This window comes from Lepisma saccharinum, chromosome 16, assembly GCF_977018435.1.
Source record: "Lepisma saccharinum chromosome 16, izLepSacc3.1, whole genome shotgun sequence".
In the NCBI taxonomy this organism is placed as follows: domain Eukaryota; kingdom Metazoa; phylum Arthropoda; class Insecta; order Zygentoma; family Lepismatidae; genus Lepisma; species Lepisma saccharinum.
In genome coordinates, this window is record NC_139244.1 from 67,122,670 (window position 1) to 67,194,758 (window position 72,089).

General features: G+C 35.5%; 3 pseudogenes; 2 read left to right on the plus strand and 1 right to left on the minus strand.

Moving 5' to 3' along the window:
- Positions 1-19,523: 19,523 nt before the first annotated feature.
- LOC146000616 (ATP synthase subunit a pseudogene) lies at positions 19,524-20,201 on the plus strand (annotated as a pseudogene).
- A 3-nt stretch (positions 20,202-20,204) lies between these two features.
- LOC146000123 (cytochrome c oxidase subunit 3 pseudogene) lies at positions 20,205-20,981 on the plus strand (annotated as a pseudogene).
- A 1,295-nt stretch (positions 20,982-22,276) lies between these two features.
- Positions 22,277-47,849, minus strand: LOC146000617 (NADH-ubiquinone oxidoreductase chain 5 pseudogene; annotated as a pseudogene).
- Between the last annotated feature and the right edge of the window lie 24,240 nt (positions 47,850-72,089).

Below are 72,089 nucleotides of genomic sequence, written 5' to 3' on the forward strand. Positions count from 1 at the left end.
CAGATGCCTGAGTCTTTGTCCCGCATGATACGCGCCAAGGGTGGCAATGTCAACCAATTTACTTCTTTTGTACGCTCCACCAGCAGCTTCAAAATTTCCAACAAGTTCTCTTTGATGGCCTCTGCTGATTTGAATTGAAGAATATCATTTGTTCCTATCAAAACAATCACTGCATCCGGCAACCTCGGACATGAACGAAGCCTGTCGATCAATTGCCCAGTGGTTTGCCCACAAACCGCCCAACCTATTTTTCGGCAGCCTCCTTCGCCAAACGTGATTTTGTGATTTCCAATCGTTTGCGCTAACCTAACTGACAAACTGTCTCCTATCAATAGCTTGTCTTCAAACATCGGATCCATTCCTCGATAACTGTCTTCTACTTCCCTACAAACTCGCGTATATGTCGAAGGCCTATGATCCTTGGGAGGATTACCCGCGAACAAACCCACATCACCTCCTACGATGTGAGTTCCTCCTCGTTTCCCAACGAAGATTCACTAGACATACTACCCCTGCCTGGAACGTGCCGTTTGGACTTCGGACTATTCTGAGAATCTTTCCATGCACCCCTGGGTGAACTCTTTGGGAAGCGAGAGTCAAGATTACCCTTATTTTCAGGACTCGGCGACTTAACCCTTACTTTGTTTATTCCCCCTTTTATCCCTTTACCTTTGGAGGGAAGAACCCATTCCTTTTTGACAACTGCATCCTTAAGTGATTCAAAATTTTCGATAACATGGACAGCCTCCGTAAAAGACGATATGTCTTTCATTACGAAATGTTCCCTTAACTTGTACGCCAAAAGCGCGCCAAGCTGAGCCACAATATGGGACTCCTCAGCCTTGGGTTGGATGGAACGCAATAACTTGAAGTTCCTGGAGAAATAAAACAACACGCTCTCCTCAGATGTTTTCTGATACGGTGAGCTCAGAACCTTAGCTAGACAGGAACTTCGCCACCTTGAACTTTCGTAATGACCGATAAACTCAGTTTTGAATAGGTCATAAGAAATCAGTTGTGACTTCTTTTCTGAAAACCAAAGTTTTGCACTTTCTGTTAGGAGTTTTGGAACATAATTTATATATTGAGCTTGGTCAACTCCATACAACTCCAAGAGTTCCTCTACCTTTTCAAGGAATTCAGTGGGAGTTATATCAGTGATCAAGCCGTTAAATTTGTGAAATTTTAATAAGTCCTGAGGCTTGATACTAAATTGTTTCCCTCGAGCTAAACCAAGACTAATGCTAGGATCAACTTGATCCACATTCCCTAACTTCAACTTTTCCTGATCATTTCCTGTTCCCTGAAACCTACTGATCTTAGCCCTTTTATGCCTGGTTTTAATATAACCTTTCCTGTTTGAGACGAAACTCTTTTTGCACGGTCTGTCAGTGTCAGATGCAGATTCTGCACAGGAATCACTGATGCCCGCCAGTGGCTTCACTGTACTACTCAACCTACCAGGTACGGTATCGGAATCATCTGTGGACGTAGCCTTATCTACAAATTTCCTTCCCACAAAATCAGGCACTTCCCGAACAATTACCTGAACTTTACTATGCTTCACGCCAGATTCCCATATGTCACGACCTTTACCAGAATTTTGCCGTTCCCATCTGGCCAGAACCTGATCAACCCTTTCCATCGACTCCTCAAGAGATCGCAACGTGACCAAAACTTCTACGGGCACATTATTTACCACCGAAGCCTTACTACCCTGATGTTCAGAAGAAACATTACCCACCGGTTGAGAGGGTGAAGGAGATTCCCTTTTTATTTCCAACAACTCACTTTCACTAACTGCTTTTCCTAACTGAGACCCGATCGTGACTCGGCCCAACTCTTCCTTCCTACAGACTAACCTTCCCCACACTTTCTCAACAATTTTCCCTTCCAAAGAACTGATATTAGTTTCATTATCAATTTTCATCTGTTCCATAGACTTTTGCATGACCTGAACTTCCGAATCTAATCTACCTGTCAGTACTTCCAACTTTTCTTCCAACCCCTCTGCCCTGCTCATACATTCGACCCTATACTGAGATACTGACAGAGTGAGATCTTGAAGACCCTCACTCGTCTTAACAATGTCTTTCTGCAAGTCCAGAATACATTTGTTGGTGTCATTTATATTAGATTGTAGTCCACCCACCAAACTGCTTGCATGAGCTGTAAGTTCTGACTTCAACAAATCAGCGTTTTCCCTGTTTCTCTCATCACACTGCTTGATGAAAGCAAACAAGGATTCAATTGTAACAGGCTCTTGTTCTGTTCCCATTTTTTTTTGTTCAAACTTATTATTCAGATTTATTCGTTCAAATTTATTGTTCAGATTTAATTGTTCCCAACCGCAACAACTCAACCATTGAGTCTACATGATCTTTTACGATGGTCCAGAACCCAATTAATGTCTCCGTAATCAGAGGCGAGGGCCACCTGCACCAATCACGTCATGAGAGCATCCAAACAATCCTCTCAACACCAAAATTACAGCAACTTCAAATTTATGTTTCAGATAGCTCCCACGAGTCCTACCTAGTAACGCCGGCAGCGCTGATTTGTTGTATACTGTGGAGAACAACTGACCTCGAAAGGGATTACTTTTATGTGAACAATATAAGTTTACTTAATAAGATCAATATTCCAATAAGAATATGCCTGTCAGCCACCATATAATTCAGTCTTGGATATCAAATTCAGAGCTAATACAAATGTATGTGATGCAGTTTACATGTTTTATCCAGTCTACTTCCATACTGTTCAAACCTGTCTAACGGAATACCAAATTTTGTAGTAACCCAACAACCTGATCTTTCCCTAGCTGATTGCCAAACCAATTACCAGCATGAAATAATATGAGTTACGTTGGCAAGACACACAAAGTTCTTCCCTCTGAAAGAAAACACACAATATTAAGATATGTCAACATGCAATTATCACATACCGATTTTGTAAGCATATATAAAATGAAATAGGAGTTTCCAAATACTTAAACATTTATTCATATGAGAAATTACACCTCTCCCTGATCCTTAACAGGAGCTGTTTATATTTTCACTTGCACTCAGCTCGTAACTGAATTTAGTACGAACAGCTGAATTAGAATTAAATATCTTCACCGTGCGTCTGATTTGGCAACATCGCCTCATTCAAGGTTATAATTCGTCAAGTTCAAATAATTAACCCAGATAATTTTACACAGACAATTTCAAGCAATTGCACATTTCTTACTAACCGTGCAAATTTCACTAATTCGTCTTTCTGCCGACTACATACCTGCATTACGACATGTGACCTTGAAATATTCAGACGCAATAAAATACCTTTTGCCTCTGATTACTACCCAGATTTAAAATTATAAGGATAAGCACTTATTCAAGGTTCTCTGGATGTATTGTATCAGATCATGTTCAAATTATTAGAGAAAACTCCATTTTACATGTAACGGCATCGCCCGCCATTAGCTGTCAACCACGAGATACGGAACGCTAAATTTTCGATTTATTTTCCACACTAGATACACACGCTAGCATGCTTTATTCGAAACATACTTTAGATAGATCTACCTTTGAAGTATATAAACATGAGCTCATGAAAAGTGATTAAACTGCTGCAGCTTACCTCCTGAAACGGTGGGTCACGTGATCCTTTTCACACCCTACCTTTGTAATGGAACTGCCTAACCGCATCACCTTACTTCCATTAATTGCTCGATCCAACGGCCGATCTCCTGTTGTACAAAGTGCAGTACATTCCTTCACTGTCGAACACTTATCTTCCGTATGCTAAACAATGAGGATTCCTTCCCACATGGTTCCGTTATTTCTCTCATGCTTCCTCTACACCGGCTTCCTCCTTTCTTCCTCTTCGTGTTCTTTATTTCTCCTTTTTACATCACGTTTTCCGCGTGACACGAGAAGTTCTACTGAACATAATATTAAGTACAAATATTCATATATGTATGTATTAATTATCTGAATGTCATAAAGACTTAATTGATTATAGTTATTTTATTCAAGCACAATAATGGAGAATACTACACTGTAAATTTTCTAGGTTTTCGCCATCACTGCAAATTGTCCTTGTGTGCAGCCGCCGTCACAACAAAATGTCCTTGTGCATAGCGAAAGCTAACTGTTTTTGGCGGTAAATTTTATGACAATCAGATTTACAACAACAAGAGATTAAAACTTGTTACAAAGGCACTTGCAATACCATGACTTTGAATTTAACTTCGAAATAACATTCCCGAACAATGTGATTTTAAAATTTTACAATTTATAATGAATTACAAATAGTGCCATCTAGCGTTATTTTCTGAACTTCGTAATGTGCCGGTTTTCGGACGTAAGTAAAATATTTAAATGTTCTCAGCATTCATTAAATTCTTATAATATCATGATACCATATGACAATAACCGTCATAGGTAGATTAGCGATACTTAGTAATCTGAAGTGAAGATTCTTGTCCATCTTCCAAGTGCCTGAAGACAGCCTGGACTTGGCTGGGTGAATAGCCATCTTGGGTCAGAGACTGGACAGCGCCTCCGGCTGTAATTCAGATCTGTTGGTCGACTACCCCACCTCTGGTCTTCTGACTAGAGCTTATATACTTCAGGTGTGGGCGAAACAACTTTACGCAGGGTTATTTCTGTTGCCTCGTGTGTAGAAGGTCAGGGAGGCATGGACAGAGGACTGACTGTCCTTGCATCATGTCATCGGTTGTTCGCATGTGGTATTCTCACATGTGGGGCTCTTCGCATGTGGAGTAACTGATCGTATCTGGTTCCTAGTAACCTTTTCAGTAACCGCAGCTTTCCTGTTGTTGCTGACCTTACTTCACCAAAGGGTAGCAAGTGCATGTGTACTGAAGACAGGCAAGATAAGATCGATCCACAGCGCCTTGAGTACTTCCTGTTGAACACCGCACCCAAATCCAAGTTTACAGAAAGTCATGAACGTATGGAAACTTGCAAGTTACATACTCCCCGCCTTATCTTAGATGGCCTCCATCTAAGCAGAAGACAATGAACAGCTTCCCCAAAAATCAATCAGGGCTTGAAAGATGAAATCGAGCTATAGCATCCATCGATGAAAATTAACTTCCAAGATGAAGTTCATAAGGCTTTACAGAAGTAGCAGGGCTATAGCGTTAAAGTTGAACATCGAAGATCAGTTTCCACAAAGATGATTCTTTTAGGCTTTAGAATTGTAGCTGATGTATAGTGTTGAAGAAGATCACATGATGATATTGGCACTATATCGTTGGAGTATCTAGAAGTATCATCAGGTCAGGTATAGGGATAAGAGACACTAACCTATTCAAGTAGAAACTAAAGGAAATGAATTTAAGGTGTATAAGCAATTGTTAGTGGGAAACCCTAAATAAGCTAAAGATATTTCTCCATATCAGAAAATAGTTTACATCATGGTTGAAGTTGCGTAGTTTACACATTTGTTTGTAGAGTTGCACTAAATTACTTTTTCCTTTTTGCGAAAAATATTCATGTTTTCATTAGTTCACTTTCGTAATCCATAATACGAATATATGAGTCCTTTGTATTTCGTTTTTAACTTGAATTTGTCTTTACATAAAATTTGCAAACAATACAGTGTTAGGATGCAGTTTCATAAATTTGCACTTCTATCAGTGAACATAGAAAATTGGGTCATCCAATCGACCGAGTATGTGGAAAATAACAATTACAAGTACAATGCAAGTAACGCGTCAACCAAACAATGTTTAAAAAAAATGTCGGGCAATATTTAACAATACAGGCACATTAGAAGGAAGAGGAAGAGAGAGATTTGTCTTTCAGCAGCTTAGAAGAAAAAAATTGCACAAAAATAGCAAAATGACATGATGCCAACTTGAGGGCAATGAAATTGTCCGTACAGGGTACCAACAACAAGGGGTACGTTCAATTACAACATAGACGATATCTTGTGTATAAAATTCTTGTAAATATTACAATAACGTTAATGTGTAAATAAGGTGTAAGTAAACATGTAAAGAATGGAGCATTTTATGGGTACGTAAGTTCCTACAGTGGGAAAACACATACATATTAATTAACGATGTGGAACGAGGAAGAAAAATTGCATGCTACCTAGCCAAGGCACACAAAGTGAAGGAGACAACAATAAATAGGCAGAATAAAGACCTTTCCAACCAGTATCGGGAAAGTACAACCATGTAGCATTGACGATACGCCACCGGGCTCTAACCGACGTGATTGTTGCAAAAAGTACATCACACAATTGTCACAAAAAAAAAAAAAAAATCCGACGGCTAGCAAAAGGGGAAATCAAGGTGCGCTGACCAGGCCTGAACCGGGGCAGACCAAAAAGACTAAATACCCCAAAATCAAGTTACCAGCAGTGGACTGCATGAGGATCACCTGACACAAAACAAAAAAATGATCCCAAGGGGAAAATGGTGACATCTTGACCTTAAAATTTTTCAATGACATGGCGCGTCCACTGTCAACAGCAAGGCCACTAGTCCGTAATACACATTTTTAATGTGCTTAACGTCCAGGAATACGGTAAATTCTGTAAACACAAACAATATAGGAAATGCAACAACCATGAGAGGACTAAACTCCCGTAAACAAGAAGATAGGGGGGGGGGGAATTACTTCTCTTTACACAAAGGCAGGAAAAAGAGCAACCTAACGAGTGGTAGAAACTGCATAACCGCGGACAAAGTGACTCCCCAGCCGAACAAGGATTGAGCAGCACACTTCCGGGCCTCAACCGGCATGGACTGTTCCAATTAAAACTGTTTTATAAGAAAAAACGTACGCTCAACAAACTCGAACAAATTCCGCCCCAGGGCCCAGATGAAGCACGGAGTAACCAAGAAATAACCAGGAAAAGGTAACAAGTAATCAAACTATACTCAAAAAGGAAATATGGGGCAAGGCAAGGATAAGAAGGGCAAGGATAAAAATAAAATTCTCAAGCCAAATCTGAAGTGAAGATTCTTGTCCATCTTCCAAGTGCCTGAAGACAGCCTGGACTAGGCTGGGTGAATAGTCATATTGGGTCGGAGACTGGACAGCGCCTCCGGCTGTAATTCAGATCTGTTGGTCGACTACCCCACCTCTATCCTTCTGACTAGAGCTTATATACTTCAGGTGTGGGAGAAACAATTTACACAGGGTTATTTCTGTTGCCTCGTGTGTAGAAGGTCAGGGAGGCATGGACAGAGGACTGACTGTCCTTGCATCATGTCATTGGTCATTCGCATGTGGTGTCCTCACATGTGGGCCTCTCCACACGTGGAGTAACTGATCATATCTGGTTCCTAGAAACCTTTTCAGTAACCACAGCTTTCCTGTTGTTGCTGACCTTACTTCACCAAAGGGTAGCAAGTGCATGTGTACTGAAGACAGGCAAGATAAGATCGATCCACAGCGCCTTGAGTGCTTCCTGTTGAAAACCGCAACCAAATCCAGTCATGAACATATGGAAACTTGCACGTTACTTTGCAATATGTCTCAACTTGTAAAATGTTAAATATGCGCTGTAAATCTTCATGTGCTAAAAATGCAGTCTAACAACAAAACACGATTAAAAGTCTCATGTCAGTATCACAGTATTTTGTTGGCAATTATAATACGACAAAATAAAACTAACAGTGCTAATACATGTGAGATATGACATATGATAAAGTGCATCCACACCACTTGACATCCAGATACGTCACTTCAGTATGTGACGCATGAACATACATGGAGCATGACCATGGCATCAACTCATTTCCGACGAAAAGTAGAGATATGACAATACCGCACTGAGCTGGTAATATGGCCATTTAGCACCCTTCAATGTGTCATCATCATCCTTCACTGTTTTCTGCCTCTGGCTGGGTCAGCGTAGAAGTGAAGCCTCTCCATTTCCTTCTGGTCTTCCACTATTATTCTCTTTCCATGGTGGGTGTAAGGGGTGACCTTCCACATAGTACACCCAAATGTCAACCTCACTTCCACATTAGTACACCCTGGACTGAAGACTAACGATGCTCTGGCGACTGGCCCCATGGCCAGTATAATTTTGTTTGTATTGACCTGTTGTCCTTATGTGTGCTGAGTGCCCGTTTACAGCCTCAGCTTTTAACAGAACTCAGAACAGTTTAAGATTTTTAATTATGCAACGTTAGAGTTGTTCTTTGTAATGATAAGGGGCTGGCCCCCGTATAATGTGATGGGAGCAAAATAGCCTAAGTGCTGACGTTCCCACAATTTTAAAATCAAATTCAAATTCAAAAATTCTTTCCATGGTGTTCCAATCTTGTCCTCTTCTCCTAACACTCTCTACCATCTCTTTGCTCCATACATAATTATTGCCACATAGTATGTGTTGTATATTACCTTCTTGCATTTTATAGGTACACCCTGTTCCATATTAATCTTTGAATGCTTTGATATAGTCCACCCACCCATTTGTCATCTTCTGGTTACTCCTCATCTAATCTTGCACTTCTTGATTAGGCTTCCTAGATATTTGAAACTCTCCACTACCCTTAACTCTTTCATGTCCATCTTTATTCTTTGTACACTTTGCAACATCTTATTTGACCGCCCCGAAAGAATTCTAAGTCTCGAAATCGTAAACTTAACAACATTGCACTTCGGCTCCAGGTGACAGTAGCCAAATTTGAGTAGGTCCTTCCACTAGACGAAAAACGCTGCGGTGAGAGGTTTTCAATTTAACACTTTCCATGAACTTAGAAACTATAAACCGCTATTATAATACACAATCAAACAGAAATAATAAATTGGAAAAAGAACCTTGAGGGATATTTACGATTCTGCATGCTCGACTTGAAATTTGGGGGGTTTGAAACACTGAATAGAGTTTTTCTCCACCTGGAGGAAATTTCCATCAAGTTTGTCCAGAAAGAAGCAAATTTGTGAGTTGTTTATGTGACATTTTATTTACAATACCTTGCATAATATCGAACAGTTCTCAAAAACATATATTTTACATGACTTGTCGAGAAAATGTGCTTGAAACACAGGAAGGTGGGAGTCTTCATAAACATCAACATGTTTTTAAGGGTGCAACGTCATTCAGTTAAAGTAGAGTAGTTGGTTAGGTGCTGCTATCCTTATTTTTCGTCCAGCGTGAAAGGTCGCGGGTTCAAATCCCACCCTCTCCTCTTTCTTTTTTTAATTTTTTTTGTTTGCTGAATAGAATATTTAAAAAATGAATCCGATGCACACTGTGCATATTTTCCCTTAGAAGTTGGAGATTTCCAGCATTTAAAGTTAAAACTTTTCTTTTTAGTTATTGTTCATATGTTGTGTTAACACACACATCATGATTAATTCAAAAATTGCATATATGTATTCAGGATGCAAAATGTAATGTTATTTAAGTTGTTAGATATTATGTGAGTTGGCACCTGGCAATATTGTTTACTCTCTTTTCCGGGCAATAGCCTGTGCAGTATTTTGCTTGTTCAATGCTGTGTTATATTACTGTCATCCCGCGCAGAAAAAGTATGAAGATTGTCATGTTTTTTACTGTGTTCTGTACATGTTCTTGAGAATATAGTCAAAAGGATATTAGCAGCGAGTCTTTTATTTCTCGATCCAACATTTATTGGCGACCGTGACAGGACCTGTCTTTTCTTTCTGTGTTGGACCGGAGAAGAAGTAAGTGCAAATATCGGAAAAATGTCAACGGACATTGATCGTCTCAAGAAAAGCCGTGCAGTGGCTAGGTCAGCTTTTACACGTGTTTCGGAGAAGATTGCAAATGAGTTAGCGATGCAAACTCCGGACAGGAATGTTATTGAAGCAATTATCCAGTTGCTTGAAAATAAGGCAAGTGATCTGCATGCGGCATCCTTTGCTTTTGCTGCGTTCAGGTCGCTTACTTCTCATTTCAATTCGTTTCAATTCGGTGCTAACTTCACGGACGTTGAAGATGATACAATTCCTGCAGAGGACAAGTTTCAGTATTTGATACAAGCGACAATTGAAGGTTCTCGTGCGCGCCAGCTTGTGAACAGTTTTCCACCAACAAAAGAAAATTACCCGAAAGTTGTGCAGTCCATGAAATCACGTTTTGGTCGCGATGATATGCTTGTGGAAGTGTACGTGCGTGAACTGCTAAAATTGGTGTTACAAAAGGTGTTGAACCGTCAAGAAAAAATTTGTTTGAGCACTTTGTATGACACACTGGAGTCCCAACTTCGAGCATTAGAATCGATGAATGTTACCAGCGACAAATATGCAGCAATGCTGTTTCCATTGGTGGAGTCCAGTCTCCCAGAGGATTTGATGCGTGTGTGGCAGAGAAGAACATTGTCTGCTGCTGAGGAAAATAATGAGACAACACCGACCGGAAGAATGCAGTCCTTGATGTCATTCCTGCGAGCTGAAGTAGAAGGAGAAGAACGAATCAACCTTGCAGCAGCTGGGTTTGAATTGGATGGTGCAGCAGTGAAAGTTCGGAAGAAAAGGTGTTCTCCACCGCGTCAGCCTATTGTCCCCAGTGCAACAGATTTGTTGTGTGTCAGTGGTGGTAGGGAGAAAAGTTGTGTGTTCTGTGGTGGTAAGCACAGTTCATATGATTGCTTTAAAGCCCAGAAAATGTCTCTCTCTGAAAGACAGAAGGTTCTAAAAGATAAAAAGCATTGTTTTGCATGTTTAAAATTTGGTCATTTTTCGAAGAAGTGCAAGGCCAATTTGAAATGTATTATTTGCAAGAAAAAGCATGTTGTATTGATGTGTCCTAATATTTCAGACAAAGATAATGATTCTGACCATTATTCGGAAGGCAAAGAATCAAATGCTGAGGTAAACAATACACTGATAAACCAACTTGAAAATCCGCATGTATTCATGCAGACATTGGTAGTAGATTTGAAAGGTAACTACAATAGGAGCAGGAACGTGAGAGTTCTTATTGACACAGGTTCACAAAAATCGTATATATGCAAATCTCTTGTAACAGATATGGGTTATAACTCCATTGGCAAACAAAGTTTGATACATTCACTATTTGGTGGTACCATGTCTAGTCCTTGCAATCATAATGCTTATAATGTTAAGGTATGTAGCATTGAGAGAGAATATTCGTGCACATTTGATGTTCTTCATCAAGATACAATATGTGGTGAGATTCCTTATGTAACACAAGGTGTTTGGTTAAATGAGCTGAACAAAAGTCAAATAAGGTTAACAGATACTGGTAAGATGAAAGGTCCAGTTGAAATTCTTATTGGTGCGGATGTTTGTGGTAAATTACTGACTGGCCATGTTGTGAAATTAAAGTGTGGTTTAGTGGCTGTGGAAACTCAGCTGGGATGGACACTTATGGGTAAAGTTCCAGGTGAAAACAGAAAATCAGATACAGCTTTGTAGGTATCGAATTTATATGTTGGTGAAGCCGTAGCTGATCTGTGGGAACTGGATACCATAGGAATCAAGAATCCCATTGCCAAGAAGTTTGCGGGCTGTCAAAAATACTAGTAGCACTAGTATTATCTATTATAATTTTATTTATTATACCAATACATCATAAAAGAAATTTTCGTGGGCTACAATTTTATCCATTAAATCAAGTATTATTTTGATTAATATTTGCAACCTTTATTCTATTAACCTGAATTGGGGCCCGACCCGTAGAGACTCCATATATTACTACTGGGCAAGTATTAACAGTTATATATTTTATATATTTCATTATATCCCCAGCAACCCTACTATTATGAGATAAAATTTTTAAAAAATGACTTCTTGACTGAAACTTTAAGTGTATGTCTTGAAAACATAAAATAGAATATAAATATTCTAGAAGTCTTCACATTCTAATTATTATGCAACTAAATATAAATTGATACAATCAATCCCCTAAAACCAACAAAAAAAAAAATAAATAATTTAAAGAAACTGGAAGAAAACTCTTTCAAGCTAAATATATAAGTTTATCATAACGAAATCGTGGTAATGTCCCTCGAATTCAAATATAAATAAATCCTAAAAAAATAACCCTTAAATAAAAAAAAATAAGAAAAGTGGTATCCACCCAACAATAAAATTCTAAATAAAACACTTATAAATAAAATACTAGCATATTCAGATATAAAAATTAAAGCAAATCCACCAGCGCTATATTCAACATTAAATCCAGAGACAAGCTCAGACTCCCCCTCAGCAAAATCAAAAGGAGTCCGATTAGTTTCAGCTAAACAAGAACTCAATCAGGCTAACGCCAACGGTAAAGCAATAAAAATAAACCATAGATAGTCTTGAAAAACATTAAATAAAAGTAAATTATAACCACCAATTAAAAAAATAAATGATAATAAAATTAATACTAATCTAACCTCATAAGAAATAGTTTGAGCAACGGCTCGAAGACCTCCAAGTAATGCATAATTAGAATTAGATGATCACCCGGCAGATATTACTCTATATACTCCTATTCTCATACAACATAAAAAGAAAAATACCCCCAAATAAAAATTAAATAATAAAGTGTGATATGGAAAAACAACCCAAACAACCAAAGACAAAAATAAACTAAAAACTGGAGATATATAATACGGATAATAGTTTCTTAAAGTAGGTAATGTTTGCTCCTTAGTAAATAATTTAACTGCATCAGCAAAAGGCTGAAAAATACCACAAATTCCAACCCGGTTAGGCCCCTTACGAATTTGAATATAGCCCAAAACCCTGCGCTCAAATAAAGTAAAAAAAGCAACTCTAATTAAAACACACACAACTAAAATAATAAAAGAAATAACCCCAATAAATAAATCTAATAGCATCTACTACAAGAAGAAATTATCTTCATTATTGAATTCTAAATTCAATGCACTTCTCTGCCATAATAGTAATTATTATTAATCAATATTATATATATAATATAAGTATTTGGTCCTTTCGTACTAAAACACTTTTAATATTAAGAGATAGAAACCAACCTGGCTCACGCCGGTTTGAACTCAGATCATGTAAGAAATTAAAGGTCGAACAGACCATCAAATTTGAAATGCTACCCCCAAATGATATCTTAATCCAACATCGAGGTCGCATCCCCTCCTGTCGATATGATCTCTCAAGAAAGATTACGCTGTTATCCCTAAGGTAACTTATTCTTTAAATCACTAAAAATGGATCCAAATAACAAAAATTATTGAATATTAAATAAAAAAGAGCTAATTATTATCTTCCCATCACCCCAACAAAATATTATTTAATAATATATACAATTATATTACTAATCAAAACATCATTAAAATAATATAAAGATCTATAGGGTCTTATCGTCCCCTTAAAAAAATAAAGCCTTTTCACTTTAAAGTAAAATTATATATTAATTAACTAAAGACAGTCTATTCCTCGTCCAACCATTCATTCTAGCCCCCAATTAAAAGACTAATGATTATGTTACCTTCGCACGGTCAAAATACCGCGGCCATTAAACAAATGTCATTGGGCAGGTGATACTTCATATAAAAAATCATGAAAAGATGTTTTTGATAAACAGGCGAGAATAAATTTTGCCTAATTCCTTTAATTAATTAAATAAATATACTAATAGAATCATAATTTCAAAATAAAACCAATTAAAACATATAATTAAGTAAGCAAGTAAAACCAAACTAAATTTTTAATAAAATTTCAAATAAATTATAACAAAATTACAAAAATTAGCAATCTCCAAACCAATAAATATAATAGTTTAATATAAAGTTATAACCAACATATTAACCAGAAGCACATCCCCCTAGTCATAACTAAACATTAATATTCTAATATATATTAATATAAAAAATATTAAAATGTAAAGCTATATTAAATATAATTCCCTAATAACTAGATATAAGGTAAGTCGAATAACATTTTATTACAAATAACAATTTTAACAGAAAAATATAACACTTTTACCTTAAAATTAGTCTACTAGCTCCTCACCCTTCGAGAAAATAGAATATTCAATTAAAATTTAATCCTCCCTAATACAAAAGGTACGATTATTAACATCTCCTATAATAAAAATCAATATTTCATATATTTAATAAATCCCAACACTGTACTAATAACCTATAACAAACTAATTTATATATTTAGTATATATAACCAACCCCAATAAAATTACTTTTCATATATAATCAACTTATAAACTAAATTCAAATAGTAATAAAATTTCTATCAAAATATGTCGAATTGCACGACTAACTACTCAATGTAAATGAATATTCTAACTAACAGAAATATTTTGATACCATTCAAACTAGGCACACCTTCCGGTACGCCTACTATGTTACGACTTATCTCACCTATATAAATGAGAGCGACGGGCGATGTGTGCATGCCCTAGAGCTAATAAACCAAAATGTTATTCTAAAACAAAATTACAATTAAATCCAATTTCAAATATAATTTCAATATACTATCCAAATCAACATAATGTAACCCATCTCCACCCACTAATAAGCTGCACCTTGACCTGAAATATATTTCAACAGAAAAAAAGAATATATATATTTAAATATTCAAATTACGGCGGTATACAAACTGATACTTTACAATAATAGGTCAGATAGAACGCGGAATATCGATTACGGAACAGGTTCCTCTAAATAGAATAAAGCACCGCCAAATTCTTTGAGTTTCAAGATCATAACTAATACTACTCAAACCAAATTTACAATGATAATAATAGGGTATCTAATCCTAGTTTAACATATCACCTTTATAGAATTAATAAAAACAAAGAACAAATTATATTAAAAATTTCACCTAATAAATAAAATATAAACAACCAAAAATCAATTATTACTACAATTAAGCCAACAACTCTCCACTTATGTCCCCACGTCTAACCGCGGCAGCTGGCACGAATTTAGCCGGACAAAATAAATATTAAAATTTAAAATCCTGTAATCTAATTTACATTAAAATTAAACAAAGCCACACACTGCGAACTAAATTTAAATACACCACCTCAACCCATAAAAAATTGGCGGAAATTTTTCCTCTCTTTAATAAATACATATGTAAAATTTAACTAGGGAATTTTAAGCTAGAATAAAACTTTAATTCTAAAATATAAAGAGAGGTTCTTTATTATTATATAATATGTATTATACTAAATTAAATTATAATTAGAAATTATCTCACGAAAATTTCCTCCTTTTTTATTTTTTTACTCACTTCCCGTACTATATAGAACACAATTTTTTTTTCCCCTCAAAATTGTGTTCTATATAGATATATTAACTTCTTTTTTCTCTAGACTCAATAAGTATTAAAATGACATGTTAATTAAGTCAATTACTTTAAGTTAGACTACAAAAACTTAAAAAAAATTGGATAAAATTAAAAAGGATTCTGAAGTATTTTATATTATTTAATAAATAGGTTCTACTTATTGATCATAACAATAAAAGTCTAATAAATAATATTATTAACCCACTATTATAACTTATATATAAATAAGATGTCTGAAAAAGGATTACCATGATAGGGTAAAGTATACATGAAATTCAACATGTTCTTATTAATTTATTTGTGACAAAAATGAATTTTTATAATTGAAAGAATTAAACTTTCTCCGACGGTATCAAACCCCACAGTGCATCATACACCAAAATATAATAAAAAGGTAAGCTAATTAAGCTAGAGGGCTCATACCCCACATATGAAGGTCTATAATTAATCCTTCCCTTTTTAATGCTCACAACCCCCAAGAAAATAATATTCCTATTGACCCTCACAATAGGAACCCTCCTTTCTATTTCTTCCACTTCATGATATGCAGCCTGAATAGGCTTAGAAATTAATTTAATATCTTTTATTCCATTAATTTCTACACCAAATAATCAACGAAATACAGAAGCATCACTTAAATACTTCCTAATTCAAGCATTAGCATCATCAATAATTTTGACCGCAGCATTAATTATAATTAACGCTGTAAACTTCAATATACAGATCCAGCTTTTAACTATAGCTTTATTAATAAAAATAGGAGCTGCTCCATTTCACATTTGAATACCAGAAGTTATAGAAGGAATAACATGAATTAACTGCCTAGTAATAACAACTATTCAAAAAATTGCTCCATCAACATTGCTTAGTTATGTAATTGACAATTTAAACATAATTTTAATTTTAACAATTAGAACATCAGCAATTATTGGAGCAATTGGAGGATTAAATCAAACCTCGTTACGAAAGATTATATCCTTTTCATCAATTAACCACATATCATGGATTATTCTAAGAATAACATCAGAAGATAATACCTGGTTAACATATTTACTGCTATACATCCTTATAACTACCTCTACCATTATGTTATTTTCAATAAATAAAACATACTACGTCCATCAACTGTTTATATTAAAACTTCCACCCATTAAAAAAATATCCCTATTCATATCAATATTATCTCTGGGTGGACTACCACCTCTACTAGGATTTTTACCAAAATGGATAGTTATTATCCAAACAACCAACTTTAAGCAATTAGTTATAATTATAATCCTAATTAGTATATCGTTGTTAACCCTATATTATTACTTACGAACCTCACTTACATCAATTTTAATAAATTATAAAACTAATATATGAAATATTATTAATAACAAGCCGTTAAATTTAAAAGAACAAGTATTATCAGTAATTACAATTTTTCTATCGGTATGTGGACTACCTATAATTCAACCAATTTACATATCTCTATAAAATCTTTATAAGGTCTTAAGTTAATTTTAAACTAATGACCTTCAAAGTCATAAATAAGGGGTACTCTTTTAGGCCTTAATACATATATGTATCACCCTGAAATTGCAGTTCAAAATTATTATTCTTAACTATAAAGCCAAAATTTAATGAGAGAGTTTTAAACTCATAAATAAATTTACAGTTTATCACCTATAGCTTCAGTCATCTCATTCTTGCAACGATGATTATTTTCTACTAACCATAAAGATATTGGTACAATATACTTAATTTTTGGAGTATGATCAGGAATAGTTGGAACATCATTAAGTATCTTAATCCGCATAGAATTAGGCCAACCAGGAAGTTTAATTGGAGATGATCAGATCTACAATGTGATTGTAACTGCACACGCATTTATTATAATTTTCTTCATAGTAATACCTATTATAATTGGGGGGTTTGGAAACTGACTAGTACCTTTAATAATTGGAGCCCCAGACATAGCCTTCCCACGATTAAATAATATAAGATTTTGATTACTACCCCCATCGTTAACTCTACTATTATCAGGAAGAATTGTAGAAAGTGGTGCAGGAACTGGTTGAACAGTGTATCCTCCCCTATCTGCAGGAATTGCACATGCTGGAGCCTCTGTAGATTTATCAATTTTTTCATTACATTTAGCAGGAGTATCCTCTATCCTAGGGGCAGTAAATTTTATTACAACAGTAATTAATATACGAACCATAGGAATATCCATAGAACGAGTACCATTATTTGTATGATCAGTAGTAATCACTGCAGTTCTACTATTATTATCATTACCAGTTCTAGCAGGAGCAATTACAATACTATTAACAGATCGAAATTTAAATACCTCATTTTTTGACCCATCTGGTGGTGGAGACCCAATCTTATATCAACACCTATTCTGATTCTTTGGACACCCAGAAGTATATATTCTAATTCTACCTGGATTTGGAATAATTTCACATATTGTAACTCAAGAAAGAGGTAAAAAAGAAACATTTGGAGTCCTTGGAATAATTTATGCAATAATAGCAATTGGATTCCTAGGATTTATTGTATGAGCACATCACATATTTACTGTAGGAATAGATGTTGATACCCGAGCATATTTTACTGCAGCTACAATAATTATCGCTGTACCAACAGGGATTAAAGTATTTAGATGAATTGCAACACTACATGGAACACAAATTAATTATTCTCCATCAATATTATGAGCATTGGGATTTATTTTCTTATTTACAATAGGGGGATTAACAGGAGTAGTATTAGCAAATTCATCACTAGACATTGTGCTCCATGACACATACTATGTTGTAGCACATTTTCATTATGTATTATCTATAGGAGCAGTATTTGCTATTATAGCAGGACTAGTACATTGATTTCCATTATTTACAGGAGTAATAATAAATCCAGATTGATTAAAAATTCAATTTATCTCAATATTTATTGGAGTCAATTTAACATTCTTCACACAACATTTTCTAGGATTAAGAGGAATACCACGACGATATTCGGATTATCCAGATGCATATACGATATGAAATATTGTTTCAAGATTAGGGTCAATCCTATCATTTACAGCAGTAATTATTATAATTTTTATTACCTGAGAAGGTATGACAAGTGCCCGACCAACATTATTTAATCTACAACAAGCATCATCAATTGAATGATATCAAATGTCACCTCCTTCTGAACATACATATTCAGAACTTCCAATACTACTTACTAACAACTAATTTTTAAGGTGGCAGAGAAGTGCATTGAATTTAAGCTTCAAATATAAGGATATCCCTTACTTAAAAGTGGCAACCTGAAATCAAGTAGGATTACAAGATAGATCCTCCCCATTAATAGAACAAATAATATTTTTCCATGACCACACAATATTAATTTTAATTATAATTACAGTATTAGTAGGGTACTTAATAGCATCATTATTTAATAACAAATTAACAAACCGAATACTCTTAGAAGGACAAACATTAGAAACAATATGAACAATTATACCAGCAATTACCCTAGTTTTTATTGCCCTACCCTCTCTACGTTTATTATATTTATTAGATGAAATTAATCAACCTTCATTAACCCTTAAAACTATTGGACATCAATGATACTGAAGTTATGAATACTCCGATTTTATAAGGGCAGAATTTGACTCATATATATCTCCAACAAATGAAATGTCCATAGACTCATTTCGATTATTAGATGTAGATAATCGAACAGTATTACCAATTAACATAGATATCCGAGTATTAACTACATCTGCAGATGTATTACACTCATGAGCCATACCATCCATAGGAATTAAAATAGACGCCACCCCAGGACGACTTAACCAAGCAGGAGTAAATATTAGTCGAATTGGCTTATTTTTTGGACAATGTTCAGAAATTTGTGGTTCTAATCATAGCTTCATACCAATTATTGTTGAAACTACAACTCACAAATCTTTTATTAATTGATTAATAAAAATTATACAAGAATCATTAGATGACTGAAAAGTAAGTAATGGTCTCTTAAACCACAAAATAGTAATATAACAACTACTTCTAATGAAAAGAGTTAGTTAATATATAACATAGGAGTGTCAAACCTAAATTATCCTTATAGATACTTTTTTATTCCACAAATATACCCATTAAATTGAATTACCCTATTTATAATATTTATATCAATTTATTTTCTATTTATAATCATCAATTATTATAATTATAATAAATTATTAAATAATAACAACTTTAAAATAGAAAATAAGCCAAAAATTAAATACTGAAAATGATAACAAGATTATTTTCATCATTCGACCCGACATCATCAATTATAAATATATCATTAAATTGAATAAGAACATTCCTGGGATTATTAATAATCCCAGCCCCATTTTGATTAATACAATCACGAACCTCTATATTGTATAACATAATAATAATAAAGTTACATGAAGAATTTAAAACATTTTTAGGAATAATTAGTCACCAGGGAAGAACCCTAATATTTATTAGTATATTTTCAATAATTTTATTTAATAATTCAATAGGATTACTACCCTATGTATTTACTAGATCAAGTCACTTAGTATTTACCCTAACCCTGGCCCTACCAATATGATTATCATTTATGTTATTTGGGTGAATCAATAATACAAAACATATATTAGCACACCTAGTACCGGAAGGTGTACCAGCACTATTAATACCAATTATAGTAGGTATTGAAATAATTAGAAATCTAATTCGTCCAATAACCCTATCAGTGCGACTAGCAGCAAACATAATAGTTGGACATTTAATAATATCAATAATTGGAAATACAGGAACAATATTAGAAATTATTGGACTTTCAATATTAATCTTAGCACAAATTATATTAATTATTATAGAAACAGCCGTAGCATTTATCCAATCTTATGTATTTGCCTTACTAATTGCTATTTATTCTAGAGAATCAAAATAACCAATGTCAGCAAACCAAAACCACCCATATCACCTAGTAGATCAAAGCCCATGACCAGCAACAGGAGCTATTAGAGCAATAATATTAACAACAGGGATAATTAGATGATTTCACCAACAAAATATAATTTTATTATCAATAGGAATAACGACTATACTTCTTACAATAATTCAATGATGACGAGATATTTCACGAGAAGGAACATATCAAGGATTACATACAAATCAAGTTATAATAGGACTACGATGGGGCATAATTCTATTTATTATTTCAGAGGTACTATTTTTCGTATCCTTCTTTTGAGCATTTTTCCATAGAAGACTATCCCCAACAATTGAGCTAGGAATATTATGACCACCAAGGGGAATTACTCCATTTAACCCAATACAAGTACCTTTATTAAATACAGCAATTTTACTAGCCTCAGGAGTAACAGTAACATGAGCCCATCATGGGTTATTAGAAAAAAACCACTCACATACAACGCAAGCCCTTATATTAACATTAATATTAGGAATATATTTTACTATTCTTCAGGCATATGAATATTATGAATCCCCCTTTACTATCGCTGATGCAGTATATGGATCCACATTCTTTATAGCAACAGGATTTCATGGACTACATGTTATTATTGGATCAACATTCCTAGGGGTATGTTTAACTCGACATATCTTATGCCATTTTTCACCAACACATCACTTCGGATTTGAGGCAGCAGCCTGATATTGACATTTCGTAGATGTAGTATGATTATTCCTTTATATTTCAATTTACTGATGAGGTAGATAATTTACTTAGTATATTTAAAGTACACTTAACTTCCAATTAAAAAGATTATAATAAAATAAAGTAAATAATTAATATAATCATAAGTATCTCATTATTAATTATAATAATTACCTCAATTGTAATAGTATTATCCACATTATTATCAAAAAAAATAATTACAGACCGAGAAAAAAGATCACCGTTTGAGTGTGGATTTGACCCAAAATCCTCAGCACGAATTCCATTCTCTATAAAATTCTTTCTAATTGCAGTAATTTTTCTAATTTTTGATGTAGAAATTGTACTACTATTACCAATAACAGTCATTATTACTAATTCAAAAATAATATATTGGATATGTGTTAGACTCCTATTCCTATTAATCTTACTTTTAGGTTTATATCATGAATGAACCCAAGGATCACTAGAATGAGCATGCTAGAGTAATAGTTAATAATAATATTTGAGTTGCATTCAAAAGATATTGAATAATTCAATTTACTTTATTGAGCAAGAAGCAAAAGCAATCAGCTTCGACCTGAATAAATTGGTATATATTACCCTTGCTTATTTGACTGAAGCCAAAGGAAGGCGGCATATTAATGTTAATAATAAAATTAGGATCATCTCCTCAGTTAAGGGGTATATTATTAAGTGGGGGCTGCTAACTTCCATCTTTAGTGGTGAAATTCCATTAATACTCTCCACTATTTCTTTAGTATAAAATTACATTATCTTTTCATGATAAAGCTGAACTTGAAATAAGTTCAAGAAGTGCCTACAGAATCATTTTATTCTTCCTAATAACTTCAATATTATGCTTTATTATAAGCTATATAAACACATATAAATTATTAATAAAATTACTATTAAAAATGTAAATATAAAATAAATATTAAAATAATTAGAATGTATCAATTGGATATTTAAAGAACCACTCCTTATATATTTATAGACTCCCTGTCCCCCCATAAGTTCACTTCATCCATAATCAACAGCCTTAATATATAGACCTCCAGTAATAAATGAACTACCAATTAATCCACCAGAGGATAAATAAGGTAAAAATCATATCCCCCCAATAAATAATACATTATTTTATTATTAAAAAATGGATAAATTTCGAATAAGAAAGATGTAATATTATACCCAATTCACCCCCCCAATAAAATACATATAATTGCCCCTATTTTCAAACTAAGTGGAATAATAATAACAAAAACAGAAGGAAATATTAATCATATTAATCCAGAACCCCCTACAATAGATAAAAATAATAGACCTAATATACCTTTAAATATACCTCATCCCCCATCATCTGAAAAGAATTGAAATGATATACCTCTATAAGATTTACCAACTAAATAATAGTTTAATCGAAAACTATAAGCTATTGTTATACCCGTAGAAACTCATAATAAAACAAATATTACTAAATTAAAAGAAGATATACTTAATATTTCCAAAATTAAATCCTTAGAATAAAACCCAGCCAAAAATGGTATCCCACATAGGGCAAGACTAGAAATTATTATACAAGAAATAGTTATTGGTATTTTATTAATTAAGCCCCCCATACAACGAATATCCTGAACATCCCCTATTACATGAATAACTACACCAGCACATAAAAACAATAAAGACTTAAATATAGCATGCGTCAATAAATGGAAGAATGATAACTCCTTTAATCCCACAGATAATGTTAACATTATTAGCCCAAGTTGTCTTAACGTGGATAAAGCAATAATTTTCCTCAAATCATATTCAAAATTAGCACCAACCCCAGCTATAAATATAGTTAGTCCTGATAATAATAAAAGTATCTTACCAAAAATGGTATATATCAGCATATCTCCAAAACGAATTAATAAATAAACCCCAGCAGTAACCAAGGTAGAAGAATGAACTAATGCAGAAACTGGGGTCGGTGCAGCTATAGCTGCCGGCAACCATGCAGAAAATGGAATTTGTGCACTCTTTGTTATCCCAGCAATAATAATAAATCTAGTAATTAATATTATATCAAAGTCAGAAACTAATCATAAATAATAAATATAATTTCAGCTACCATAATTTAATATTCAAGCAATAGATAATAAAATAAACACATCAATTCGGTTAGACAAAGCAGTTAATATTCCAGCAGAATAAGAACGAACATTCTGATAATAGATTACTAAACAGTAAGAAACTAGTCCCAGACCATCTCATCCTAAAATAATTCTAATAATATTAGGAGAAATAATTAAAAATATTATAGATCCAACAAATAATAAAACTAAATTAATAAATCGATTTATATTATAATCCCCCTCTATATAAGAACCTCTATAATTAATAACCATAGAAGAAATATATATAACTAATCCTATAAAAATTAAAGATATCCAATCAAATAATATTGTTATAATAATGCTAGAACTATTCAAATTAACAATATTTCACTCAATGAAAACTGTAATATCCCTAATTAAAAATATTATCCCTAATAATAATAAAATTATTCTACTAATTAATAAAATAATTGATGTTACACTTGTAATAAAAAAATTAAAAACCATTGATCTAAGAACCTTTAGTTACCACTAAGTCCACAACTTACTATTCTACTTAAACTACTTAAATAATTTAAATTCAATGAAATATTGGAGAACAAAAAACAATTAAAAAATTTAATGGAAATAAATGACAAAATAATAATAAATATTCACGAATGTTACTTCTTCAGCAAGAAAATACACCAGAGTAATATATTCCATGTTGAGTGTAAGAATATAAATATAAAGTATAACCAGCACTTAAAAAGGAGAGTAGTGCAACACCTACAAAACTAAAATAAGATCACCCAATAATTCTATTTAATAGGCTAACTTCACCCAACAGATTAATAGAAGGAGGAGCAGCTATATTAGTAATTCTCAATATAAATCATCATAAAGATAATCTAGGAATATAATTAATTATCCCCCTATTAATTAATATACTACGACTACCTAATCGTTCATAAGTAATATTTACTAGACAAAATATCCCAGAAGAACAAAGACCATGTGCTACTATTAAAGTAAGACTACCATTTATTCCTCATGCCCCTATAGTTATAATCCCTATCAAAACAAGACCTATATGTGCTACAGATGAATATGCAACCAAGGCCTTTAAATCAATTTGACGTATACAAACAAGACTAATTATTCAAATTCCAACAATTCTAATACCAAATCAAAAAATATTATATTTAACAGCTAATCTCTCAATACAAGAAATAATTCGCAAAATCCCATATCCTCCAAGCTTTAACAAAATCCCAGCCAAAATCATAGACCCACTAACTGGGGCCTCAACATGAGCCCTAGGTAATCACAAATGAACCAAAAATATAGGCATTTTTACTAAAAAAGCAAACACCATTCTAACATACCAAATAAAATAATTTATATTAATATTAATATATCTAAATATATATATGTATAAGCCCCCCACCTTATAATTTAATATAAAATACCAACCAAAAGAGGTAAAGAAGCAAGTAATGTATAAAAAAGTAAATATACCCCCGCTTGTACTCGCTCTGGCTGATATCCTCACCCTAAAATTAAAAATAAAGTAGGTACTAATGATCCCTCAAAAAACAAATAAAATAAAAAAAAATTATTCTTATAAAAGTTAATATTAACAATAATAATAAAATAATTAACAAAAATATAAATCTACAAGGGTAAAAATAAATAGATATAATACTATTTCTAGCTACTATTATTAAAAAAATAATTCAAATGCTAAGCAAAATTAAAGAATAAGACATCACATCTAAGCCAATAAAATAACCAGCCCCCCATACTCCAATACCAAATCATACTATTAACAAAAACAAAAAACAACCAAAGATAATAGAAATTTGAACCACCATTCATAAAGAACTATTAAATCTCAAAAGGATTAAAAATATAAAATAAAAAATATATTTTAACATTTCAATAATACAAAAGAATTAAAATAATCATTACCATGAGTTCGTGTAACTGACACTATAACAGATAAACCAAGAGCCCCTTCACACACACAAAACGAAATAAATAATAAACAAAAATAAGCTTCTTCCTGATTATTAATAAAATAATAAGTTATATATAAATATAAGGATAACACAATAAATTCAAGTCTTAATAGAGTTACTAGTAAGTGCCTACGTTGAGAAATAAAGCATAAAAATCTAGTAAATAAAATAAATAATATAAATAATACTCTTAACATAAGTTTTTATAGTTTAATAAAAACAATGGTCTTGTAAATCATTAATGAATTAATAATTCTAAAAACATCAAGGAAGATATAATTATATCATCACTAGCTCCCAAAGCCAATATTTTTATTAAACTACTCCTTGATATTAAAATACAATTAATACTAATTACTGTTATATTATTATTAGCACTAATAATATTATATATAAAACATCCACTATCTATAGGGATTACACTAATTATACAAACTATTACTGCGTGCCTAACAATATCCACATTTTTAAAATCCACGTGACTTTCCTATGTACTATTTTTAGTATTTTTAGGAGGAATATTAGTTCTATTTATCTATACAACAAGACTCACACCAAATGAAATATTCAAAATAAGAACAAAAATAATAACTATGGGTGTAAGTTTAATATCACTATACTTATTTATATTAATAATAATAGACCCACTATTAACCCCCTCAATACTACAAAATATAGATACTTATACAACCTGAAGAAGTACACCACCCCTACCAGGAATAAAATTATACAACGAATCCATTATAATAATAACTACTATAACAGTAGTATATTTATTTATTACATTAATTGCAATTGTAAAAATTACTAGACTTTCACATGGACCTCTAAAAATAATTAAATAATTACAAATGACAAAACCAGCACGGATTTATCACCCCCTACTTAAATTAGCAAATAATGCATTAGTAGACTTGCCAGCCCCATTAAATATTTCCTATTGATGAAATTTTGGCTCACTTATAGGAATATGTCTTTCAATTCAAATCTTAACAGGTCTTTTTTTAGCAATACATTATATTTCAAGAACAGATTTAGCCTTTTCCAGAGTAATACACATCTGCCGAGATGTAAATTATGGGTGAATACTACGAACTATTCATGCTAATGGTGCCTCCATATTTTTTATTTGCATATATATACATGTTGGACGAGGAATATATTATGGATCCTATTTATATTTTCACACATGATCTATTGGAGTTATAATTATATTAGCAACAATAGCAACAGCATTTGTTGGATATGTATTACCATGGGGGCAAATATCATTTTGAGGTGCCACAGTAGCACATCGCTGTTCATGCAATAAATTATACAATGCCCTGGTCATTATGAAGTGGTATATTTGAATTCGGTAAAGTTACGTCAGTCAATATTGTAACATTACATAGCACGAGTGGCACGATTTCGAAGAACCTGGTAGTAATTCTACCGCTGTCGTCTGCTTCAGAAGGCAGGAAGGGTCACATGAACCAATCACTGTAGCCCTCTGCTCCATACGCTGGCATACGAGAGAGCATTTGCATGCATGCAGTAGAGATCCAAGCTTTCCCTCCAGAAAGGCTGGAAAGAATATATAGTCCTTTATGCTGAAACTGCCCGGCGTCCGGCCAAGAAAGCCATTGAAAAAAAAAATGCTAGAACGAGTGTTGTTAGTTGAGCGTTGCAAGTGGATCACGAAAAATAGCTATTATAATGCCATGAAGGTCAAACATATATGAAATTATTCAAGTTTTACTTTATATTTACAGCATTTATGCATTTTTTAAATTTCAAATCTGGGAATGCCAAGCTTACGGGCATACTATAACGCTACGCTACTGGCTAACATTAAATAAATCACCTTGGTATGGAATAACAAAATCTAATCCCTGTAGTATGCCTTCTATTGTTTGCTGAATAATTGGTGATGCAATCTATACATCAAATAACAATCTCCAAAGGTGAATCAAAGAATAAGATGAATTTAGTTGTACAATCGATTGGTTTGCATGTGTGTAATTTTCATTTTTGTATGTTGTAGGTGTTGAGCTGTAGTACATCTGACAGCCACCAGAGTGCAGCACATTGTTTCTTCCTCTGACCAGATCACTTGAAACATGGTGCAGCAACTGGAACATTACACAAAAGTGAAGATGCATAGTGTCATTCTATTTTTGTGTGTCAAATGGAAGAAAATTACAGAAATTCATCAAGAACTGAAAGAGGTTTATGGATAAAATGTGATGACATGAAAACAATTGTATGTTTGGTGTACAAGGGGGAAAATGCAGAAGAGCATTACAAGAGGGTGTGGTGTTCTTGCACGACAATGAAAGACCACATATAGACGAATGCACCCATACACACATTGGTGGTTTCAAGTGGGAGGTTCTGGAACACCCTCCATACAGTCGTAATCTCGCTCCCTCGAACTACCATCTGTTTGGACACCTGAAGAAACACCACCTTGCAAAACGTTTTGACACAATTGCAGCAGTGCAAAAGGCTACCCTTATCTGGCTCAACAGTTTGGAGCAGGAATTTTTTGCGACCGGGATCGACAATTTGGTCTCACTCTTTAACAAATGTTTGGACCGCAGTGGTGACTATGTGGAATTGTAGTGTGATACAATATGCATAACATACTGCAGTTCTATATTTGTACTCATTCACATTTCGGAATAAATTCAATATTCACCTTACTTTTTGATTCTACTTTGTAGATTGCTCTACCAATCCCCATGAGGTTTTCATTATGAGCAACTGTTTAGCTTCTTCATCAAGTTTTATTTGAAGGTAAGGACTTCTGAGATCTAAGGTAACAAATACATCACATGCATTGACTTTTGGAAACACTTTGTCTATCCTTGGCAATGAATAAGTTACATTTTCAACTTATTTATTCACAGTGTTCTTGAAGTGCCAGCAAAGCCTCAAATTACCATCATTCTTACACACAACAACCATAGTACTCACCAAATCACTTGTGTCAATCTTTTCTAGAATATTCTGCTCAATTAAATTGTCTAATTCAGACTTAACTTTGTCACATAAACCATACAGAACATTATAAAGTTTCTTAAAAATTAACATAATTCCTTGTCTCATTGGAATCGTGGCAGTAAAATGCTTAATTTGAAGTGACAAGTCATTAACAATAGTTCTTAATTAATTTTTTATTTTATGAACCCCTGAACTTCTCACAAAGCAATCAGACTTTCACATTTGTATATCTGGAATTTAAAATCACATACGGCTACATAGAAATCTAGTATTTTATCTCTACATATATAACAAACTCTTACGACAACTTTCCCAACTAGCTACAAAGTCATACTGCTAGCACAACATAAAACACAGTCATCTTCCAGATATTGAAAACCATTCAGTTGACTTGACACAACATGCTTTCCTTATAATTGAAACTTGTGAACCTGTATCTAGTTCAAATTTCAACATAGACTCATCGATATTGAGAGCTTATTGATTGATTGAATTACTTTATTTTACTTCGCTTCTTGTGCCACTTTTGGCTAATTTGCGAAGATGAGGATGAGTGATGATATCATGAAATTGATGAATGGACACTCACAAACATCCATGCCGAGGTCAGGATTCGAACCCGGGACCCCTGGCATCGTAGCGCAATGTGCTAACCACTCTGCCATGGGGGCCAGCTTGAGAGCTTATTACCATGATATAATACACGAAGGACAATTTCCCATTTTTGTGTTTATCAATACATTAATCATAACAACTTATATTTACTACTTGATTGGTGAGTATATTTATTTATGTCTCCTATTCTGCTTCTTTATTATTTCAAATTTTATTGTAGACAATCCATTGGCCTTGTAAGAACAGGGAGTAGGTAAGTCTGTGCATCAGGTCTTGAAGTAAGTAAGACTTACCAGAAGGGGTTTGTGGGTGGGTGGGTGGGATTCAAGGCCCACCGCCTCTTGTTTTTCAATTTTTCAAGTGTGAATATTTTTATTTCTACCTAGCAGGCAAAATTTATGTGGAGCGCTTATCAGTGTGAATTTTCAACCAGTGTGTTATTGGCAAATTTCTACTGTTGAGCTTCAATTATTTGTTTCTCAGGGGACCAAGGTTTAAAATCTTAAAATGCTGAAAAATGTGAAACCAAGAAAAGCATTTTGCCCCATAGGGGGTCACAGGGATGATGGAGCATTTAGGGAACCCATACTTAAATATGTCCTTGTAAATGATCCAGCACCTGAGAGGAGAGAAGAAAAGACCACAATTTAATATTAAAGGTGAAAGGATTCATTTTAAGTTGGACAACATGCAGTAGTTTTCAATTAATAACTTCTGTTGAATGTTCCACAACACAAACTAAACATTTTTTTTTTACAAACCATGAGTTTTTCCTTCCCTAGCTCTGGCGTGGGCTACTAATTGAAATTGTGCTGTACGTACAGTAGGCGTACATATGAGTTACGAGATGAAACTGGTTTTACTAGAAGTTCAACATGGCGGAACAAGATGTGATAATCCCATGTACCATTATTTACTTCATGTACCATTTATTTACTTTTGGGAGCTATCAAACTTGATTTGCTTCCTTAATCACCACTGCATACCCGACCTAGTGCATGAAGAACTGATGGCAAATGCAAAGCCACTACAGAAATATTTTGAAACAGCTATTGGTTCATCAATACCTGTTTAAGCCAAATTGTCTCTTTAAACGGTTCTCAAAATTGACTAATCAAAATTTCATATGTACATGATTTTGCAAAACAGCTACATGAAAATCATAATGTAATTCTACCTGGCTCTCCAGAGGTATACCGGCCAGTATCTGTGGTGGAGTGGTTAGCAGAGCATGCAACAATTCCAGGGCTCCAGGGTTCAAACCACAGCCTGGGCATTAATGTTTGTGAGAGTTCCTTCAGCAACATCATCATATAATCACTCATCCTCATCTTCGCGATGAGCCAAAAGTGGCAGAAAAGTGAAGTAAAATATATTAAATCAATCAATCCAGAGGTATACCGAACCTCTGTGGCAGAGTGATTCATGGAGGAATACAGGGTTGGAACCCCGCCTAGGCATGGCTGTTCTTGGGGAATATTTCCTCAAAAATCTCATCCTAACATCACTCATCTTCATCATCACAATTAAACACAAGTGGCAGAAAAGTGACTCCAAGTAAAAAGAATCAAATATTTCTATATCTATCTTTCCATTATAGATATTTCAATTCCACACACATATATACATACACTGAAGAAACTGAATGACAGCAAACGTTTTGGCATTTCTTTCACAAGTATGTGTTTTTTTTATATAGAAGGGGCCTTCTGTAATGTTTTGCAGGAAGGGCCGAAAATTTGTGGATCCAGCACTGAGTAACTGTTTCTCTCAAACAGTGTGACTTTCTTTGTTAGAGTCCATTCATGAATTTCACTTAATCGTATCTGTATATTTCTTCTAAAAATTATATAATTTATATATCAAATAAGGGTCCTGTACTGTATTCGTGCAGTTTATGGTTTTGGGCTTTGAGCTCAGCCTACAGGATGCACACGTTGTTGAGTCTCCTAGGAGAAACATAACAATTTTTCTCCTGACATTTTGGCCTTTGCATGTGATTGCTGGCCACCAAGCATCATGAGGAAATTGGTGATCAAGGAACCTTGTCTTGGAAACCTACGATAATGACTGGGGTTTCATCGCACTGATCACATGTCACCCGATAACTGCTTGGATGATCCCACCTCTGCTGAGGCATGTGTTAGTGAGGCTGGTTGTCAGTATAGAGGGCCTGGCCCACAAGGACTGTTGCCCAAGGGGTTATTATAGCATAAAATTAGATTGGAATTGACAGAGTTCAAACACATATGCTCATAAGAAGACAGACGCACACACATATAGAAGAAACATGAGAGATGCAGACATTAAAGAAGGGAGAGGGGTAAGTGAAGATGTGGGATGTTAATTTCAAGGGCAAATTTTACTTTCTACTTTCACATGTGCCACATGAAAATGCATTAATTAAACCTGCTTTGGAGCACATCACAACATTTATTCAAGGTTGAGTCCTACTCAAGCCTGTCTCTTTTCTTAGTTTTGCTGCATAATAGTCAACCAAAAGTTAATATACTTTGTTAATGTACTACACGGGCCTCTCCGATGGCACAGTGGTAGTGTTGTCGAATTGTAATCAAGGATAATTGGTGGAGGCACACAGTGGTTCGGATCCCACTTTAAACTGTAGGTCCAGTTCCGATTAGCCATAGTGTGCATAAAGTGGACTTTGATACGCACCCATTTATTGTATCATTTTAGGTGTTTAATATGTTTAAAATGTTAATTGTCTATTATGACGTAATTTGTTTTGTTCAAGTGGGTAGTCTTTTATGGTTATGAACTAACCTTAAAACATTTGATTGTGAATTGGGAGGTGAGAGATATTATGGATGTTTCTGGAATAATGGAAGAGATTTTGAAAATGTGAAAGTTTTAATTGGTGTAGTGAAGAAGTATTATGATCTAAATACACTTTTGTTTGTAATAAGAAGTTTAATTGTGAGTTCTAGTGTAATACATTAACATTAACATATCCTTATCTGATTTCCCACTACCTGAGGGCTTCAAAGTAGGCTGATAAGTCTCATGATCGCCGTGGAGGAATAAACGTAAGTTGATCCTTTGAGCATATTCCGGGGAACGTAACAACTTAAAACACCAAATCGATCAATGAATATGTTGTACTATTTACAACACACTGATTTGTAGAAAAATTTATGAAATTTTCATCATGAAAATACATGTATGATTACATAAACGCAGCCATGAGAAGATTTATATTACTTAGATCTTTTATTCTTTCAGTTATTCTTAACATGTTTATCACACATAAGAAATTTCCTTCAGTAGAAAGACATTAGCTCTAAATATATTAAATAAAGGAGAATTTCCTTTAGCGATCACAAAGTCATCGTCTGATATTTTAAATACCCTCCAGCCAGCTTGTACTTTTATATTTTTCTTCAATTTACTGTATCCCTTTCTTTTCACCAAATCATCCAAAAGTCATGCGCAGTTCCTTCTACTCTATCTTTTTCCTTTTAAGTAGCATTCTATTCAAATTTTCAGTATTCTTACCTCTCTCAACACATGTCCTATCCAGTTTATTTTATTTCTCTAAACTGCTTTTCAAAATTTATCTCTTCTAATTCCTTCAAGTACCTGTTAATTTCTTACTTCATTGATCATGCATGCCCAGACTGAGACTCAAACCTGGAACCTCTCAGTGCCCTTGATACTGACAGGCAGCAAGATTACAGGTTGACACACTATATACGCAGTCATCAACTGTCTACTGTATCTTATTTAATTATCTTTTGTCTCTAGTCTTTTCTGTTCTAATGTGTATTCTTCTGAATGTAAGGAAAGTGCTATTCGAAGCAGATATGGTTAAATTATAGGGAAAGCCTCAAAGATTTCACTTTTCTGTGGTAAAGAAAGTAAAAAAAAAGGTGTTCTTTTTCATGGAAATTAAGCTACAGTGTGTTCCACACATACAAAACCAACCTTCAAAGAGTCACGTGCTTCTTCAATTGGCATTATGGATTCTCATCATTAGAGTCAAGTTGTTTGCATCCCGTTTATTCTTCTTTTTGTATTGTATGCTGAGGAATCTCATCATTTTTTTGAACTCATTTTTCATCCTTAGGAAATTTGTTTGCTGCCTCCATAGTAACCTTAGTATTTACAACAATCAAACTCATATTTTAGATAACAATTAACACAATCAATAACAATAGTTTTCAACTGATATTAATTATTTTTAAAGATAAAGATAAGTTTGTAAAACATGAAGAAAAAGCTGAAAGAAATATTTAGTGTGGAGAAACTCGCACAGCTTTAATATAACCTAGTGAAAAGCACAAGTTTCATTGGTGGTGCCATCCAGCTGTATTAAATATTCAATTTAATTTATTTTGGAATGTATATATTTCATGAATGAATGAAAAGAATTATCTATGTAATGCCTATGTGAAGATCATGCTTCTCTAGATATGAGAATGTACCTTCTTCAAGTAGCACTACTGTGTTGTTGACTTGAGATGAGTTGCTCAGAAAATAAGTGAATGAATGTGCTGTCTGCACATGTGACCGGCCATCTTGCAGCCTTCAATTTTATATGGAGGACATTTCTCTAATCTAAAATCCTTACCTGAAGGCTATCATAAGAAAGAGGTGTAATTATCCCCTTGAGAGAGGTTAAAAGTGTAGGTTTTAAAGAAGTCTGTACAGGATTTACAAGACACATTAAAATATTCTTCAAAGATAGTGCAAAAAGCTCACGCTTCTTACACAACTAAAAACCTTTTTATGACACTATCGTAATCTTCAGCATGGATGATAAACAGAGGCACAACCACGAATTTTTGTCTGGGGGGGGCAAGTACCAGGTTAAACATACCAATAATAATAATAATATAATAATAATGATAATAATAGTTATAATAATAATGATGTTTTTATAACATTATTATTATTATTATTGATTTGCTTTATTTTACTTTGCTTCTTGTGCTACTTTTGACTAATTTGCAAAGATAGCGATGAGTGATGATGATATGATGAAATTGATGAATGGACACTCACAAATATCCATGTTCAAGCCAGGATTCGAACCCGAGACCAACATTATTATTATTATTATATTATTATTAGTAATAGTAATTTACCCTCATAAATTATCCAAAAAAGGGGGCATAAGTTGGTGCTATAGCATTTGTATTCAAACAAACGATTTGAATTATTTTTTCAACACGTTCAGTTTCACATTAATAATGGAAAAAAAGCACACAAACTATTTTTGAAAGACAGAAAATGCTTGATAAATGCATTCAAAATATAATTATTTTTACATTAACATGTATAACTTTCATCCACGATATATGTTTCACGCACATGCGACATGGACACTAAATTGTGTACGTATTCAAAGTTGATTTAATACACATTATATACAACACATATTATTTAAATACATTACACAACCGATTTATACATTTCAAAATACACCAACAGCAAAAATTACATAAATTGTCTCTCAAATATGCACGCTCCCATTCCTCAAAACAATTATTCATGCATTTAAATCAAAATCAATTGAGACAAGTCTTATTTCTCTGTCTGGTAATTTACAATGCATTACAGAGAACAATGATACATTGCAAGCGAAGTGAGCAAGGAAATATTTGGATCAATTTTTTTGGCAGGATGTAATCAATATTGATTTAATAGAGCGCAAATAATTTCACGGGATGCCAATGCATTCCCTCTTTACAAATTTTGTGCCTCCCCGATGGTGTAGTGGTAACATCGTCATCTGCCTTGTGATCAAGGGGTTCCAGGGTCAATACTCGGTGGAGGCAAATAGAACAGTGGTTCTGATCCCACTTTAAACTGTAGGTCCAGTCCCAATTAGCCTTTTTGTGTGTAAAGTGGACTTAGAACCAAAAATCAATAAATAAATCTTACAACTTATTTTCATTTAGATCATTTGGCACCCAGGACTGACTCCCTCCACCCGCTAGCTACGGTTCTGAACTTGACAAGACTAAGAAAAGCAGGCATTCCGCCCGAAACGAGCAAGATAATTTTATGAAAAGTACTTTTATTTGAAGTTATGGGTGGTAATTGCCCCATGGAGGTACACTTGGCCATCAGTGTTTAACCCCCCCCCCCAGAACTCATTTGAGTCCAAGGTTGGGGTGGGAAATGCCCCCTCCCCCACCCCGTGGTTGCGCCACTGATGATAAATCAATGAGAAGGTTAAAACTTTCTCTGAAGAAATTGAATTGGGGCATTGAAGAAGGATATGCAGAACAATTAAAACGACATTACAGACATTTCACAGTGCAGGGTCCAGCCCTCGCAGATAATAACAATTTGTGAAAGGGCTGTTTAAATTGCATCCATGCTAGGAAATAAATTTGGATACATGAAAAAAGTTGTAAAGTTCAATATATCGCTATATATTAAAACATAATTCAAAATTCCTTTCATTAGGATTATTTCATACAATTAAGAAATTCCTAAGTCATCAGTATATCTAAAAGCATATGCAGACACATTTTTGGGTTTCAAGTGCTTCTGCTTAGGTTATATATAATGTTCACACATGTTAGACCATACATAGGCTGGCATTTAAGCTCCGCCTTGGTAGAATTTTCAAGGTGAATCATAAATTCATAGCATTTTTGTGTCCCATGCTCAGCCCTCTACCACATATGGAGTGCGCTGTATTCCCAAAGCTTTCACAGGCTATACAATAAGTGCTGTCAAAAGTTGAGACCATGTTCCCATTAGCTTTGCATTATGTTTACATTAAATATATGGGTAGAATCATTCAACTTACTCATGATGATACATCCATAATTGTCATAAAAAGGCATATTGCAATAGAGAATGCATTTTAAAAATAAAATTACATGAAACTCAAATGTTAATGATAGCTTTCAAACATAAATGTATTTTATAGGTTACAGTACAGCATATTATTATATTTTGTTGTCTTGTTAATAGTGTTGTTCTGAATTATCAGTTTATATACTGTTAATGGCTATAACAATACTGCTAATACCACTAAAAATGAAACCTTGGAAGAAATTTATTTGTAAACTATCTACGTGTGTTAAGCAATTTGAGAAAACAACAATTCTAACTTTTTTGTCCTGTTTTTAACTTTGAAGTTAAATAGAAAGACTTAAAATGTTTCGTTGGTAAAGCTTCCAATGGATAAGACCATCTAAGTTTCACCACACAAACAACATGGCCTTCTACTCAAAATGCCTTTTTGAGCCATCACTTTATCCTTGTCCACTCAAGCCATTGGTTTTCAGACTTGGGATAACAAAGAAATAATCACTTGTCATCATTTGTTATGATTTTGGTATGATTTGATTTGGTTTTTGTTACAAGGTAACCAAAAAAAAGTTCCTGCCATTTTTGATCATCAGAAATAAAAAAAAAATGTCACATGCAGTTAGTCCTCAAAGCAATCCCCATCGGCATCAAGCCCCTTTTGCCAACATGCCTCTAGGTGTGCAATGCCCTGGTGGTAAAACTTCGTGGTCATGAATGCAAAGAAGTCTGTGTATGATTGCCGCAAGCCTGCCTCATTTGCAAAGGATTTCCCACAAATATGGTTGGGAATGAAAGAAGTGACAATCTGTTGGCGAAGGTGCAGGGAGTACGGTGGATGGCACAGTTTCTTCCAGAAAAGTCGATGTATGGTGTCCCCGACCACCTGCGCCACATGCAGCCTGGCATTGTCATGGATAAACAGTACACCCTTGCAATTAACCAATGCTGGTTACTTCTGTTTCAGTGCCTGTTGCACACGTTCCAACTGCTGCAAGTAGAAGTCACCAGTGATGATTTGGCCTGTTCGTAGCAGCTCATAGTGCACCACTTGGCAACTAGAGCATGATCTTGCATTGGTGTAGAGGTGGTCTTGTGGTGTGAGGCACAAGGTCACATGTTGACAACCAATGTCTGCATGCTTGAGAGTGTCATACACTTTTTGTTACTATTGAGCACTTGATCTAATATGGATGTGTTGTGGTGCCGAGAAAGCTACGAGAAGCAGGCTGTCCCTCGTTGCGTGCTGACTTCCGACAGTGTATGGGGTACTCACTTGCTCAACTTGAACATCTTCCCTATGCGATGCAGGTAAAGTCTGACTGCTTCATCGGATACCTGGAAGTGATTGGCAAGCTCACCATACGCTACGCTGCTGTCCTCCTCTATGGCCACCTTCAGATCCTCCTCATCCAGGACCTGTGACCATCCACTGCAGGGTTCATCACAAAGGGACAGATCTCCGACCTGAACTTCTGGAACCAATGCCTGGTGGCGTTCATTCACAGCATTATCCCCAAAGGCTTGACGTATTCAATGACTTGATTTTGCTGCAGACAAGCTCACCTTAAAGTCATAAAGCAGAGAACCCTGAATAAGCTGCTTCAACACCTCCATTTCTCTTCACCTCTGCTCAAGCTATGGCTGCTGTGAGTGTGCAACGTGCCTATATGACCACTTTTTTAGCACGTGGCACATGCATTTCCATATCAGTGATCACTTATTCCCATGCCACTTCATAAACGGCAAGAACTTTTTGGGTTACCTTGTATTTGGAATTACTCTTCTGCCACTTCTGGCAAAGTGTGAAAATTGGAATGAGTGGTGATACTATGAAATTGATGAAGAACAGTCACAAAGAACAGTAATGCCAGGCTGGGATTCGAACCGAGGATCCTTGGAGTCATGGCATGCTGTGCTAACCACTCCACAACAGAGGTCGGCTTATTTGTTATGAGTCTCCACCAAAAGCATCAACAGCAATTTGTAAGAATAGGTTGACAAGTTCTGAGCTTCATCTGAGATCATGAAAAAACATTCAAGGTCACGTTGTTACCAAACTGGTGCAAGTAACGAATTGTACATTGTGACTGACCCAAAGATGTTAGTTTATTTCATTTATTATGTTTTGTTTAATTTTGTGCTTAATACGCACGATGATATATCTATGTTATCAATTTCTGTTTTGTTATATTTTGGAAAACGTTGTTGCATTATATGATGTATAATTAATTATAATCACATTCTTCATAATGTAAAATTACAATGTATACATTTCTATATTATTTTTGACCATAGCAACGAAAAAGAAACAAAACACAGTAGATCAATAAGTGAAAAATATATTGAAGTTATATATAGTGACGTCCGAGTTTTCTTTGAATTTAACAAACTGTAAGTAGATTTGGAAAAAGATAAATACTAGGATGTTACGTTGAAGTACAAGTAAAAGGCTTGCTTCAACATAGACGACCTCTTATGGTACTTGTCAGGTGCTGGTTCCTGTGTGCTCCCCAGCAGCTAGGAGTAGAAACTCTGCAATGGTGGTTACGCTCGTGCATATCTTGGCTTATTGATAACACTGATGTTTCCAGACTGAAAGATTTGGATATTAATTTTTTTCTCTGTTTTAGGGTGAACAATTCCATCAGCTTCAATAGTTTAGAACATAACTTTATGTGTGTACGAGCTCCAATATTGTACACATATTCAAAATATTATCGTTTATTTTTTAATGATGGCCTGATTGGCAGAGTGGATAGCACAGCACACTATGAAAACCAAGGGTCATGGTTTCGAATCCTGGCCTGAACATGAGTGTTTGTGAGTGTCCCTTCATCAATTTCATCATGTCATTAATCATTCTCTTCTTCGTGATTAGCCAAAGGTGGCACATGATCTAAGTAAAATCAACCAAATATATTTTCTTAATAATAAAATCTGTGTGTCATATCTGTTTCAAAATAAATAGTTAGATGTTTTATATATACTAATTCAGTAGTCACACTAAATTGGAAGAGGAACATTTACTTCTGTTGTCATTATTAAACATAATTGAAAAAATATTATTTTCCTTCATTATTTGAGATTCCTACCTTGCCTTTGTAATAAATTATGATGCACATATTTTGAAATATGAAATTCAAGTGTAACTCACCTTAGTTTTTGGGCTGAATGTAACATCCTATTTAAGTTCTTTAGCAACGTCCATTTCAATGTTCAACAACAAACATGGCAAACTTGAAATATTTGTTTATATCTAAACATTTTTTTTAAAGCAGTCACAATGTAAATATTTTTGTATCGAGTACCAATATCTATATCTCAACTGAATCTTCTTATGTCAATGTAGGATTTTTTTTTGCCCCTGGAAAAGGACATTGCTGGGGACATTAAAAAAGGGCATTTTCACCCTTGTAAAAGAGCTAAGTGAGTGATTTTTTAATCTTTTGTCTTTTGAGACAATTTCGTGGGGGTTGTAATCAAGCATTTTCTGCTTCCGGGGCTTCCTTCATAGAGAACATTTATTTTAGCGAGTGAGTGGGTGAGTGGGTCAAGGAATTGGTGCTTCATATATATATTTGATTTCCTTCATGGCTGTACCAGTAGTGGCACAGAAACAACAAGTTTCTCCTTATACATTCTCATATCAATTGCTAACCCCATGGGTGTAGGTCTGCTAAAGTCCCCCAGTTGACAATAAGACAATGATAATGTAGTTTGCTAGAGACCATATTCAGTGACAGCTAAGACACTGGCATCCTGTGTTATTCTCTGATGAGTCCTGTTTCTCCTTGCATGGTTCAAATATTCATAAACATGTTTGGAGAAGACAAGGGGAATGATTCCATCCCCGATCAATTCAACCAACTAATGCTTACAGAGGTGGATCTCTCATGGTCTGGGAGGCATAAGTTTGGATACAAAAATTGATTTCCACATCGCTTGAAATGGGACCTTAACTGCGAGCCACTAGATTGGTGAGATCATTACCACTTGCCATTCCTCAGATGAAAGAACTTTGGGAAAATGCACTATTCATGCATGATAACGAGAAATGTCATGCAGTTAATTTCATTCAAACATTCTTCCAGAAGCACAATTTGCATAAAATGGAATAGCCACCTAGGAATCCAGACTTGAATCTGGAGTAAAAAATTTAAGACAGATATCAACCTCCCCAAACACTTTAGCCTCTTGCAGAAGCCCTTGTGGATGAATGGAGACATCTACCTCAAGTAAACATATGGCGTCTTGATCATAAACAGGCACTGTTATGATGTCTTTCAGGGCAGGGAAGGCAATATTCCACATTAACTTGCAAGGATTACCATGTAACCATGTTGATTCCTTTCATCTGTGACAACTAGACACATAGTTTCTTTGATTTCTGGCAAATGAACACTTTGGTTTCAGGCATTTGAACAAACAAAACCATGCATAAAGAGAATTTCTGTATAATATGTCAAATGTCACAAAGAAGAAGAGTTGTTTTCATGTTGTTGTATTTTTCATTTGAATATGCAGCAGTACAATAGAGTAATGCAAGTTTAAGTAAGTGACTACTTTTATTTTTTGAGCAGTAGCCACTTCATGTGGCTATTCTTTGTACAAATAGAAAATAACCTTTTCATTCCATATTTTTAATGTAGTAGCTCCTTAGATTGTCAAGTCCCCTATATATTGATGAAGGAATTGAGAGCATGAAAGTAGAAATATTAATTTTATCAAAACATCGCTATGAAGCTCACCAGTTGAATGCTTATTCACCCCAAAGTTCTACCGGATGCAGAGCGGAGCAACAAGTCAGCCAGGCAACGGCCCTCGCCAGTGGTGAGTGCACCTGTCTCCATCCGACCATCGCCGACGCCAGAAGCCAAGGGCCAGGACAGCAAGCAAGGGGGTGAGTAGCATTCAAAGACTTAGGCTTCCAACATCCTTCATCCACACCATTTAGGGTAGATGTGGTTCAGTGAGACCCAAACTAAAATCTTACTTGTTTTACTGAGCTACATCCCAGCGTGACTCGATCCCGTTCCATATCCGATGTCAGACTACAATATGTATCATTGGGGAAGATGTGGGAAAGTAACTTTTTTACCAAATATGGGTGATGCTATAGTGCAGTGAATAATTTTTCACTCTGTGGAGTGATGGGCACATTTAATTTATTCTCTCCTAGTATGCTTTTTTTTCATTTCTTAACCTGTAGTAACATTAAAGGCATGCATAAAAATATTTTTTTAAAAACTCTTTCAATATCATAAAGTATTACCCAGATTTGTATTGCCATTGCAATTATTAAATCATTGAAGTTTATATGAACTGGACTATGTAACAATACAGCATGTCCATGCTAGAGGGATCGAGAAATAAATGCTCGCCATTTAAAACCAGATAAGGATATTGCTGTATTTTTCATATGACAGGAAAGGGAAACTCTCCGAGATTGTGCAACACTGTTTTCAGACAGCTACACGGTCGCGCATGCGCGTCAATAGCTTTTGTCTCTAAAGGAAGCCAGGCACCATTCAGTAGTCGATCGCACAGTGGAAAACATGTGGACACTGCAACAGAAAGTTCAGTGCGTGTTATGGCTAGCAGAAGAGAAATCTCTTACTCGGGTTCAACGCCGTGTTCATCGTACATGGAATGTGGATCCACCTGGTCATAAAGCGATTCTCCAATGGGACAGAACACTCCGAGAAACAGGTTCTATACTACCGCAAACCTGTCAAAGTTGAATACCGTTTAGATGTGTGCAGAGCCACCAAAGGTGCACATATCGAGTTGCATTGAACATCATCTGAAACTCGGTGAGTTTTGTATCAAGTAAAAGTAAAAGTTTATGTTACCAATACATTCTGTTTACTAGAATTATCACTTATTTCTCGATCCCTCTAGCGTGGACACCCTGTATAAGTTTCTTCTTAATTTGTCGTTTCCTTTTTACTTAAACAAAGACATTACTTAATATAATACATTTCAAGGGGCATTGCACTGATGAAATAGCCAGTTTGGTTGAGGAGTAAGTCGACTGTAAGGATAACTCTTGCCATGAACATGGGTGTTTCTTCACAAATTTAATCTAGTTCCACTAAGCCTCATCATCTAAAATTTACATTATATAACCATTTCCAAACCCAAAACTTGTGTATTGCACATTATATTTCACAGCATTAGGTGGATATTTCATCATTTCAATATATAACACGTACCTTTGGGTTATATGAAATTTTCCACTTAGTGCACAGACTAATTGAACAGTGGTTTGGAAACCACATAAATATCCACATAGTACATCCAGTTTGAATTAGGTAATCTATAGAAACCACAACAAACACTGGAACATGTATTCTTTGTTTCTCTAAAACATAAAACATAATCTAAACAATAATCAAAATGGAATTTACCATTGTTCTCCCTACAGCTGTAATTTAAGTATATTTGTTCCTTGTATTTATTCTCTCAATGACTGTTTTCAGAAAAAATGATAATAACTTGTATTTAATGTAACCATTTTGCACAGTTCTTTTGGAAGTTGAAGAAGCAGCACCTGAGAAACAAAAAAAAAAAATAAAAATGAAGTGACAATAATATTCTCTGAGGGTAATAACTTTTACTATACTTCTAAATATTCCAATAAATTGCATATTCAATACATAAAAACTTGCTTAATTAGCATGTTTCTTCCCGTCCCTTTGTGGGTTATTGATAGAGCGACCATGTTTCTTCCCGTCCCTTTGTGGGTTATTGATAGAGTGACAGGAGCAGTTCCCATTTCACCCATCTTACGTTATCATATACATAAGCCTCTTATTTAAAATTAATATAACACTCTAGCATTAACATAATACTAAGTTAATTTTGCTATTGTATTTATTGAGTTACATTTCTCAATGTATTCATAATTCGTAAATTTGAGACTTTTAGATATAATATACTAGCTACTGTTGCCCGAGTAGTTATTTATCCCAATCTTCTATTAGCCAGGAAAATAATGAATTCTAACTATAGTGTAAAATGTAACTAATTTTTATTTCATTGTGAATGCCACTAATTAGCTTAGAGTCTCCAAAAACAATAGATTCGACACTAATGTAGGTAATTTGTGACATTTTATTTTTCACCCCCTCTCTCCACCATGCCAATAGGTGGTGAACTTGAAGTTTAACTGCATTGGGAGTGTCATAAAAACTATGGATTCCATTCGCAACACAGTCTGAATGTTAGACAACCCTAGAAACACTATACTATCATTGTGCCGGATTACATAGAGTCACGGATGTCTGTTTGTGAAAGGGTTAATATCGGTCGTTCTCGATTATTTTCACATATGACCTCTTCCCACCCCAGCCCTAGGGGTGCCAGGTCTTACCCCAAAATATTCTTTCCAGATTGCAAGTGACATGTGTACCAAGTTTGGTTGAAATTGCTCCAGGTGTTCGAAAGTTATGCCGGAACAAACATATATACACACCCACACACACACTCTCACACACAAACACCCACACACATACATTCCTTTATAACGGGTGAGGCAACATAACTTCCTTATTTCAGAATGCAATAAAACCCATGTGATGAACTAGAATTGTTTAATGGTTTCAGGGAGGTGACGCCCCCCATTGTCCATACACTGAAGAAGCCGATTTCTGGCGTTCTTCATGACCCGAACCAGCATATCAGTGGGAATGTTGGCAATTTCTTGACGGATGTTGGCCTTCAGGTCTTGGAGGGTCCTTTGACGGGTAACATAAACACGTGATTTAAAAAAAAAAACAAATAAATAAATAAATAAATAAATAATAAAAAAAAAATCGCAAGGGGCAAATTGGGGGAGCAGGCTGACCACTCCAAAGTCCAAGGGCAGACGCATATTTGCGCGCAGAACGCAAGATTGAAGCTCTCACTGCCTCAATGTTCTCACGTGATCGGATGGGCCGAGGGGCTCATGTTCTTCGTCTTGTCGCACTCGCGGTTTGTCTGAACGTAGTGACCCAGGTAACAATTGATTACTGGTCCGGGACAGGGCAGAACGGGGCTACATGAAAGCGCTTTCGGAAGGCGGGCTGGGTTGCTATAACAGAACATCCATTCGTAAAGTAGGCCTCGATGGCAAACGAACGCTCCTCACTGTTCCAACGCATGCTGGCGACTGACCGGGATGCAAACAAAACTTTAGACTCACGCCTGTTGAATGAGACCTCTCCCACCCTGCTACGACCTCTACAGGCTGCATGGCACGCATTTCAAAAAAGGAAGTTATGTATATATATATATATATATATATATATATATATATATATATATATATATATATTATATATATATATTTATATATATATATATATATATATATATATATATATATATATATATATATATATATATATATATATATATATATATATATATATATATATATATATATATATATATATATATATATATATATATATTTATGCAAACTAATCAAAAGGTTTTGCACCTTTTTCCTTTTTTTTATAATATTGTGAACATAAACCTAATTTATAGTAATATTTTTTTTTTCACAGATCTGTTTTGTACACCAACTCATTTACTCTCAGACCTTTGAAGGGAAAAGGCAATTATTCTGTTTTCATTGTTTATGTTTTACTAAGGTTTATCTTGTTCATTGCTGTTAGTTTAGAGTTTATAGCAGCACTCAAAGTAAGATGGGTGTTAGAATATGTCAGCCCCATAGTTAGATTAACTTACATAAAACTTACACCAGGTGAATTATAAAAGGTAAACATTTCCTAGTCCTTTCCCCCTCCTAAGATCTATAGAGAAATTTGAAGGAGCCAAAAGTTAGAAACTGTAGAAGGATAGAAGAAAGAGGAGAGATCTTAAAGGAGGCCAAGACTCACAGAGGGGCATAGAGCCAAGTAAGTAAGTGAGTGAATGTCACATTCAGAATGCACATAAAGAGGTACACAAATTATGTTCATTCATCCATTGCACTAGGTATGCTCCAAAATGAAGAGCCATGTCTCTCTTTTATTTCCAGTTAGAAGCATGGTAAAACATACGTGGTCACTAGGTCATACTGAAGTTAGTGAATATAATGCATGTCTATTTATGCCATTGTTTCATAGGCTTTCTTTAACCTTCAACTAGATCAAATGTAAATTGAATCCAATCAGTGACATGTCTAAGCAGGGGTTTGTGGGGATCATAACCTCCTTGTACGTGCAACATTCCTGAAACGATAGAACATCAAATGCTGGAAGAGATAAAAAACACAAGACTAATTTCTAAAGAAAGAAGACATAATCCAATTATATGATCATATCCATAACCTTTACAAAAATCCTGAACATGCCACTGATTCTAATTGAATGTCTAGTTCCAATAAGGGTGCAAGTGTTCTTACACTGCTTTCTGGAAGGTGAACATTTATAGTCTTCAAGTGTGTACAATCATCTAGTTCATACTTCATCTACAGCATTTTGTTGAGAAATGTTGGTAGATATCAACTACATCTTCCTTGCATGGATATGGTACATGTTTAGTTATGGCTGTCACAGAGAATGCATGCTACAGACATATCAAGAATTTTAAAGATATTTCAAGTTGTGAAAGATCTGAAATATATTCAGAAAATATTAAAAAGAAGAGAAGTAATGGTAAAGATTACAATCATTAAGTGATAAAAATGTACACATCAAGTATGTTCCAAGAAGAAATGTAGTGCCAATATATGTCATGTCTGTCAAAAGGACATTTACTTATCTTTTTGGCAATAATAGTTCAAGGCACATTTCTTTATTACTGTGGTGAGGCAAAGGAAATAAAATAGACAAAACTAGAGTGAATTGAAAATCATGCAAATTGATTTTGTATCCCCTATAAAGACGCCTGTAATAAGTACCACAGTTTGTAAATGCTCTATTCTTCGTCTTTTGCATATCTCACAGCAGAGAATGAACACAATGTAGAAGTTTGTATCCAGCATCAGTCAGAGAATGTCAGTGTCTAAGTTAATGTGTAGACTTGTCTGCTTATTGAAATCAAATTTAGTTACTATAAATGTGTATATTGCAGGAATTACAAACCTTCTCCGCAATTCAAACATGGCATATGCTTGTCAGGAATATATTCTATAAAACTGATATTCAAGTTGTTCATGTCATGAATAAGTATAGAAACAAAAGATGCCAAGAATTGTGTAAACTTTATTAAAATAGCAATTTTGCACTTATAACATTCTTACAACACCTCCAATTATATATGAGAGTTCATTGTTGATACATAATAATAGGTGTAATTGTTGAAAATCTTTAAGGTACTATGGAAGCAACAGAGATTGAAACTACTTGCACATACTAGGGAGTGAAGCATTAGCTCTGCATAATTAGTAGATAATCAGTCCAAATGGCATGCAGACATCTCAGTTTCAATTAACAGAGCCAAGAGCAATTGCAGCAGCCCATGGTCAGTTGGAGGTTAGTGTAGTATGTATTGCATGTTAAACATTGAAGTTTCATGAATGTAAGTTAAAGATTAAATTTAAGCCCTCCAGGTCACCTCTTAGATAACCACACAGTAAAGTATATCATACAGATGAACATAGTGTAATATCTACCTGTCAGTTTGCAGAATGAACTTTACAAGTCTCACTTTGACTGACAGCCAGTCATTTCTCCTGAAATGAAAATAGCAAATTCTTACTCATTTTGGGATTTTAGAAAATTAAAATGGAAATAAAAGAGGCCAGTTGACTCTACTAGATACGCATAGTACATGTAGACCTACTCACTCTACATAGCATATGTATGTAAAGGTAAAAAGTGCTCCCCTGTGCTTAGCACCACGCCATGAAGGCGTATAGGGGGTGTGGGGGTAACGCCCCACACTTTCTTGATCCGGTCGAGAGTGGGGGTGATGTGATCAGCATCACGCCCCTGACTGCCTTTACCCCCCAGGGTTTCCCCCATGTTATTCGACGCTGGGTGGGTGCCGGGGCCGCTTCCATCGTTAGAAAAGTTCCCGGATTTGAACCGGCCGGGGATCGAACCCGGGACCTTTAGCATGGTAGTCAGACGCATTACCGACTGAGCCACCGCGGCCACTACATAGCATATGTATGTATCAATTCCCAATGCTGTACTTCAAGCTTTGTTTCTGGACAAAAGTGTGATAAAATCAGCCAATAAGTCATGTTAAATCTCATACGCCATTGCATCATAAAACTGTATCATTTATAACCGATTGTTCACATAAGATGATGCAATCAATTGGTATATAGTGAGGTCTGTGCTATTTCTATCCTGAGCTATACTCTGAACAGTGTGGTGTAGGAGCGACTTATAAGTGAGCACTGCAGTAAAAATCCAGCACTAGTCGTGCCTTGTGGAGATTTCAAGACGAAAGACAACAAAAGCTGTTATTCTTATAGTAAGGAAAGCGTGTGGGTTGTAGTACAAGATATAACCTGCAAGGATGGAGATTATTGATACTCATAGAAATTGAGTCTCAAGGTGTTGTTGTTACATACGAGGGAATCGTACAGGAAATCAGTTTTCACTCATTCCAGGTGGGCATAATATATATATGAAAGAAACATGTCACAACTTAAAACAACTGCTGAATGTTTACAATACAGAAAGTTGGCATATCTGTGGTGACTGCTTTTATTTTAAATATGCAGCTGAGATATACTAAATACTCCTGTTTTCTATGTGACTGGGACAGCTGGGTAAAGATAATGAGAAGAGAGACTGGTCTGCAAGAAAATCTCTGAAGGTTGTAGAAATGTACAAATTCCTTCTACCGTCTCTACATTAGAACTGTATCTGACGAAGAACTTTGTCAAAGTCATTGACCACAGTGGGCCACCTTTCAAGTAGCTGGATGATAAATTCTCTCTTCTTAGCAAGGCTAATATTAAAGAGGAATTTTTTTTTGGGTCCTCAGATCTGAAATCTCTTCAATCAAGAGAAGTTTGACAGCATACTACAGGGTGATGAGAAGAAAGCTTTGGGCAAAACTTACTCGGAAATGTCAGGGCAGGAAACTAGAATTAACTGATTGGTCCAAAATGATACAAATGCTCCATTTCCACTTAGATTTCTTACCCAATAACTGTGGTAATGTTAGTGATGAGCATGGGGAATATTTGCATCAGGCAATTGCATCGATGAAGAAAATGTACCAGGGAAAGTGTACCACTTCTATGCTGGTGGACTACTGTTGGATGATACCTAGGGAAAATACTCAGCAGCACACAAGCGACAGGCAAAGTGATAGCGGAAGTAGAAGTGGACAACAATGATGAATCATCATCTTCTTCTTCTTACTTGGCGCAACAACTCTTTATGAGTTTTGGCCTGCTCAACAATTTTCTTCCATTTAATTCTATCCTGGGCATCCTTCTTCCAATTTGAAATCTTCATTATTGTAATATAATTTCTAACATCATCTTCCCATCTAACTTTAGGTCTACCTAATGGCCTCTTGACAAATGGTTTAAATTTATATATCTTTTTGACTATTCTGTCATTTGACAATCATCCGATATGCCCTAACTAGCTTAGTCTTTGGGCTTTTATGAATCCTATTATATTCTTATGCTTAATCAACTTGTCTAGCTCGTCATTTGTTTTTATTCTCGAAGAGCCATTGCTCATTTTGGAGGGGCCAAATATTTTTCTTATTCTCATTTCAAATATTAGTAGTTTTTGTATTAGGCTATCTTTCAGCACCCATGTTTCACAGGCATATGTTGTCACTGGTCTAATAATTGTTAAATATAACTTAAGTTTTGATTTTTTGGAGATATTATTTTGTAATAATTTCTTATTTGCAATAAAAAGCTTTGTTTCCTGTTATAATTCTTTCTCTTATTTCTTCTTCTTTTGAATTATTGGTATTCACAATTGAGCCTAAGTATTTAAAAGATTCAATATTAGCAAGACTCATTGTGTCTGTTATTAGTTTATTTTCTTTATTTGGTTTCCTCCCTCATTTCATATATTTTGTTTTACTTTCATTTACTATTAGACCATATTTTATTGCCTCATTTTTCAACATCATGAATGTATCTAACATGATCTGCTTTGTTCTTGACATTATCAATATATCATCAGCATAGAGAGACAGCTGTTTTAATCTGGGAGAGAGATTACTTCTTATTTCAAGTTTGGTGATTATCACATCCATTACGATGCTGAATAGAAGTGTTGACAAATGGTCACCTTGTTTCACTCCAGATTTTACTTCAAACTGATCAGTAATATAATAATTAATTTTCAATTTTGCTCTAGTATTCTGCAATGTAATCTGGATCAGGTTTACTAGTGTTACTGGAATTTTAAAGTGTAATAGGCATTCAGTGATTAATGATATTTTAATAGATTAATAGAATGAAGTGCATGGGTATAATCTATGAACACAATATATAGCTCAATATTAAATTCGTGACATTTTTCATATATCTGTCGTATCATGTAAATATTGTCTATGGTTGATCAGTTAGATCTAAAGCCAATTTGATATTCAAAAATTTGATGTTCTACAAACTCATTTTGCCTGTTGTACAATAAGATAGTATAAATTTTATACATTGCATTTAACAGAGTTATTGGTCTATAATTCTTACAGTCTTTACGATCACCTTTCTTATATACAGGACAAATTATTCCTTCCAGCTTGTCATCTGGGATCTGCTTACTTTTCCATATTTTAAGTCTAAGATCATAACTTTTTTTTCTTTAAGGTTCGTCCACCAATTTTAATTAGTTCTGTTGAGATATTGTCTGAGTCTGTAGCTTTATTATTCTTTAGCTTATTTATTATGGTATTAATTTCAGTAAGTGTTCAGACATCAATCTCTTCATAATTTATCTGATTTACATTTCTTAGGTAGGTATCGTCATGTGTTTCTTCATTGTTTAAAATGTCGCTAAAATATTGTTTCCATCTTTCTAATACTAGTTTCTTTTCTGAAATTAATTTTACTTGTTTATCTTTACATAGTGGGATAATTGAATTTTCTTCTTTGTTAAAAAAATTCATTTCTTTATAGAATTTCCTAGTTTCACTTTTCCTACTTCATTCTTCAATTTCTTTAATTTTATTATTTATCCATTCTTTCATTTTTCTTTTACAGATCTTTGTGGCATTTTTCCTTTCTTGTAAGTAATCTTCTTGGTTTGCTCTGGTTCTGTATAGGAATTTCATTCTTGCTTTATTCTTCTCATCTGTAGCTAATCTACATTCTTTGTCTAACCATTCATTGAATATTCTCTTTCCTTGGGGTTGGAATACTTCATTAGCTGCTTCAAGTATTGATTCCTTAAAATTTTGCTATTCTAAGTTAGTATACTGTGACTCATCTTTTTCTTCTAGTTCTCCATGCAAACACTGTCTATATAGGTTTTGCATTTTAGAGTGACATAGATTGTTCCTGTTCCATTTTATTAGTTGAATCTGCTGGTGTTTAAATGCTATTAGTTTTTGTTTTATTTCCAGGTCGACTAAGAATATTGATGGATATTTTTTATGTTGAAATATTGAGCTAATTATTATCATGTTATTGCTACCTGAATATTCACCTAATTACTCACCATTTTTTTTAACATTTATTGTGTAGAGAGTGGTTGCCTGTTGTTGATAAGTACGTATTTTCAAGTCCCACTTTGCATTCATATCTCCTAATGTTATTGTTGTATCATGTCTGGGTGTATGATCTTGTATCAACTGTAAGTTTTTGTAGAATTAACTTTTATCTTCATCAGATGGGTCTTCCGTAGGGGTGTGAACACATATTAAAGAAAGATTATGAAATTTGCCCTTGATTCTAGGTTTACAGATCCTGTTGTTGTGAGGTGTGAAGCTTAATACATTTTTCCAGATTTCCATTCGTACCATAAATCCAGTTCCTAGGTGACCTATTTTTTGGCTATTGCAGCTATAGTACAAAACAGTCTTTCTTCTTTATGTGTCCATAGGCTTCCCATCTAATTTTTTGAATGGCTACTATTTGGAGTGCAAATTTAAATATTTCTTCAGCAATTTCTTGCATTTTACCTGGTTTCAGCATCGTAAGTATGTTCCAGGTTCCAATTTTAATTATATCTCTTTTATTCCTTTCACCTCGCCTTGGTTGTCATAGGTACATCAGTCCAACATTCCTTTGTTGTACATTTTTAGCATGTGCGATTTTTTCTTGGTGAGCGAGCCGGCCTCAATCAAAACCTCCAATCCGGAGGACCAGGGTTTATACTAGATTTACTCCCTTAGAATGGGTGCCTTCATTATGGCTAAGGGATCCATCCCTCTCATAACCCTGAAGAAGGGACCCTTACCAGGTACTAACTTCTGGGTCAGGAGGACCTGTAGCTCACATGAACAGGAGCTCTACTCCCTGAGATAGGACTGTCTCCAAGAGAGTTCCTACTCGTTACCGGTGTTTGGGACTGGGTAGGAATATTAGGGTAGGATATAATAGGTAAGATGGAACATTGCAGTCTGGGTTCTCTTCTCTTCTGAGACCTGTCCAGCATGGGTGACCTGCTGGTAGAAAATCTACTGCTGGCATAGCTCTCAGCCTCAACAAAGCAAGCAAACCTCTCTGCCCGCATGGTTAGTGCTATGCTAAGACGGCATTCCCTGGAGGGGGGACATCAACCAATGTATGTGGTAAATATATTTTGCTATACTATATCAGCAACTTTTACATATCCTTCAAAGCAGTTAAAGAGATAGGTTTCAAAGTTAGCAAAGAGAAAACTAAATATATGTTTACAGGTCAAAACCAAGTGTTAAGTAATAATCAAAATCTAATTACTGATAACAACTCGTTTCAACCAGTTTCCAAATTCAAATACTTAGGAGTAATACTAAGTGCAGATTGTTCAGATTATCACAAACAACTATAGTTAGACTGGTAAAGTTGTTATTGAAAGTTGTACATATGTTTTCAATTACGTCATAATCTGTTCGTGTTGATGTCATTTTTCCATCTCGGCAGAGAAAGTTAATGAACCCGCCTGGATATTTTCAACTAAGGACGGGTTGTGCCATTGAACAAAAGAAGGGGAGGAATCAATAAGAACTTGGAAATGGTGAGAATTCAAGAATTGTTTTTAGTTTTCAAGTATTCTACTTACCAATAAGTTGAAAGCAAGCAATTAATTATGTAATTAGATTTCTGCGATATGTGAGTGAATTGCACAAAGTTAGTATTGAATGTTGTAGTGCTTTATTTGTAAGTGATTATGAAATACAAGTGATTAAAAAACTGCAGTTAACTTTGAAAACCATGTTGTGTTTTCTTTTCTACCCAGCAAGCCCTGATGATTTGCAAAGATTCTCATGTTCCCGACAAAAGGTGTAGCGGACTAACTTTGTGATGACTGCTGTCCAACTGGAGGACGTTGCATAGTTTTTTTGACACACCAAAGTGGGGCATGAGTGCATAGTTGTTTTGACACAATCATGTGGGCTCGAGTGCAAAATTATTTTAGCAATTCAAACGTGATGCCCGATTTAGTGCATACTAAAAGTGTTCGTCCATAGAATTCACTAAGGTGATAGTGAAAGTTCTTGGAATTTGCAAAGGTAAAAGTGCGATAGTGAAGTCAAGGTAGTGACTGGAAAACCATACACGGTGTAGCAGAATGGAGAAAGTCGCGACAGGAATGAATCTGCCAAGCAAAGGAAGAGCGACAATGGATGCAGAAACCAAGTTTCAATGCTGTGATGATCTTACCGATGAAAGAGAATTCTTCCAGTGTTGCCAATGTTTGCAGAGGTTTCAAAGTAGTTGTGATGGGCAGGAAGTAATCTCAGCATCAAATAAAGAGTTGCGATGTACATCATGCTTGTCAGCACCAGAAACAGAACCAGAACCAAGCGTTCCTACCAAACCCACGTCAGATCACTGGCTACTTGATTGGTTGATGAAAGATAAAGCAGATCGAAGACAGAAAGAAATAGAGGAGGAGAAACAACATAAGAAAGAGATGGCTCAGACAGATAAAGTTCAAAAAAATAAGATGATGGAGTTTAAACACATAGTTGAGTCTATGGAAGAAAAAAGAAGGAAATAGAAAGAAGAGGAAGAAGAAAAGAAGAGGAAAGAGAAAGAAGAAGATGAAGAAAATAGAAGGAAAGAGAAAGTGGAAGAAGAGAGAAAGAGAAAAGAAGACTTAGATATTTTCTGTGCAATGATTGAAAACCAGGAAGAAAGAAGAATACAGGAAGATATAAAACTAAGGTCAGACTCTAAGTATATCTTTTCACACCCATAAACACAAACGTACACCCCTCAAATAAAAAATTCTGAATAAACCTTTGCTCAACCCCCGAGCCGGCTTTCCCGATTTTCGTTGCATGGTAATTCTATTGATAGTTAACCTTCAGCGACCCAGTTTACTAGATATAGTCTGCTCTATACATATAAATTTACTTATACGCACACGCCAGAACATTCATTCAATTTTTAAAACAAATTTATTTCCGAAAACACGGAAGAAGTGTGAATTCCTATGCCGTTGTTGGTCTTTGAGTTGTACCGTGGCTGACATCATCCGTGGAAGTTCACGAATTGTTCCGAACTTTCCCGAACGCCAGACTGCACCTCACACTGTAAGTCCCGATTCCTTTATCAGATTCTCATCCTTTCCTACAGGGACTTCTGCATGTCTGGCTACCCTCCCCACACTTCCTCCCTGTTCACCCCGAACCTCACCCCGCACTCGCAGTCTTCTCAGCTCCCAACTGTACCTTTATTAGGTAGGCCATTCCCGAGGTTCCGAGATTATTTCCCATCATCCTGTGCTCGCTATGACGTGTAAGAGGACAGAATGGAACTTGTTTCGTTAGCGTATACGGAAGCTTGAAATAAATGGGTCGATTTTTACTTATACACACCTTTTCTTGAACGCCGGTAGAATGAGTACAAATCGCCCTGTTTGTGCTTTTGCACGTAGAAGAAAATCGTCTGGAATAAAGTAACCATCGCTTCCCAAAAAACAAGTTGCTGCAGCAGGATTGATTCAATTTGTTCCTCCAAATTTCGGACTTACTCAGAAGTGCAACCACATAGGGGGGGAACATTGCTCCCCAACCTTCGACGGAAGTCAATTCTAGGAGGGGCAAACATTGATGACCAAGGGCACCTGCAGGGGGTACAGAGGAGTAATTGCCCCCTTCTATTTCAAATTTTATTAAATAAAAATACATTTCGTAACATTTTCTTGCTTGCTTCGCTTGCAATGCCTGCTTTTTTCAGTCTCGTCAAGTTCAGAGCCGTAGCTAAGGGGCGGCGGGAGTCGGCCATGGGCGCCAAATGATCTAAATTTAAAAAAAGTTGTGAAAGAGAGAATGCCTTGGCGCCATGTGAAATTATTTGCTCCCTATTAAATCAATACTGTTTTCAATTGCAAAAATTGGATCTAAAATTTTTCTTTCTCGCTTCGCTCGCAATGTAATTGTTTTTTGTAATCTAATGTATTTAAATAATAAGTTTTGTAAAAATATATGTATTGAATAAACTTTGAATACGTACATAATTTAGTGTTAGCATCTTGCATATGCATTTTCTTATTTTATGTCGCTCCATGTTGCATAGGTATGTGTAAAACATATATTGTACATGAAAGTTAGTACAAAAAAAATATCTTCGGCATGCATTTTCTGCTATTCAAAAATGCAGTTTGTGTGCTTGTTTTCCATTATTAGCTAATGTAAAGTTGCTGGTGTTGAAAAAATATTTCAAATAGTTTGTTTCAAATAAATGCTTTAGCACACACATCTACCCCTTTTTGCGTAATTTAAGAGGATAATAACGTCTTTGATACTACTACTACCACTAGTAGCAGTAGAAATAATAATAATAATAATAATAATAATAATAATAATGCCATTCTTGTTCTTGTTGTTATATATATATATATGCCATTATTAATGTTTTTGTTATTATTATTGGTACGTTTATCCTTGTACTTGCCCCCCCCCCCGAGACAAAAATTCGTGGTTGCGCCTCTGACGAAAAATGTTTATATATCTTCCTTCAGTCCATCTGCTTCTTGGCATTCATAATATTTGATATTTTTAGGAATAGCCTCCTGGGCCCTAATGGGGGGAGGGGAGATTATGAACCACACCAACCTCCTTGGGCACGCCACTGATTGCTACCCCAAGTGTTGACGTTACTGTACGTCACTGTTTTTTTCTTCTTTTTAATAAAGTGCTCCAATACCCGGTATAGCTAAAATATTCACTTTAGAGAGAGACCTTTCATCTCTTCGTCCCTCGAACCGAACTAGCACTACACTGATGCTCCGGAAGTTCCACTGTCGTCAATGTCTTCAGCTTCGAACCCGAACTGGAACTAGTAGTAGACTTCGTTACTTTACGGTATTTAGTCCTTTTCATTTTCGAATCACTAGATCTTATAAAGCCACTAATGGACACTGACTGATCACTAATCGACTGTATGATCTGTCACACTTACCTTTGAAGTCTCATTAACCGATTCTGTTGTAAAGATCAACCTGGAAATTGAAGACTCGTATTTCAACCTAATTATTTTTTAGAACGTTCCGCAGATATAAGGATTCGTTAATATTGCCAGTAGTTCGACTCCTTCTCTTATTCAAGAACGTTCCCTCCCGCGCTTTCCAGAGATTAAAAAATTGCAATGAATCGCCCTACGTGTGGCGCTACGTTTGCAGCTTCCAAATGCTGACAAGTCTTTACATAGTGCTGCGACAACACCGAAAGCGCAAGAAAAGTTTAATGCAATATTATCAACAACAGGGTTATAGAACATATTTCGTGTTACCATGGTAAGAATTTCTCTCCTTATATTATCGTCACATTATTCAAGAACCCAAAAACCTAATTTTATGTAGTGTAATCTGAAAAAATATACTGAGTGGTGGGGGACTCGAGCCACCTATCTCCATCTTGGATACGCGTTATTGACAATAACAGGTTTATAGAACATTCTGTGTCTTGTCTCGATAATTATTTCTCTCAAATTATCATCACATTATTCAAGAAGCCATGAACCCAATTTTATGTAGCGTAAACTGAAAAATTTCCTGAAGGGGGTGCTGGAGCCCCCTGATTCCCATCTTGGATACGTGCTTACTCGATAATTATTTATCTCCTTAAATTATCGTCACATTATTTTATTTCACACCACAAGAAACCAAAACCTCATTTTATCTATTCTAAACAGCAAACTTTCGGGGGGGGGGGGGGCTCGAGCCCACCTAAGCTCCCCCTTGGATACGTGCCTGCTGCGAGTGTCCCTTCATCAATTTAAACTAATCATCACTCATCCTGTTCGTCGCGATTAAGCCAAAAGTGGAAGAAGACGCTAAATAACAAAAACACAAATACAAATTTATCCTCATCGTGGCAATCAACTGGAGAATCTGAAAAGTAACGTAAAAATATTAAAGGGAAATTCCAGGACATTTAGTAAAAAGTCATATCAGAATATGCCTGGACAAGAACTTTCCTTAGAATTAGACATTTAAAATAAATGCAATAGGTTAGCTGGAAAGAAAAGCCGGCAGTGGAATACAGCCTACAGGGACAAGATATTACGCAAATATTGTCTGAAAAAGAAACTGGGCATTGTTTCGGAATACATGTATTCTTCTATCGCGTATTTCATCTCTTGTTATCAAATTAAATTAACAGCTTTGGTGTATAATATCAAAAGATGCATGAAAACGCAGCTTTTCATGGGCCATCTGCTACATTCTCAGCATAGCTTTCTTCCGCTCGTGTCTTCTTGGTGATGTCACAAGCTCTAGCCAATAACGTGCAAGTTGCGGAGTGGCCTCCTCTGACAAACCCTCTTCATTTCCAGATATGGAGGAGGACGAATTGAACTGTTGTATCCAATTGAACAAGTAACAGAAAAGTAAAATTCAGATGACAAACAATAACGAACAACTTCGCCTCTCGGTAGGTAATTCTATTAAAAAAAAAAAAAAAGAAAGAACATTACAAAGTGTGACATTCCTTTTGTTCGGGAACCAGAAGATTACTACGTTTAAGGATAGTTGCCCAATCCCCGTGTGCGTCAGAGTTAAGGGACTCTCCTTTAGGTTACGACCTGTCAGGAAATGTGGAAAAATTAAAGATACTTCCTTACCAATGTCAACGTTTATTGTCGTTTGTCAGAGGAGGCCACTCCGCAACTTGGACGTTCATATCGTTGGCTCGGGGCTCCTCGGAACTAATGTAAAATCCGAACAAGAGCTCGAGGGCGTAAGGAGGGGGTGTTTGCTGATATTCCTGGCATTTCCCACAGAAAATTACTCATATTGGCGCTAGCGTCGATTCCCTCCGACTCGAGAACCAACCAAACCCCACCCTTTTTTTGCGACTGCCTGCGCCGCACCGTAAGCGTATTTACAAACCCTATAGTGCTGCAGAACCAGCGGAATATAGCGCTTCCTTATTGGCTGTTCGCACCGGAAATGCTCACGTTTCACCGTCCAGTGTTCCTGTAAGGTGCATATTCAGCCGCTTATGCAAAATTCATCTTTGGGCTACGATGATAATAAATAATTATCTAGCGAAATTGAGAGAACATTTCTCTTTAGAATTAGACGAAGACAATTCCTCAAGTAACCGTTGCATTCTTAGAGCATCGATAACATGTGAAGATGCATCGGTGGAGTTTGTGAAGACGTTTGGAGATGTTTCGGCAACATCTTGGATCCAGAGTTTTGCTCTGCAGAATCCTACCAAGTAAGTGTTAATAGTCACCTTTTAAAATACTTCATATTAATTTTCTACATTGTTTTTCTGTTTCGTTTCCAATTTTTTTACATTAAATAAAGACGAAATAAAATAATTGCTGTGGAATAAAAATTCCGCGCGTAATGTCGTATCCACACAATATTACCACAGAGTAAGTAATTTTATGTATAAAATTACTTACTCTGTGGTATTACTGAAAGTAATTACAAAAGCTCCTAAACTCACGAATTTGCTGTTATGTTTTCTGTTAATTGGATAATACGTGTTTGTTTCATCGTTTATTTAACTAGTTCTACCCATGTGAATTAATATACATTCTATATGGCACACATATCCATGACAGCTTTGAACACAAAGTGCACACTCATAGTGTGTCTCAATGCATCGAAATAAATTGTTCATAATTAGGTATAGAATTGTCGAATGACTATTAAAAAAACAAATACTTGAATAGTGTCAAACTTTAATAATGGTTTTTAATATCAATTTACAGGGTTATAATGCACAAGAAATGGGTCTGTCAGCACAGCTCAAAAAACAAGTGTAATGAAACAAAACGCGGAACAGGATGTGAGGCATCGATAGATATTCTAATTAAAAAGAATAATAAGAACACCAGAAAAATTGATCCCTTTCTGAAGCTGAATGTACCGCTATGTGCTGTAGTGAAGATTAATACAGCACATAACCATACTACATCTTCAAGTGATGCTATGAGATACTTGAGAGTAAGTGAAGAGGTAAGTGATTTAATTTTTTCTTTGAAGGTGGCATGTTTCCAGTTAGTTCCTTAGAAAGATTGTGTTGAACATGTGTAAATGAATGCAAACTATAAGTGTCAGTACCAGTATTTATCCACATAGCCTATATACAAAACCCATCCCAACCAACTTCCTCCAACTTCCTAAATGATTTCACATAGGCCTACTTTATGCACTCTAAGGAATGAGTACTCTATAGATATTGGTTCAATTGCAATATTAACATTACATGATACTTTGAGTTTCCATTAATTTCTGGTAGGCTCAGGATTAGTTCATTCTTGTGTGCTTGTAATGGGTACATATATATTCTTACATTTCAGACAAAGGTTCTATTTGAGCAGTACTTCAATGAAGGAATGGGTGTGTCAGAAGCAATTCGCTTCCACGAGAACAAGTTGTTCCTAGAAGACAATCCATATGAAGCAATAGCTAATGCGTCCATAAATCCAACTTCCAGACAAGTACAATATCTCCATGACAAATGGAGGAAAAAAAACTTTGGCATAGGGTTTCAACCACAACAAAAGATTAAGGAAAAATTTAACACATACGAATCAAGCGGTAAGTGTAAAGAAATATTTTCAGGAAAAAGTACAAATAACACATCTTTGAAATTAAAAACTACACTTAATTTGTACAAAATAATGAAATGGTGTAAGTGTAGTGATTTTCTACATGCATAGTTTTGTCAGAAATATCTTGTTGTCATAGAATTTCCAGGAGTTGATTACTAAGCTGAAGTAAACTTTCGTGGTAATTGGAAAAAGCAAATGTTGAAAATTGAATCAAGTTTCCCCATTACCAAGACAGGAGGAATTAATAACATGAACACTACATTCATGGTAGCATGTAATTTATTTTTATCATCAGCATTCCACTGATTACTTTTGTTATTTCACCTGTTCATTATGTTTTTTTTTAACAGAAAATGTACAATTCCTGTCATTTTAGGTAACTTTGTTGCCATTGAAGAAAAAGAACCATGGGCAATCCTTCTCGTATCACCTATAATGAAAAGGGCTCAGTCTCTGCAAGCAGCAAGGGAGCTGATTTTTTTGGACTCAAGTTCCAGCTGTGATACAGCCCAGTCAACAGTGACTGTGATGCTAACTGCAACAAAGGCTGGTGCAGTTCCTATTGCAGTTTTTATTCACAATGGCCAAAGTGGAACAAGTTACGAGACAGCATTTGGTCTTCTTAAGAAGCACTTCCCATTGTGCTTTTGTGGGAAAGATGTAAGTGTAAATGAACTTTTTTTTATGTGTGTGTATATTTTTCTGTAGTTATATCAGGTAAGTAAGGAAAATACCAAGTGTTTGATATGACATGCAAACTGGTAAATTAATTATCATCTACTTTAGCCACAGATAACCTGAAAAAGAAAGTAACATTTTCAAGTAAAATAGGGAGTAACATGTTAGAGACTTCACAATATTGACAGAATTAATACATCAATACATCAAAATTGAATTAATACATCAAGTAATTCTTTTTCCCACATGAATTCAGAATGTACATGTTTTTAAAGTATATTTTCTTGAATTACAGGCTCCAGATGCATTCATGACAGATGATTCGCACGCAGAAAAAAAATCACTTAGGATCACCTGGCCTGAAAGCAGACAGCTCTTGTGCCATTTCCACGTAGCCCAGGCTGAATGGAGGTGGATGACTTCAAAACAAAGTGCAGTTCTCTCTGAAGACCGGCAGGAGTTAATGCATATGTTTCAAAAAGTATGCTGTGTTGATATTCATGTTATAATTGTGTTAGGTAAAACACTTATATGCAGGGTTCCAATTATCTGTGTAGATTTCAGAGATCCACCCCAAGAGGATAAGAAACCCCTTGGAACCAGGTAGTTTTTTATCCCTCATTCTTCTTTGAGCAAACTGTATCATAAGGCAGTAGTGTACCAAAGAATGCATGACAATATGTTAAGTCCAATTCATGCAAGATAGGCTAATTGGGAATGGACCTACTGTTTAAAGTGGGATTATCATACATGTGTCTTCACAGGGCATCGATCCTGAGATTTGCTCATTGTTTCACGTGTCATCCCAACACCTTGTTTCATGTGTTATTAGTTGTGTAATGTGGCTTTGCTAACTGTTTAAATTAATTATTATGATTATGGTGAATTATGATTAGATGAAAGAAAACACAGTGTTACAGATATGCCCTGGTTGATACTCAAACCAAAAACATAGAAAGACTCAGTTCAATACTCAATGTGCCCAGCATTGTCTCATCATATACATCATTTAACAGTGATGAGTGTTTGTTGTCCCTCCCCCATAAGAAAACAAAATGTTTAAAAGTTCAAAAAAAATCTTAAAAGAGGAGGGTGGTAAGATTTATTCCATTCTGATTTGAGATTTACGAATTTTGGATCACGCACACAACAGAAGACAAGCTGCATATCATAAATATGAGAGGCTGTGTTCTAGAATGATGAATTGCAAGAAATAAGATATTGAGGAGATAGGGGAATTTGAATATTCAGTTCCTAGTCAGAAAAATGATTCTGAAAAGTACATTGTAAACACACTTGTTGGGATGTGTACTTGTCCTAGTGGGAAGACAGGTGCATTCTGCAAGCATCAAGCAGCTGTCCACAAATGTTTCAATGTAACCTTTCCCAATGCTCCACCAATTACGTGTTCCGAGAGACACAAACTGGGCTTGCTTGCTTTAGGTGAGGATTGTCCGACTGAAGAGTTTTTTCTGGGTTTACAAGAGTGTGCTGACACACATTTACCTTCTTGTAGCTCTACAGACACACATATGCCTTCTTGTAGCTCTACAGCAATGACTGAAATGCAAATTGCTTGCGTTGCTGCACCTACATCTAAATGCACTACCAGCTTAGAGCATTCATTATGCAGTGAAGAGCAGGAAAAGCTGAAGTATGAAATGAATCGCTTGGGACAACTGATAACTGGTGTTTCATCAACTTCTGTTGAAAAACTGTCAAGACACCTGGAGAAAATAAAATCAGCTAGTCAGCTGGAAACAGCAATAATAAACATCAACAAATGCTTATCCACCAACTTCAGGAAAGGGGGAAAAATCAAAGTTCAGCCAACATCCATAGGAAGGAGAAGATCTGGCATTACAAAGGGATGCAGGAGAGTGCCCAGTGGTCGCCCGTGTGAATCTGGATCTATGAGGAAAAAGAAAAGGCCCAGAAATCTTAAAGTAAATGTGGAAAGCAATCGTCGCAATGCAATCTCACATGGCACTGGGCACTGACAATAGGTTACAATCCATAGAGTGTGTAATGCTTTAACTTTTGAGCTAGTTTTAATTATTGTGGTGATTTTTAAGATATCTTTTAATATTATTATATCCTAACTATGTAATTATCTCTTATTATAGTATAATCAGACATCCCATGGTTATGCATTGAATTGGATAAGAAAGATTATCTCAAAGCATACATAATGTCATACCTGCCAAGTGGTAAAATCTGATATGCCCGTTTCTGAATATATTTTTTTATGTTTTTAAATGTAGATAATAATTACTAACTCTGTGAATATGATAAATATTTGTTTGTAGCTCCTTAGAAATGATTTTTCTTTCAATTTCTTTTGCAAAAGTATAACAGTTTATAACACGAGAGTTCATAAAGCAATCAATTTACATTTTTATTTCTCTCCAAAAAACCTTTTCTTTCACAAAATGAAAACTTCTAACTTAAAGTACTCACAATTGATGTTAAACAAAATTTATTTGTAGCCAGTGCAAGTGTGGTATGGATCCAACAATTTTGTTCGAGTGTATATATTAAAAATTACTGTGATTGAATAAAAAAATGTGTAATCTTACTGTGATTTCTAACTTTCAATAAACATCTTTCCAGACAACCTATGTTAATATTAAAACTTCTTTGTGCAATTTTAACAATGAATCCAGAAATCTCCAATGATGACATTTGTGAGGGTATCTGAATCACTGTAATTCCCTTTACAATTATTGTAAGCTCAGCTAGTAGGTGTACATGTAACTTTTCCTTCACCTATGCATTATTTATATTATTAGCTTTCCTTAGCCTAAACAAATTGCTAGCTTTATTTATGTGGGAACATCTGATTTTTATCACTCGAACACTAACACTAAAGCAAGCATCCTTGGTTCAAATTATGGTTGAGTTTTAATTTTGCACTTGTTTTTCCATCAGTAGTTATATTCCTGTCGCTGAAAAATGATTTGTTAAGCTTTATCGTTCAAGGTATTTTATTTTTTAAAAAGTCAATACGATATTACGATATATATATATATGTATATAAATAAATAGGTATATACATTTTTCCCTCAATGCTTCTCTAATTTGATGTGTGTGTGTATTTTTTTTAGTTAGTGTCACTTTTCTGCCACTTTGAGCTAACCTTCACAATGAGGATGAGTGTTGATTAGGTGAACTTGAACAACACTCAATCATAGGCTGGGACTGTAATCCATAAACTTTAATGGTAACATCCAATATTGACCTCTCATGTTCTAGCTGCCATGCTGACTTTTTCAAATACTCCTTCTACACCACTATGTATCCTCACCAACAAATCAGTACATGTCTTTGATAAATTACATTGGTTCTGTACAATGAAAACGAGCTTAAATAATGCTTTGGGAAAATTTTGTAACCTCTGCCTACCTACTTCCTTCTTACTGACAGCGGCAGTGCTAGGGGAGTGCAAATGAGTGTTTATGAATCCCTTAATTTTCTTCCGCATCCCCTTTGCAATATCTATGTTCAACTGAAATCACTAACAATTGCAGTGTCATATAATGTCATGCCATCACATTGTGCACCGAATATTAGGTACGGAAATGAGTCCACCTTGGAAAAATCCTCCGGTTGTCCATGCATGTCATTGGCCTCCCTTGAACAAGTTGTTCCTTTCAAATTTCCAAATAATGTCCTTGTGCTACAATCAAGCAAATTGGAAACAAGTCGTTAACATTCCTCAGTATTGTAGATGCCTACTAAAAGTTGATTAGTACTTCATTTAGGAGCTAAAACATGCATGGGGCATTCGAGCATTACATGTGTGACATTTTAGACGCAAAATTTAACATACCAGACATGAGATTGGATTAAAATAGTCACAATGAGCTGATTTCGTGGAATTATGAAGTACTTGATGGTGTCTGCTAAGAAATGAAAAAAACGAGTATGATGGCATAGGCTGAATGCATGAAAAGCATTAACAAAAGTGTGTGACGATTTAAAAATATACCAAATTTTGACTTCATTTGTCTGTGAAGCATATAGGCTACAGGTGCTAATAACTTTTATTGGTGAAATGTGCAATTCATATGTATTTACAAACATCTAAACGTCATGGAAATTAAAAACAATAATTATTTCCATTTTTTTTAACATGAAGTAGGACCACTTTTTGTGGAATGCTCCGCATGCATGTTTCATTTTCCTTTATTTTCAATATCGCACCCCCTACATTTCATTCTGCAACCTAGATGATTAATCCTGGTGCCGTGCCTGCTTACTGACAACAGCTACAGAAATTAACAAAATTTCAGATGATGTTATCACTTTCCAAAACATTTTAACTTCCATACCTATGTAATCCATGTAACACATGCATTGATAATCATGGGGTAAAGATATCTGTTTTTTTAATGTGTGATTCATTGTTGGGCTTCGGATAGTTATGCACTAATAAAAAACTTAAATATGCATGGAAAAATGCTGGAAATATGCTATTTAAATGATCAAAATATGCATTTAAAATTTTAAAAATTGACATCTAACTGAAAATTTAGCCGTACATTGTAACTATTTATTAATTTCACTGTTTACATAAGTAAAAAAAGGTATGGTTTGGCTTACCTTATTGACAATTGACCATATTTTGCATGTGTATCTTTATCATAAGTCCACTAACTGTTTCTGCCTTCAATGAACGTCACGATTAGCAGAAGGTGGAATTTCACATGCTGTCTGCCAATCTACTCAGCATGGAAGGTTACTAGTGCACTTAATAACTACGTATGGTTTCAGATGCTCAAAAGTAAACCTATGCCTGTTACCCATGAGAATACTTTTATACTATGAAAACACACTCTCCACATCACAAGAAACAAAAGGTGCATGTTGTAATTTCAACAAATTGGAAACGAGCAGTTCACTTGGAATACTGTCCACATTTTGTTTCCCTTCGTGAATAGAGCAATTGTCCTTTAGGAGCCTGTAGCCAGAATTCTTCACGAACACATACTGAATCATGTTTCTGAATTGCTCCAAAGGAAAGGAAATTGCAAATTTTCAGACAGAAACAGAAGAATATACATTTATAAGAAAAAATCGGTAAAATATGCAATATATCCTGAAGACCCTGAAAATATGCATTTTCATATGCTATATGTAAAATGCATAACTATCTGAAGCCTATTCATTATACAATTGATTTCAAAAGAATACGTAATGTGGTGTGATGCATCACATATGTATATACCTAATACTATACTTCACTTGTAACATTTTTTTGAATAGCAGTTATAATAGCTGCTTAGTACAAGCTTCCATCTTCCTCCTTGGATCAAACAATAAAAAAAAATACATGGATGCGATCATATTCAGACTCCATTTTGACAAGTGATTACTCTACCACCTTGTGGAATTGATGTTTATTTACTTGTTTTATGTTTCACTGCTGTATTACAGAAGGTTGGTATGTCAGTATCATGGATTGCAATTTTTAGTCTGTGTTGGACAACTAAAGAAACTTTCTTGTGTAATTATAAAGTTGATAGTATTTAGTCATTTCATATGAAAAAGTAATGCATAAATTAGGGTACTCACTGAAACCTTGCTTTACTTAAAATATATGGGCTGGCACCCGTGGCGAAGTGGTCAGCACATAGTGCTGCGATGCCAGGGGTCCCGGGTTCGAATCCTTGCCTGGGCATGGGTATTTGTGAGTGTCCATTCATCAATTTCATCATATCATAACTCATCCCCATCTTCGCAAATTAGCTGAAAGTGGCACAAAAGACGAAGTAAAATAAAGCAAATTAATCAATCAATTAATTAAAATATATAGACAACAAATTTTCCCACACAAAACCCTCTTAAGGAAGAACTTCATTGTATTTTCCATGCTCCATGGAAGTTACATAATAAATATGTGGCCAATAGAGGTATACTATGTTTCTGTCCTTCAGATGACGATCACAACTAATGTGCTTGATTTTTTCTCATCATCACAATTGTTTCATACTTTGCAGGTTCTAATATGCAATTGAAAAAGGATTATTGTAGCCCAGTCTGATTGTAGGTATGTTATTAGTGAAAATATGAAACCACTGTCTCCTTATAAGAAATGCTCACTAGTTCAAAATAGTGGTTACAAAGAGTGTGCAAAATCTACTTTGCACCAAACACAATATTAAATTATTGGTGACTTTTTCAGGATTAGTAATATATCTACTTAAAACCCTGTGAATAATCTATAGGTTGTAGGTATATTATCAAGGTCTGTGCTACTTTTATTTGGCATGTATTTCAGTAAGACTGTACAGTCAATGGCAAAGATAACTGTAGGCAAATTGTCCACCACTATTTTCATTACTTTTCAATTCTACATCCTGGGTTGTTTTAAGGAATGAAACTATCTTGGTTCGAAGCAGGCATTCTCCTCTGCTTATTGGCGTCATTATTTCAATTAATTGTAATCATATTGTGTAATACAGACCGAATGAAAATTGTGGTGGACAATTCGCCTACTGTTTCTATCGCCGTTGGGTGTACAATGTTTTGTGCTTATATAGATTTTCTTCAATTTACTTCATCTCTCAAGATAATTTTCTCAATTTTGGAAAGAAGTCTCATTAATAGGCCATCCATAACCCAGATTAGATTTGTTTAGATTTGAAACCTTTTCATTTCTTGTATGTTTTGTTCACACACACATAGACGTATATCATGACTGAATGTGTTTTCAAGTTGTTTCGATACTGTCAGTTGGCAGCAAGAAACTAAACAGAAGGAGATGCTGATAATACATAATACAATGAGATAACTGCAAGACAAAATTCAGAGGATCTGCAATGTGTTTTTTTTCTATAACTTGAGGATGAAAATTTTCAACATGTGTTGGTGTTTATACTTTTCTTTTAAAAGAAGGTTGTCGCAGAAAAAAATATAATTCACATCAAAGGTTTACATCGATTATATAAAAAGTTGAACACATTGACAAAACAACACATTGCAGTACCTGTGAATTTATTTATTTATTTGCAAATATCTCATGTAAACAACAGTTGTAATATATATGTATAAGCAACTTTACCTTGGAATTATTGGGAGAGGAAATGCTGTAGCCTTTAATGCATCAATATCTTATATAAATTATTTTCCGAGTTAATGGAGGTGCTCACTCTTCCCTCTTCACTGACGGCACCAGTAGACATTCATATTTCAATCTTTTCATAATTTCACATACCAAACTGTAATGTAATTTGAAAACTCGTATTTACAGCACATGAAAAATTCAAACCTTTTTGAACATTCTGCATTTCTGTGATATTGATAATTTTTTTGATATACGCATTTCTTTAATTTCCACAATTTGTCATACGTTTGTGTTCGTTCAATATTATTTCTTTTATATTTCCTGCACTGCAAAATCCTAAAATCCATTTAAGAGATCAGAATATAAAAAAAATCCCCAAAAAGATTCACAAAGAAAAAATGTGAACATTAAACCCTTTCGAACTAGCCGTCGTAATTGCACTCCACTCCTATTGTGTATTTACTATGACGCATCTATGGTTGGTTATACAGACATTTTTATTATTCCTTAAGATTTTCTTTCTTGGCTTTATTATCGAATTATTCCTGTAACGCATTAACACTATTCATATATTTCGAACGCTTTCAAGGATTTTTACTCTCATTTTTTTATTTTTCACGTACTTTTTTATCACCAGAAAGCCGTCGAATAACAAAGTATAGTAGATTTCCCATAAAATAATATATTTCTTAATTTAGAATATTTGATTTCAAACTTTTTTTTAATAAATTATTACGAGCATAGAGCTTACGTTACGAGTATGCTTTTCCCTTTCCAGCGTAATCTATTTCATGTAAACAAACAAGCAAGGAACGATGGACACAAAACATGAGCACTTCCGGTGCGAACAGCCAATAAGGAAGCTCTATATTCCGCTGGTTCTGCAGCACTATAGGGTTTGTAAATACGCGCACCGTAACTAGTCTTGCGCGAGCCGGCCACGCGATTGGGAGTCAAGCGGGCGCAGTGTGTTGCGTGTGGCGAAGGGGGCAGGCAGCAAGCGGCGACTTGCCCGCAAACGACCGTCACTTCACGTGAGAACAGCTCGGGTATCGACTTTTCGGGAATCGAACTGTGTACCGTGGGGCGGGAATAGGTCAAGCGGTATTAACATTTGACGATTTCCTGGGGCATTTTCCCGTATATACCTAAATCATTACGCCGTGTAGGTCTGATTTTAACAGTGAATAAGTTTAAAAGATGCCCCAGTTTACGCGCGAGAATGCTGCTCTCAAGGAATATTGTTTGATCCAATCCCAGGAACGTCTTTCTGTGGACAAAGCGTGTAGCAAACAACCTTCAAAAAGATTATCTCGGTGACTTTATAAGAAAAGCCCTGTCATAAGAGCAGACGCTTTCGGTAATTATTGAGCATTAGCGGCAACAATGAAGTGTGGAATAATAGTGAAATAATCATATTATGTTCAGTGATGGTGTGATTTGTACAGTGCACAGTGCAGAAATGTGATTTGTTCTTTTTGGAAGGAAACCTAATTCGGAATCGATATTATTCGACGCTGATAGCAGATCCGTAGATCACTTGAACGGGGAAAGATTGTAATATGAATTTCCACATTTAACCATGGCTTAGAATGATTTCCTCAAGAACAATGAACTTGCTGAGAAGCACAAAGAAGCTTCCATATCGCATTTGCGAGCTTGGATATTCCCCACAAGGTAAGTGCCGATGTTCCTTGCGGATCGTTGCTAGTTTCGCATATTCTAGGGGCACCCCTTTCGGTACATTGTTTTCTACGACTCTCGAAATTTCCGTTTTCCAGTTTTTGTGAAATTGTGTTCATAGAAGAGTACTTTCAGACTGGTAACGGCAAAGGAATCCTTTCTTGCCAATATGCCTTAATTAAACTTATTTTAAAGTGAAACATTACATATATTACCGTGTTTCCCATTTCGATTTCTTATTTTCCGACTTTACAGTCCTTATTATTTCCTGCCACATTCATATCTTATTCCGTTTTGCATGTTGGGGTGAAATTGCTTCTGTACTGACACGCCCATTTCAAGATTATTGCTTATTTTAAAAGAACATAGGACAATTGTTGATTGCAGGATGTTGCACTCTATTGTGCAAAATTTGACGTCACTTTTCGACCCATTTAGAGCCACAAACAACGATAAGCATGAAGAATGGTTTGATCGAATCGAGAGAACAACAATTGGCTAATGACTTGATTGTCTAGCGCCCCAAATCTATATCAACGAGTCCGAATTTAGAGCCCAAGCCAATTTTTGTGTACGTGTTTTGTGTCATATGGAAATTAAAAGCTTTTGTGGTTCCGTCAGTAGGGTGTCTGACTGTCATGCGGGAGGCCTGAATTCAATTTCCTGGATGGTGACATATGGGGAAAATTTTGGAACATTATCACTGTTAGAGTACTCTGAACAGTGAGTGGTGGAGGAGAGTAAAAGGAGACGAAAGCGTGATGTTGATCACATCGCCCCGCTCGAATATGAAGGACCCTACCTCTACTCCTTTGTTTGTTTGTTACCTATGTTTATTGATGGTGTGATACTCTGCATAGACAAGACCCTTTCGTTTTACCTTTTGCCATATACCTGCAAAATAAATGCACATCAATATGCTGGAGAAACATATTGGCCACTTACGTATTCTTCTGGATTTTCATCGAAATACATGTAATCTACTACGAAGAGTGTACAAAATTGATGCCGGTGTAAATACTACGCTTCTTTATGCCTACATTCGGAAGATTTTGAATCTGTCTTTCATGATAGATAAAGAGGTCAAGATGATATTCGCTGGCATGTAAACAAGCGAATATATTTCTCTAATGCCTGACTCCTAAGTTAAGTCATATTGTAGAAGCACAGGTAATTTAAAGTGTGAAGCTCCTTTCTTACCATTTGTGCCGAAGTATTCAGGTGTACTGCTTCATTGGTGTACGCAGGGGGAGCTGATGGGCTGCAGCCCATCCAAAATTTTGAGAAAATCAAAATTTCCAAACAAAAGCAGTAAAGAACTCGGGAAATAACAAATTGGCAAATGAAACTCCGGTTTAAAATGACGCCCGATTAGAATATTTTTGAACAATCTTTAAGACGAAGGTTAATGGTGGAAATTACGAACGCAGATTCCTCCTTTACAATTCCAGCCCCCTCCGAAACAAATCCTGCGTTCACCAGTATACAGCTGTGAAGGTTTTCATCCTGATCGTTAATAGAGGTGGTGCGATCGGCACCACGATTCAGTCACTTCGCTTCTTTGTAATTATTGCCTTTTACTGAGCACATCACCGCTTGCGACAAAATAACTCTTAGCTTGGTATTGAATTCTGACCTTCCGTGACGGAATCGACGCATTACGGTCCTTGAACAGGAAAATCGTGCAATGCATGAAGCAACTTAATTTGACTTTATTTTGTTGTATTATTACAAATCTAGTCTTACTGCTAGGCTACACAGATTAAGGCTTCTGAGTGATCTATGTGGTAAAGTGGCAACGGCTCTTCAGTCGGTAGGGGAGAGCGAGCTTCAAATCCCGGTGTACATGATTTAAGCTGGGAATTATTTGCACAATATTCCTACGTAAAGCTATTCTACGGTTAGGCCAGCCTCTGGCAAATTTATAGCTGAGGCTAATCCTGGTGGACGAGGGAAAGTCGGCATGGTGCTGATCACGTCACTAGTATAGTCGAGGTCGAGATTATGTGGGGTCCTCCCTGCACACCTCCTCTTATGCGTCTTCATCGCACGGTGCAATGCACAAGAGACAGTTAGTTTTAAGTTTTACCTTTTCACCTGTACCTGATATTGACTTATTTTATTTCACTTTGCTTTTCTGTTGTAACGACAATCATAAACGCTCATGGACATCATATAATGCAGACCACACACAGGATTATAAGGCTGTGAGTCCAGACACCAGAGCCTCGTTACTCTGCAAAAATGCAGTCCAGCGTGTACTGCGTGGAGGAAAGGTTGACATTTGGGTACCTTCTTACACCCCAAGAGTTTCCTCAGATTAATTGTACAAATAAGGGCATACCTTAGTGTTTGTAAGTTTATTTCTCGTTGTGTATAATAAAGTTAAAAAACTGATAGCATATTGCCCGTCTATAGAAGTACATATGTACTATAATAATATAATAACCCGTGGCGCAAGAGCCCGTGAGAGCCAGGGCCTACCTATCGACTGTCGGTCTCACTCCCACCTGTCGAGATCGGAGATCATCCAATAAGTTACGGGGTGAAGTGTGGTCAGTCGTCGTTGTAGGTTTCCGTGACCTGATTAAGTTACTCATTCGTAGCTCCCAAATTTCCTCACGATGGTGGGTGGCTACCGGTCCTATGTATTGGCAGAAATCTCAGGAGAAAAGAGGTCACGCTTCCTGCAGGAGTCTCGAGGAGTGAACGAGTCCCGTAGCCGGGTCCGAAAGGATGACGGCTGAGACCTGACGGCCACGGTGCGGCACACTTATGTACTATGCTTTCTTTATATGCAACTGAAGATGACACTGGTCTCCTTATAAGAAGTTCAGATATCATGCTACTAAATCAGAGGCTCTCCATTCGAATCCCATGGAATTTATAGGTGTTTGTTTGACTGTGCACATTTGGCTAATCTGTTAGATTAAACTTACCAGCCAGATAATGTCTTTTATTTTAAGGTTTCTGTCATCTTCTTTGCCTCATTCCCATCGACGGTGTCGCTTTTAGGGGTGAGAGGGGCAGAACTGGGAGGTCGGGTCAAACTGGTTACCTTATTTTCCGCTTGATTAGTGCTGTTTTCTCGTGAGTGACGAATGGACTATGTTTAGTGTTGCCCACGAGACGAGACTTTGGACTGTCTCGTCTCGTGGAGTCTCGTGGAAATGCTGTCTCGTCTCGAAAATATTCGTTTGTCTTATGGCACAAGGTCAATCTCGTCTCGTCTCGAATTTTTAAAAGCCTGTCCCGTCTCGTCCCGTGGGCAACACTAACTATGTTCAACTAATGAAGATGAAAGAGCGGACGTGACAGCGCCTCGTTGCAAGCATTCGTTCAGCGTCCGATTTTGTGTTTACCTGAATTTTCGTTTCAATATTTGTCTGTTTGTCAAGATGGCCGTCAGCTGTAGAAAGCTGTCGGATCGCGCTCCGCATAAGATTGGATTTTCTGTGTTCTCAGTTTATTTCTCTATTGTGGTACTTTGCACGGGTGTTAAGGTATTGCTATTGAACAATGCCGACGGTAAAAACATTAACCCGAGTGAGTGGAAATGCAGTGAGAGGTGTTTTATTGTTTCAGCGGCAGGCGTCCTCCCGACGCTTTTCTCTGCTTCGCCGAGGGAGACACGTGCAACGGACAGCGGCCAAGGTAAGCCCCCGCCTCACCGGCTCTTGAACTTTCTTTTCCTTGTGCTGCTGTGCGGAGACATTAAGTTAAATCCAGGCCCCAGGCCAATGGAAAACAAATTCAGTGCATACTATCATAATGCCCAGAGCATAAAGAATAAACTTTCTGACTGCACTTTGGAACTGGGAGAATTCATGGAGCAGGACTGTATTGCAATAACCGAAACGTGGCTCAATGACAATGTACTGGATTCCGAACTGCCTTTTTCAAAACATTTCAATATGTACAGGAAAGACCGAGGCTCAAGGGGCGGGGGAGTGATGCTTTGCATAAATAACAAATGGAATAGTGTGTTGCGAAGTGACCTGGATCGTGACTGTGAAATTCTGTGGGTTGAGGTGCTTTTCGGCAAGAAAAACAAACTTTTCATCGGTTGTTTTTACAGGCCACACAAAACTTGCCCCGTAGCAGTTCTGGAGGCTTGCTACGATTCTG